This window comes from Ixodes scapularis, unplaced genomic scaffold (assembly GCF_016920785.2).
Source record: "Ixodes scapularis isolate PalLabHiFi unplaced genomic scaffold, ASM1692078v2 PGA_scaffold2__306_contigs__length_199485367, whole genome shotgun sequence".
NCBI lineage: Eukaryota > Metazoa > Arthropoda > Arachnida > Ixodida > Ixodidae > Ixodes > Ixodes scapularis.
Genome location: NW_024609857.1, coordinates 129,828,310 through 129,900,398, shown reverse-complemented (window position 1 = coordinate 129,900,398; position 72,089 = coordinate 129,828,310). Strand labels below are relative to the sequence as shown.

The window sequence follows — 72,089 nt, the reverse complement described above, 5'->3', positions numbered from 1 at the left end:
CGGAGGTGTTCGAAATGATGGTAAGTTTCTCACACTACCTGTTTTTATTATTAATGCTTATGTTATGGGATTGATTTTTTTTTTGTAGATGCCGCTGACTATTCGGACTAGTACTGGCCAAGATGCGAAGCCAGACTGCACGTCTGGTGCAGACATTGAAAAAAGTCATGTATAACATTTGCTCTCCAATAAAGTATTTCTTGAACAGTCACCTTTGTTTGCAATAATGAATGACACGATCACGCTCATAGTTACAGGCTAAGAACATAGCGCAAGGAAATACGCAGAGGAGAAAGCCGACAGGATGCTGGAGGGAAGAAGTTTTCTTCTCTCCTCTTCAGCATTCCGCCAGCTTTCTTCCTCCTTTCCCTTGCCCTATGTTCTTAGCCTCTCACTGACTAATAATCTAGAGTTAGTGTGTGAATTTCACTTTAAATTAGTGCGCAACAATGCATTTTTTTTCTGCAGGCAGCTTTTGCAGGCATCTTCAGGTTCAAAATACAGTTGGAGAAAACCTAGAAACAATAAAAATAAAAGCATCCTAACAGCTCACTGAAGAGCTGCACCAGCAGTGCATTGTCCTAAAAATGTACTAGAAAAATCCTTGGCTGCCCTCCTGAGGACGTTTTGAGGATGTCCCGAGGCCGGACAATAGGGCGTTTTTAGGATGTTTCCAGGATCATTTTAGGATATGGTCAGGACATCATAATGTCCTCAAAAGGTTGTCCTGATGACATCCTGGGGATGTCCAAGTGTTGTCTGGGTTGGTGCCGCTGCCGACAGCAGACATCTTTTATCGTGCAGAAGGATCGACGGCGATGTGGCAAGATTAGGTCCGTAGCTTGGGCTCTTTTGCCATGTTTTTCAATGGACGGAACGTGAACAAAAGAGTTTGAAGTAACAACTTAACGTAGATGGAAGATTTTTCCGAGCGCCTAATTTTTCGACGAGTCTTACACGTAAATTATGTTTTTTGCTCGCAATTTGGTCGAAGTTTCTTGTACTGTAACATAGGGCTAAACTACCGATCGTGCCCTGAAATACCGGCCCTTGGAAGCGAATGCTCGCTTCCAAGGGCCACCTGTGATGGGAACGCGTTTCTTGAGCGTTCCCATCGCAGTGGTTGGCGCTATTTGTAAGAAACGTCAGGCGTGCATTTTATCAAAGGGTTTTAATATCGCCACCAATGCCAGAGTCTCACTAGAGCGACGAAGAGAAACGACCGACTCTGACAAGACCCAGCATGTGCGACATCCAGGCAAAGGTATCTTTGGTAGGTTTTCAGTCAATCGCGTCTACTTCAGGAGCACGAAAAAATTGCAACACTTCCAAATATACCTTCGCGTGCATGCCACTTATGCTTGGGGATTGTCAGTATCTTTTTTCTCTGTTTGTGGCTTTAATGAAACCCGGATATTTTGACGATATATTTTGTTGACTTCCTCTTAAAGTTTCTATCTGCGACGTAATGGCCAGGAGTATCGATATTCAGCGACAATTTTGACGGTGTGTTCTGAAAGCACGGTGGAAGTTGGCCGTCATCGGATCCTTCAACCAACACCATCAAAGTTGACATACTGATATAAAAAACGGCTCCCCCCCCACAAAAAAAAAAAAAAAAAAAACTTGCGACGCTTAAATTGGTAGTGCTTCAGCATCGTGGATTACATCTTCTTCGCCTTCTACGTTCAGAGCACAAATAACTGTGGTTTGCAAGAAAGTTAATAAACAAGCATAGATAGACAATATTTGACAGACAGTCAAAATCAGGCAAATTCAGCATGCTCTTTTTCAGTTTCAAGACTAATTTATACATTAAAGAAACTCTACTAAAAGTGTTAGGTTGTCATTCCACGCAAGTTTCGTCTTCTCCGCCGTTATAAAGTTACAATTTTAGGGGAAAATGCATTAATTTAGGTCTATTATTTTTCAACACGTGCCAGTCACCATGTTTGACTTCGTTATCGAAACTTGATAATAAAATGAGCATGTATACAATGCTCACCAAACTTACACGGAACACGCTCATGCTATGTCTTATCTGCTGGTCACGGTATCATGGCGGAAGCCAAGGAACTGCTCAGTCACGTAGCGCTTATTGGCACAGCCTGAGCAGGGGATGCCGCTCGCTCAAGGCAATACCACTTACACTCCTAGAAAAAAAGGAGTAGTGTCTTACACCCGTTGTCGAATATAATAGACTCCAAAACTGCAGTTCAACTTCAGCGCACTGGCGCCGAACGGCTGGTACCATGCAGCTTTCACGAGCGGCTGGAGCCGAGTGGCACGACTTATTAAAATTGCGCACGTACGTGTTACTGACTACAAAAAAATGTAATAATCGGGGTTTTCTAGGACTTACTGCAAAACTCAATGTTCGTGTGTGTGTGTTCTTTTTTTTTTGTAGTCTTCGGTAGGTACTTTAGCTGCTTAATAAGTTATATATCGCACCGTTATCAAGCCCCCCTGTAAATGTTGAAGCCGCCAGTTCCACGTCAGCTCGCTGTGTGTCGAGCTGAAATTTTCGCCTGTATTCTATGAGACCAAAAGGGTCTAAGACCACACCCTTTTTTAGAGTGTAGAACACAAGGCCTGAGCATGACGTCATCTTTTGTAGATCCCTTACCCGCCCAAGCGGCAAACACGCTGAAGCTCGGTTGCCGCGTCCGTCACGGTGTCTCCACCTACTAGCATTGCACTCCTTGCACTGCATTGTACTGCATTGCACTCCGCAAGACGGGCTGGCGACGATTCTGACACATGGTAGGCAACATTGCGTGGATCTACTAGCGATGACATTTGATGGGGATAGAGTCTTGTCTTCTAGGTGGCATTGGCCAAAATGTGGCGGCAAGCGGTGTTGCTTGACGAATATTTGAAAAGGTTCTCCGGCGGCCAAACAGTGGTGAGCCTAGCTATTTCACCTGCCGGCCAATCTCCATTCGTGGCCGCCCTTTTGCACGAAGGAGCGTAGGTTACCGCTGAAAGCGTCAGTGATTCGTTTACTTACTAAGGGGGGCGATTTCATGTTTTTAATGATCGTGCTATCCAATCAGTGTCGACTTTAACTGCTGTCAATGCACTGTGGAGTGCGGGTTTGGAAAAAAGCATTAATCACCCGGCGGGCGAAGAATTTTGCATTTTCTCCAACCGTGATTATGACATTAAGCGTGCTGCCTCAACGCCTCCTAGACAGTGTTAAAGCCTGCGTGGTACGTCACATGACGTCACGTCCGGGAGTCCCGCACGGGCGCTGATTGGATGCGAGTGCCGCGTCAGCGTTCGCGTGGGACTATGGTAGGAAACGAGCACCTCGCGAACGCTGACGCGGCACTCGCATCCAATCAGCACCCATGCCGGACCCCAGGACGTGACGTCAAATGACGTAACGCGGAGGCTTTGCGGTCTAGAATGTGTTGGCTGCCTCCGCTGCACAAAATCTGTTTACAGAGTGCTACGTAATGGAGGAATTCTTCGATTGCCGCCAGGAAAGCACTCCCAGGAAATGAGATACATTTGGCGTGTTACCTTTAGGTTTGGTGAGGACTGCATACAGGAACACAAGTTTTATTTAAGGTTCAAGATGTGACTAGCTTAAAACAATCTATTTTTCTTAGTAAGAACGTCAAAGTCTGGCAATGGTCACTCACCCTCCCTCCGCGGACGAGGCTGGCCCCTCGTTCTTGCTGATGGTGCTCATTGTCTGCAAAAGTAGAAATATTAAACTTGTTATTTTGTTTCTCGGCATAAATTACAAAATCGGCACCCAACGTAACCTTTCTTCTAAAACACACTGCTACGATCGCACGTAAACACGATGCAAGGCGACGCAGCGTATTCGCGCAGCAGTGCGGGGATAAAACTCGGTTCACACACTGCGGTTCTTTTACTTTACGTATAAATAATCGTTCACGCAGTTGCGTTGAGTCCAATCACATGTGCCTTGTTAAGATTGCTTGCGTCGAGCCCTTCCTATGGTGACACTTACGACAAGCCAATGGGAAGGCCCTGTGCTGTACGAAGCAACGCAGTGGCGTCTCAACTGTGTGAACGTGCCTCAAGTCACCAAAACATTCGTGTCTCGGATGTCGCGTGGCTGGCCATCTCCTCGACCAGGCAGCCCATAGTATCACAACTGTATCTCATGGTACACACTGCAGTTACTATAGCCCTCCTCAAAACGGTGGTGCGTGGAACGACAGGAGGCGAACCGTGGAAAGGGGGGGGGGGGGGGGGGGGGGGATACTGCTCGTAGCAGCAGCACATATGGGTAGCTACGTAACTGATCTAATCTAGGAACGTTGGCTAAGCGTAAGGAAAGATAGCTCGACCTACCCACTCTAAGAGCCCTAATTCCAAAAGTACTATTATGACCAATCTTCTTCCCCATTAAAATCCCGATCTAGCATGACGGCACGTCTTTCTTCAACAAAAAAGACACTATTGTCTACAAAAAAAAAAAAATCAGTCTCGATCTTTGGTCACTTACTTAGGAAAACACTATCACACACCGTGGCGTATTTTTCCAACAATATATGAAGAGATTGACTTAACTATGGGGTTCACGCAGGCATGGCGCTGCCATAACTGTAGTACAATGAACTAGAACATTGAGTAGAGAAGAAAATCGGCGGCCTCCTCATGAGGCACGTTGCGTTGAACCTACCACGTGCCGCAAGCTAATGCCAACCGTTCACGTTTTTTTTTGTTGTTTTTTTTTTTAAATCTTAGCTGACACAATTAGCGGCGAGGTGTTTCGGTGGCGCCCTCGTTCGGTTACCTTTCGTGACGTCCTTACCTTGTGAACAACAAGTTCGGTGGTATTTGTAATAGGCATGGTGGAAGCCTGAAATCATAGCGCTCTCAAAGCAACACTGCCAACACCGTCAAAACTGAAGTTCTTACATTCCTCTTATTTCCGTCGATTAGAAATCCTTTGCTGACGTCATTGTCAGCATTCGGCCAATCGTGGCAGGCCGACCACAGCGACGCTTTTGATTGCTCACGTCGCCAATAGGGCAGCAGGGCACAGCGCGAGCAGCATGAGCTCATCGGGATTTCGACACTAGCGTTACACGCGTCTTTCGACACTGTTGGCTTAATTAGGCCGATAAGGCACCGCCGCAGATTTTTTCACTGCTTCTAATTCTAGAGCAGATTGTTGGGCTAGTTGGTTTTGGAATTTGGAATACATTTTAGCGCTCAAAAAACAGGGACAAAGAGGCGAGAAACAGACAGCACAGTGCGCTACTAACAACTGATTTTATTACATGAAACGACACTTTTATACCATCCGAGTTTCTGATTTTGCTCCACCACTAGCCAAACCGGTGCCAGGCCGCGTCCTTGAGGAACGCACGCTCCTTGTCCAGTAAATCAATTGAGGCCACGCTGACACATGCTGCACCACCCTTCTTAATCTCATCTGCCTCGACTATCTCCCTCACAGTTTTTTCCTTGTGCTGTGCCAGAATCTTGCTCTCGGAAAACAACGGCATACACTTGCACCTTTCACAATGATCAGACAGATGACCGTCCCGATAATTTCCTACTTTAAGTTTGTGCTCCCTCAGCCTATCATTAACACACCTACCTGTCTGACCTATATACTTGTTTCCGCATGATAAGGGGATCTGATATACTACTCCCTCCGCACATTCAACGAAGGGATCCCTGTGTTTTACCGCGCAGCCAGGAGGGGCCTTACAAAAAGGATCTGTCATCCTACATAATCTACTAAGTTTGTTTGGTGCGGAAAACACTACTTTCACGTTTGATCTATTGGCCACCTTTTTCAAGCCATGCGCCGTTTTGTGAATGTACGGTATCACCGCGACCTTCTGTTTATCTCTGAGAAGTTAGAACCATTGGGCAAGAGCGATCTTCACTACGCAGTCTTTTTAGTACGATCTCTGCAACTGAGACCACTACATTCTTCGGAAAGCCAGCTGCCAACAACCGCCTTTACTGCGTGCCCAGGCCTTCTGACATCACATGGTGGCATGATTTTTTGAGGGCGTTCAATACGCACATATTGGCAATACTCCTTTTTACCAGTTTTGAATGAGCTGAATTGTACGGCAACAGGGGTTTCTGGGCTCTAGGGTGGTACATCCAACACACATGTCTTTCAGAAAAGGTTAGTCTGATATCAAGGAACTGCAGCACACCCTCTACTGGTAGTTCCTGGGTTAGTATGAGGGGGTGTAAGACATTTTTAAAAACAGTAAAGAGGTCATCCACTCTCGACTGGAATTCTGCAGGCCCATGCTTGAACAAAACTAAAAAATCACCCACAAACCTAAAAACTTTGATTTCATTAAAATTGTTGCCTTCATTAAAGCGCTCAAAAAGAACTTTGTCCTGATGGGCTAAAAATATGTTACTGAGGATGGGTGCCAAACATGAGCCAATGCATACCCCTTGTTTTTGTATATAGACCCCGTCATTCCATTCCACAAACGTCAATTTAAGATAAAACGAGAGCATTTCAATAAAACTCTCTTCCATCATGCCAATTTGATTCTGGAAGGCCACTGTACCAAAGCGATCGATACAATGTTCCACGGATGTTAGTAACCTGTCGTGCGGCAAAGAGTAGTATACATCTTTAATGTCAAATGAGCTATGCGTAGTGAAGATCGCCCTTGCCCAATGGTTCTCAGAGATAAACAGAAGGTCGCGGTGATACCGTACATTCACAAAACGGCGCATGGCTTGAAAAAGGTGGCCAATAGATCAAACGTGAAAGTAGTGTTTTCCGCACCAAACAAACTTAGTAGATTATGTAGGATGACAGATCCTTTTTGTAAGGCCCCTTCTGGCTGCGCGGTAAAACACAGGGATCCCTTCGTTGAATGTGCGGAGGGAGTAGTATATCAGATCCCCTTATCATGCGGAAACAAGTATATAGGTCAGACAGGTAGGTGTGTTAATGATAGGCTGAGGGAGCACAAACTTAAAGTAGGAAATTATCGGGACGGTCATCTGTCTGATCATTGTGAAAGGTGCAAGTGTATGCCGTTGTTTTCCGAGAGCAAGATGCTGGCACGGCACAAGGAAAAAACTGTGAGGGAGATAGTCGAGGCAGATGAGATTAAGGGTGGTGCAGCATGTGTCAGCGTGGCCTCAATTGATTTACTGGACAAAGAGCGTGCGTTCCTCAAGGACGCGGCCTGGCACCGGGTTGGCTAGTGGTGGAGCAAAATCAGAAACTCGGATGGTATAAAAGTGTCGTTTCACGTAATAAAATCAGTTGTTAGTAGCGCACTGTGCTGTCTGTTTCTCGCCTCTTTGTCCCTGTTTTTTGAGCGCTAAAATGTATTCCAAATTCTAATTCTAGCTCACTGTAAAGGCTGGTTTACACAAACACGTTTTCTTACGTTCCGTTACGTAATGAAAGCTTATCTTTAATTCACAGGGAAATCTGTGCATCAAATTAAGCGTGGCTACCAATTCAACTAGATGGCCCGGCACGCGACATTCTAAACACGATTGTTTCGGTGGCGACGAGCTAGGATGGTGAGTTACCGTGGCAACCAAGGACACAAGACTTGTTGTAACGTAGTTAAAGGGGCACTGACACCCCAAAGGTCGTATTTATTTTTATTGTCTAAAACGATGCAAGTTGTAGTCATAGACACGCAAAAAAAAACCGCGTCGCGAAAAAAAAATTTTCCCGCGCGCGCGCGCGCCTTTTTATTTTTGGCGTTTGATTTTCCCGCCTCTCGCCTCCTCGCTTCTTTTGATCGGTGACGTCAAAAATCAGGAAATTTAGAAGCTTTGTAGGCGACATCTCTATAACATTTAATTACGGCAATCTTAAAACATGTTTTTTAACGCAATTGCGAACGCACTACGGCCCTTCTTTTTGAAATACCAAAAATCGGGAGTTCGTTGTGGTGCCGTCTCCTGGATTTGTATCCTCCAACGGAAAACAGGCGACACCGCTCAAAACCGGTCCGCCACAACGCCGGCGCTAGCCGGCGCTCGCTCCTATCCTCCTCGCTTTGGGTCGCCATGGCAACAGCAGGGAGTGGTGACAGGAAAGTGGACTCTCAGGTCTCCTCAATTTTTGACGTCAAGGCACCGGCGCCGATCGCGCGGGAACTTCGAATTCGGCATTTGGAAATTGTTTTTTTACTTCACGAATACTGAATTCCCAAATCTCAAATTTTGAGGGTAATGTCCCGGCATCGTTTTCAATCGTTTCGGATAATAATAAAAAATATGATTTTGATGTGTCAGTGCCCCTTTAAGCTCGGTTGAACTTTAAAAGACTGTTTTTTTTTGTTTTTTTTTACGTTACGTTTAAGTCACCGAAACACTCGTGTCTCGAATGTCGCGTGCCATGTATACCTCCTCGAATTGGTAGCCACTCTTGATATGATGCACAGATATCCCGGCGGCTTGTACGTGAGCTTACGTAACGTAACGTAAGGAATCGGGGCTGTGTGCACCAGCCTTAAAGGAGCTGTGCAACGATATTCAATTGGAATGTTTTTCTCTCTACACGAGCTTACTGGCACAGCTGGGACTCAAGGATACTCACACGCAACGCCATTGGCCAAGAAACTCCTTTGTTGCGGTGTAATTTCAAGGACAAAAGCGATCATTTTCATTCAATCTCTCCTTTGCAAAATTTGATGACGTAACTCGGGGATCGCAGTACACCCAAGTGACGATATTTGAATGCGGTTCATAGATTGGACCCGAGCATTGCGTGAGCACTCGACTTGGGCTCGTGACAATTGCTAGCTCGAGAAGCATTCGGGTTGTGACCCGTGTCCAATCGCTGCAACGACGACAACAGCCGAGCCATAACAATGTCTGGAACTCAGCGCGTGTCCTGCGCTTTGCCAACCCCAGCGCGTGGCTATGATCAACACTGGCGGCATATAATCGGCTCCAGATCACGTGGCCACTTGTTCTGGCTGCGAGTTGAGGGGGTGAACGCTGCTCGTTTTTCTTAAATTTTTTTCTGGGACTTCTATTGCGTGGGTTGAAAAACGGACGCGTGTTTCGTAGGTCATTAACGTTAGGGATCCGTTTTAAGCGGTATTTGCGCAAAGTACAAAAATTGTTGCATAGCTCCTTTAACTGTGATTCATGAGCAGGCGCCAGATCGCGAGACAGCTCGTTCCGCTTCGTGCTCCGCTCGCGCAGACCCTCAGCGGGGTTATCGCTAGTGCACCAGGACTCTAGTTCCCACGATGCATAGTTGCAGTGGTGGCGTAGTGAAACTGGGTGTGAGATCGGTCTATTAGAAAGACCTGTACCCCAAACTTGTGACGTCATCGAACTAGGGCCACTCCCGAAGTCCACATTGGACACGAGCGTGGCATTTGCGCTCGGCTCACTTTCGTGTTTAATCAATGCGTCGGAGTTGGGTTCGGGATCAATCGCTGGCTGGGGTCCGCCGGAGTGTGATGACGCCTCATGACGAAAGAGGAGGAACTGAGCAATACCCCCCTCTCCCCCACGACTCGCATCCCGTCGTTCGACGCGCAACCAGTTTGAGGATGGCTGCAATGGCACCTGTAGTGTATTTTACGGAGCGCATATGTGTTTAAGCGCTCTCTGGATGGCGAATACCGCACTTCATGAAATGCACAGTTTTGCAAGGAAAATCTAGATGGCGTTTCAAACGACGGGAGGCGGACTAAGTGGCTGAGGGGGGGGGGGGGGGGGGGGGTATCTTCTCTCCGCGGGAGTTTAGCACTGTCAACAACTGACCTAATGTAGAAAGGTTAGCTGGTGTCGATTAACAATCGTACAATTCGACAACAATACATAGCTTGCACGTGACCTCACCGCATTAACGGTCATTCTACTTGCTTTTGCCCAGAAAACCAAATTTGTTTGTGCCGAAAATATGCTACAGTAGGTTCGCCGTTTCAATGTCCGGAGCAGCAAGGTACTCAGGAATGGCCTCTGAAGTAAAGTCGGTACTAGCCATGTATCAGAAAGAGGGTGACTTGTGTCGACTCAAGGAATTTCGCAATAGCAAAGCAACCTGAACAGGCAACTACTGTGAAGACCAGACTAATTTTATGCACTGTAACTGAATAAGGAACTAAGACAGTGAAAGTGAAACCAAAGTTTTTACATTTAGTGTGTGAAAATATCATTGCCGGCACTTGTCTTATCAGAAATTACAAGCAATTTCAATATTTTACAGTGGTAGGAAAGAGTTATGCCTTTTTCAAATCAAAGTGAAAAAAAAAAGTTTTAAGGGCCATTAGGAGGATTCACTTAAAAAATAAATAAATTAAGAAATACTTTTTTCTTAGCTTGCATCATCTCCTAATTGGTTTGATCAAATGCCCAAATGTCCCAGAAGAAAGTTTTATCACTTTGTTTTTACAAAGGCTTAACTATCATTCATAGGACCCCATATTAGTGAGCACATTTAGTGCAGATGCTCAGAACGAGCTACAATTTATATGATGATAAAATCGGAAATCTTGAGGGAAATGAACTATGCAGAAAAACAAATCTGTGCATGCTTGCCGTTAGCGTGCGCTCAGAAGCAGAGTACTAAGCTATGGTCACTAGTAAAATCATATTCCCTCTTAAGACAATCGAACAAAAAAAAAAAAAAGTGCGAATTATACACAAGAGGTCGTTTCTCTGCCAGTCAATCCGGGAGGAACCAAAGCACGTTGGACAAACTCACTAACTCCACAACCCAAACCAACGGCACGCTGAGAAGGATCCGGAGCCAAAGGCTTCAGATCCTTCTCCTTTTCCTTAAGGAAAAGGAAGCGATACAGCTCGAGTACGCCATCATAATCTCAAGAGTGATGTACACCACTCCGTACCTGAAACTCACGCAAGCCGAGATTAACAAGCTGAACGTAGTCATAAGAACAACATTCAAAAACGCGCTTGGACTACCGGAGTACATGGCAGCAGAGGACCTGTTGAAAACGGGCTTCTGCAACACAGTGAAGAAAGTCTGGAAAGCCCAATGCATCTCGCACATTGAAAGGCTAAACAGGACGCCCAACGAAAGATGGCTCCTGGAAAAGCGCAACATGGCCACGCCGGGAGGCGTCTTCTACCAAGAATCAACACAGGAATTGCCACCTGCGGCTAGAAGTAACATCACGGTTGAAAGAATCCCCAGAAACATGAATGGAGAAAGAAATCCAGACAGGAGAAGAGTCGGGGCCGAAACCATCTCGAGAATATGGGACGAGAATCGGGGAACTCCCCGCGCCGACGCAGCCAAGCTCCCCAGGAGCAACACCGCCACCCTGGCCGTCGCACACCCGCTCTTCGAAATGATGAGAACAGCGCCGATATACACCACCCTCACAGAACGAGTTCAACAGGCGGCAATAGCACTCGCTGCGAACTGCACGACGCAAACGCATCTCACCATACTGACGGACTCGCAAAAGGAGTGCCGCAACTTCGCTTAAGGCGAATTGGGCGAATCGGTGGCGAACCTCATCTCCAAGGCCTCATGCAATCAAAATGCTTTGAATCGAATCGAATGTCCTACCGCCGAGAAGGGTTACATGCCATTCAGACCCTTTTCTTATAACTGAAGCAAAAATGCGGTGCTCATCCGAAAAGGGTTCCGATTTTCTTGTAAAACATTTGGGCGTGGCATCTGCTATCGCTACACACGTTGCAATCAGACATGCGCATCTCATCGTTGCAAAGCTGACAAACTGCAGAACCACCCAATCGCAGCAAACACGAATAAATCGCTAATCCAACGAGCGCCCTCGGAATTAGTCGGGTGCAGTTGTTCTTAGTCTTGTAGTTCCTATCAGGGATTGGGCGCCGGACTCCTGTAAAAGAAATTCAATTGAACTCGGGAGCCCGATGGAGTGCGACTTACCAAATCGGCGGCCTGGATCGAATGGAAGGCCACGCACGCTCTACAATAGGCCACGCGCCACGGCCGCCACCCGCAAAACGAGAGCACTTTGTTATCTTTCTCAGAAAGAAATTGTTTGCGTTGTTCTCTGAAACGAGTGGCTGGCGTAGAGCCACTGAATAAGCTATGCTTCAGAATAACGGACACTTCAGTCACTTTGGTGCTTAAGAGCATGATTGTCAGTTTTCTGACGCTTTATCTGAAATCGCACTAAACTTTATCCGTCCACCAAAACCGTTAAAATAGTTCGCGACAGAGAAAAACAATATAACATGACTTTTGTTTTAGAACGGTATCTAAGCGGGGGCATTCGCATGTTTGAATTGTGAAGATCGACAGTTGCGTTTCCTTTGCACTGAGCACCAAGATGGCGGCGCCCACAGGCAGATCAGGGAACCCAGGCGAAAATTTCTAACTGGGACCAGTTCGCACCTCAACTGGTTTCAACTGGGACTAACTGATCCCAACTGGGAATCAACTGGGACCAATAGGAGTCCAACTGGGACCAGCTGAGGGGTCAACTGGTTTCAACCATTCCCAGTTGGGAGACAACTGGTTTGAACCATTCTCAGTTGGGAGTCAACTGGTTTGACTCCCATTTAAGAATGGAGTGAACTGGGACCAGTTAGGGAAGGAACTAGTTGGAGCGATTCCCAGTCGGACTTCAAATGCCTTTCCCGTTCCCAGTTCACACGGGACAACAATTTTGACAAGTTGGGGGTGCATTGACCTTTGCTAATAAAGAAAACTAAAAACACTTATATTTTTAGATTTATACAAATAGGAAAATTTTGAATTACTGGGTACATTTATATATTTATAAAAATAATATAAAAATTTTAATTAACTAAATACATTTTTTTTATTAGAAAATATAATTAGTGACAAAATCTGTTCACCTAAATGAACATTTAGTGCATTATTAAAATATATTAAAACATTTATTTAAATACCTACAGTATTTTTTTTTCTTTTAATAAATAAATTTATCTTTCGGCCAATCAGAGCTAGCCGGCCGCCGTGGCACAGGTGGCACGCGAGACGCGGGTGCGGATTAGTGGTACGTGCTGTCGACAGATGGCGCTGCCTATGCTGACGCCGGTGTCGAAAGGACGCGGCCATCGCCCAAGTTGGCGTCTTCCAAGTTGGCGTCATTGTGAAAATGTGAAAACTACAGCTGCGCTTTTTTGGACCTAACTGTACACCCACCATGGTGGCGGCGGTGAACTTCGAGGATGGAACGATGCAGTTCAGCGATCGGAGGGCACCCAGGAAAGGCCGGACGCACATAGGCCGGACGGAAGAGAGAACGCCGCGGAGAGCACAATGGCGAAAATGGCAGGAGGTCTACCTCGAAAATGTTCGACTGTTGTGACAGAGATTGCGAGGTGGGAGCGCTACCGCATCCTAACAGGACTTCACCTGCGGAACGCGGGATCACGGGTGAGCACCTTTCTTCACGCGATGGGGAGAGAAGTTGAGGACGTCCTCACTAACAGACGCCAGCGGCCGATCTTCCTTCATCTCATGAATACTACCTCTGAAAAAGCGATTCAACCGTCGCAAGCAACTAACTAAACCCGGAGCGTGCACGTCACCGAACCTATTATTTAGTTTCATTCTCCAAGTTTTTGACCATAAAGTCTTGTCAACTTTTGTGCCGTGTTTTATTGTGCTTTTTTGTGCCGTGTTTCATTGTTGCTGGAGTTGGTACCAGCGGTAACTGGGACCGACTCCAACTGGGACCAGTTGTAACTGGGACCAATTCCAGCTGGAACCAACTCCAACTGGGACCAGTTGCAACTGGGAATTGTTTCATAAACCAGTTGCAATTGGGACCAATTGGTCCCAGTTGAAATTTTCGCCTGGGAACGGAGTGCCGATACTCTAAATTAGATCATTTAGTGGCTCTATGTTGGCGCATGGACTTACTTTCGAGGTTATGGCACCCCGAGTTCCACTTGGAATGACTTGAAACTGTTTGAGTTCCAGCGAAACGACTCATTCTCAGTGATAATTCAAAAGCTGCTTGGAGTGGGGGGCTGATTCGGAAAAATCTTTTTGGGATGCTCTTCTTCAAAACCACCATTTCAGTTCGATACTATTTCGGGGAAAACTTTTCCTTGCAATAAAGCCAAAGCTGTGGCTACCTGTGTGCTCACGTACATTGAACTTCGGTCAAAGCTGCGCGCGCATAGTTTTCACTTCTTCAGACATGCCAAAAAACCCCCCCCCCCCCCCCCCCCTCCGACTATTCCCTCTTCCTCGCGTGAGTTGAAACGTGGTGGCGCCAGTGTGCAAATAGCCCCCATCGACTTCCGGTACTGAACTAGGCGGTTGGCTTCGTAGTATTTGTGTCGTCAAATATACAAACTATCTTTTGGAAACGGCCACTTACAGCACTGCCAAACTTAATTCACTCCTATGATAAAATAATGGATGCAAAATCAAGAAATACACGTGAACCAGAAGTGTGCCGGGGAATACCAGTAGATGGCACCACTGAGTTTGTTGACGAACGGAGAAGGGGCGAATAGTTTGACTATTCGAGAACGTGAGCGATCGAAAGCTTCGTTGCGGACGAACTGCGAGGATGGGCCGAATCCTGTCCACGACGCCAGGAAAGTATTTCTCTCGGACGAAAATGGGAGTAATGTAAGAACTACAATTTTAACTGTGTTGGCAGTGTTGGTTTCAGAGCGCAATGAATTAAAGCTTCCACCATGCTCATTACAAACACTATCAAACTTGTTCACAAGGTAATGATGTCACGAGGGAAGCATAGGAGGGCACCACCGCAATATTTTTCCGCCAATACGCTAAAGCAATAGTAGGGTATACTAGAATGGGGAGGTGTGCCGTCCCGCAGCCGTGAGAGCATGGCCCCCGAGATTTTTCTCGCACCGGCCGCGCTCTTCGGGCGATTGCACTGGCGCGGTAGAGACTGTTAGTGCGGGGTGCTTGGTGGCACACGTAACCAAACCAAACAACATGATGAAAGAGCCGCGAATTATCATCCTCATTATCGTCGGTATACAAAAAAATTTAGGTGTTTCTATGTATATAGACGCTTTAAACACGCGCCAGATTGAGCCTCCACTGCCGACCTTCTATTGTTTTACCGAAATGCCGAGCCACTGAAGAAGGCGTTGACGACCCTTCACAAAGGCCTATGTTAAGAACAAGGACACAGTAGCACCTAAAGTGGCAATAATCTGTCCTGCCGTGGCAATGGTGAAGTAAAGCGAACGGAATAAGATGAAACAAAAACTGAAAATCGGCTATGGCGGCGCCCCTGCACAGCTGCCTGAAAACGTCTCACAGCATAGACTTTAGTCTGCCTCAACGGGCGACTTCCCTCCCAGCTGTAGATGAGAAAGTTAGCCAGTGGAGTACAAACCGCTCGCCACGGGTCTTTAACGTGCACCACGCAGTAGTGATTCACGACCGCACGCCGTTACGATGCTCGTCCAGATCGAAACCTCCGCATGTGGAAAAAAACAGCTAATCTAAGCCACTTCGCTCGTAGCGCCCTTTCGGGCACTACGAGCGAAATGGTTTGGCCTGGCACACTGGTCAAGGTCGTAGAAACAATGGAACGCCGGGCTATATTTTTTATACAACCTAGACGTCAGGCGTCACGTCAATACATAGCGTCACCGCAACCTGACTTGCCGTCACAACGCCATGCGACATCACGACGACGCCTTGATGTCAACGTCGTCATCGACGTTGACAACGCGAGTTACACGACATTAAGACTGCGTTCTGACGTCATATTGCGTTAACAACGACGTCGATGTCAACGTTGACGTTCACGGCGATTACGACGACGAAATCACGAAACGTCAAGATGACGGCGTCCTTGTATATGCGACGTCATAAAAAGGCTTGGTGCCAGGTTGTCGACATGACGCAACTCGATGTCACGACGACGTCCCGACAACTTCACAATGTTGACGTCATCGTTGACGACGAAGACGTCACACAACGTAGAGACTTCGTTGTGACGGCGCGTCGACGCTGATATTGGTGAAGGCGACGACGTTACGCGCCGTCAAGGCTTCGTCATGACATCGTTGTGACGGTGACGTTGACGACGACGTCAGAATGACGTTAACGTGACGTCAGTGATGTTTGACGTTGCGTGGGGCGTTGACATCGCCGTCGGCATTAATGACCACGTCCACGTCGTCCTCGATGCGGCGCGACGTCATGACCGCGTTACAACGGCAACTTGATATCGCATAACGTCGTAGTCCTCAACGTGACGCGATGTCACGGCGGCGACTTGATGTCGCTAAACGGCGTCCTATTCGATGCAACGTGATGTCACGACGGCCTTACGACCGTGAGCACCTTGCCATCGCGTAACGTCGTAGTCAACAATGACGTCGTAACGTCGTCCTAACGTCAAGTCCTCGTAACGTGGTGTTTTTATGTTACCTCTGACGTCAAAATCATAAAAATGCAATATAGCCCCTAAGGCGCTATATTGCCTATATGATCTTAACATGTGTCGTCGCTCGCTTCGATCGTAGCGATGGTGGCGCTGCGATCGAAGTGGCTTGGTTCTAACTGATCACTTTCCACATTTTGAGGTGCAACTGAAAGCATGAGCGAAGCCTGTAGCTCATCCTAAAGCCCCTTCATGTTTCAAAAGTAGCGCAAGGTGCGTCGATGCACGAAGCACGTGCAACGTGCAGCCCTTGGGAAGATCATGGCGGCACAGCGCGGCACTGAGCTAGATTTCAGACGCCATGAATTTCCCAGAAGTGACGCGCGGCACCTGGCTCGAGCATTTCTACAACAATGAATGCGCCACTTTTCCCAGGATAGAAGGGCCTCAGCTCGCCCCACTCAGTCGCTTCATGTTCACCCTACCCTGGGATCTGCAGCACGAGCTGTCGCAATCCCGTGCTTCGAGCTGGTGTGCTCTAAAGTGTGTGCTCAAAAGTAACTGCATATGCTCTGCTTGCAGATCCAGAGTATCCCTTTCCTTTCCCTTTTGCCGCCAACTCCGTACTGGCAAAGAAGCGGGTTCGGCGGATCACGTTTCAGGCTTTGCGTTTGCGAAATATACATCCCTACACTAAAATCGAACGAACTGGAAGGTTCCTTAACCAACATTATGTGTAGCCACTGGCATAGCCTCCTCTGTACTGACAAAGCCTCGCAGATAGTCACGTGACGCGGCCACCGAAAGTGAAAAGGTGGATAAGAGAAGAGTCTAGGGTGCCTACAAGTCTGCCTGTCTGAGGGTGAAGACATCCATTGTTGCCTTGAATGTGCCAGCGCGTGACGCTTTCGCGCACTCGGTGCGTGACTTGGGCGGCAAAATGGCGTCTATGCATTAGCCAAAGCTACGCGTTCGAGCTAATTGGCACCAGATTGCGCGTGCTTCAAAATACATTAAAAACGATTGGGCGGAAAAATGGCTGAGATGTCACCCCTCAAGCAGAAGCGCGCGTGTGTATGAAGGCACTCTAGGAGAGTCGTAACGGGCGCCCAGCTGCGGTGAGACGCCAAAACACACTAGACAGTTTTTTCTCCTGTTGACGAACGCCAGCCAGAATAAACAAGTTTAAAAGGAAAGACAACGAAGAAGACCCAGAAGCCGGACTATGCGAAGAATGCCTTGTGCCCGCGGATACACAATATGTATCCTGGGATCGTCCAAGTAGTGCAGAAGAAAGAAAGAATGCTTTGGAGTCGCTCTCCCGGCCTGTGAGACCAAGCTGCCTGCAAGAATGGATCATCCCTGCCTGCTGCCCCGAACACCGGAAGACAATATTAGATACCCTGATCGACTACATAAAGTCGGCAGGGCTAGTACATTGTATATAACTCCCTTCACCTTCCTCCCCTTCCTCCTGTCACCAATGTCTAGTTTCAAGGGCGACAGGCATCCCCCACCCTCAGTTGCACAAATAAAGCATTTTCTCAAATCAACTCTCCTGTTGACGAGGGTAAATGAAACGCACCCCTTCCCCGTTCCTCTGTTTCGTTTGCGCTCAAAATTGTGCGGCAAACTGCAGAGGCTGATTGATTACAGATTACAGATATTGATACACGGGAACAGCGTTGAATGGTCAGTATGCAAGATGACGACGACGACGTTGAGAGGGAGTCATCCTATATACTAGTAATTTCTTGAGCAGATATATTCCTGAAGGTCAAAAACCCATGCCAGGGTTTTTTTAATTTGTAGATACACTAGTAATTTTACTCTTTCATATTTTAGGATTGAGAGCTTTTTTACTATGGTGTTTGATTTTTATAGTCCTTCTCATTATACAAGGAAGCAGAGGACACTACAAAGGGTCTTGGTCGCTTTTTTTTCCTCTCCAAGTTTTCTTATTCTTGAATTGATATATATGGTGTCTACAATATGTTTAGTGCTGTGAAACGAGCCAGAAAAATCAAGTCCTGCATGTAGAAAGCTCAATTAAGATTTAACCAAATGTGAATTTTTCCTGCAGAAATTTCAAAGCTTAACTCCCTTCACATGAAAAATAAGACCAACAAACTGGCCAATGTCAATAGCAGTCATGTCTGCAGATGATGGAGTTAGCGATGGTTGTAACTCCCGATAAGCACAACGAGCAGATGAAAGCTCGCCTTCTGCTTGCTGTGCTTAGAACAAAATGACGTCACAGTTAACAAGCATTGCTAACTCTACAAGCATGTCCACCATAGGCCCTGTCAAGTTGGTCGCATTTATCACAGAAAGGAGGCGAAATTTCTTACAATTTCAATAGGTTACAGGCACATTCAGTGAATGCTTGAACTTCCAATGTGCTGGCACCAACTTTTCGGGCTCGTTCCGCAGCACCAAGAACCATTGTAGATGCCTATATCTATGCTAGTCATATGAAATGTCGGCAAGTCCTTCAGTGCCAAGATGGCAGTATTTTCTTGTATACTTTCTTGTGATGTGAATTTGTTTTCATTTTCAGCGTTGTGTAGTTCTAGAATTAATATATTTCCACAATGAAAGTGCTAACTGTGTTTCTACCGATGCTGGTGCAACGTGTTTCGTAAAATGGTGATGTTGGCTGTTAAAGCCTGCCTGAAAGTTCTACGAGTGTTGTCCGCATATCTAGTCTTCGCAGCTTGTTTAACAACGAAGGCTTGCTTTTTCCAAACAAAGGTGTGCGACTTTTCAGATGTACCTGCAATATTTAGCTGTGAATGGGAGTGAAAGGTCTGTGGTATTGAATACCTTCGTTTTCTGAAAAGACACTTTGTGCAACTTTTCAGAAGAGATACCTTTTCAAACAAGTTGCAGAATCTGCCTTTTCTGAATAAGAAGCTGTTCAATGCCGGAAACCTTTCACTCCTATTCACAGCTGAAGGGTCTCATTACTAGTAAATTCGTATCTAAAAGTGTCAAAATTCATCCACAAAAGGACGAAAGTTACTCACATTACTATAAAATTCATCTCTAAAAGAATCAAGATTGATCCTCAAAGGGACGACATTTAATCCCTCATTACTATACCATTCATCCCTGAAAGGGTCAAAATTGATCCCCAAAGGGACGAAAGTTACTCCCCCGTCACTTGAATATCATCCCTTTAAGGGACAAAATTAATCCCCAAAGGGACGAAATTTAGTACCCGATCAAAAAAAAAGTTAGTCCCCAATCACTGCTGTTGATCACCAAAGGGATCAAAGTTTGTCCCCCAATTATCAACACGACGGCGCTCAAGGGACCATAATTAATCCCCTGAAGAGTTAAACTTAGTCCCTGAAGCCCTGCTGCAGGAATTAAAAACACTCTTTTAAACGGTTCAAAACTTCGACCTCAAGGGATCGATGGAAAGAGAATAAAACAAAAGGGAGGGACTAAACCGGGGTTTTGCCGTTTTGGGGGGATCACTCTCAGTAACATCGATTTAGTACCTAAAAAGGACGAAGTACTACTCCTTTTTTTTAAGAGTGCGGCAATCGGGTATGCTCGTGCCCGCCTTTCTCGTGTATAATAGCAAGAAAACAGGGGCGTTTGTGTTATCTGAAGTTGATAACATTATCTAGCTGCAGAAAGTATGGCCTTGGCCTATGCACCGAACATAAGAAAGTAAACCATTAAGGCTCCAATCCACGCTGTGAAGCTGGTTGGGCAGCGAAGCTGTTGTATCACCTGCAATGATTGCCCACTACACTATAGACATTTTCCACAGGGGCGCCGCCATCTTGAATTGTCGTCACTTCCAGTATGGGCGACAAAAAAATAATAAAACGTTTCAACCTGTAACTAGCAAAATAATAGAGGGGAGCCAAAACGAGAATGTGTGACGGTTAGGCTTCTATCCTAAATGTCTTCTATTGGCGTGGCAACGGCAAAACAATGTTTTCGCCCATACTGGAAGTGACGACAATTCAAGATGGCGGCGCCCTTGTGGAAAAGGTCTGTAGACCCTTTTCATGGCAAGCGCCACCACGTGGTGCTCCAGTCTTTGACGCCCCAGAGTTCTTCTGGTTTATAAACCGAATGAACAAAGTCCACCTTAAAGGGATAGGGAAACGAAATTCCAGCGCTCATTTTCTAGCTTGAATGTGTTGCATGTTGCACCCTAACCTCAAAAACACCAGTCTCCCGTTGAAAGGCAAAAGAAAACTAATTTTAAAGCTAAATAAACGATAGTACAATCTGTACCTGGTGGATGCATGCGGAGCCTATTTGGGAGGTAGTCTAGCAACGTTGGGGAACTTGCTACGTAGTCGTGACGTAGCAGATTCCTTCAGAGCAGGGCCGCTCTCTGGAATTTCAACATTTTCCTTATTAGCTTGCTTCCTAGCTCAACTCACAAATCGCGCATTGTACCAAACGGTCCAAGAAGACGGAAAGGAAGGACTTCCCTCTTTCTCGGACCCTCGTTCGTGCAGTCGGACACAGCCATTCTCCCCCTAGAAGATGAGCCTGTCGCTCAAAACTCGAACAAAAGTTGCTTTCCCCACCCCGTTCAGCCCTAAGCTGACAGTGTTGTGGAAGCTACGTGCTCTTTGGGCCAGCCAGCCTCGTCACCCCACGGGTACTTCGAACGGCTCGGTTGTAACGCGCTGACGCTATTGGGTGATTCCACGAGAGATCGAACCAGCAGGTCCACTCAACATTTTTATTTTTACTGTTTCTTTATATGTGATGTACAAACAAATAAATCGCACGAAACGAAACTTTTTGTCCCGAAACCACGTTTCCACTACGAGAAAAAAAAAAAAAAGTTTCAAGATTGCGCGACGGCCCCGCTCCCACCGCGGACTGCATTAGGTGCCAAATTAGCGGCCCTGTGGAAGGCAGGCGAAGAGCGGTACGCCAAAAATGTTTCTTGTTTCATGTAACATACCACAGTTGAAGTCAACTGCATACAAATATTGAGTGCCTTATGAATTAAAAAATATATAAAAAATTCTTAACTTTCTACCAGGTGCAACAAACGCACTAACTTTCAGGGCCTTCCTTCTACCTCAATCTGTATGGTATTAATGAGTTCGAAAGCTTCACATAATATAGGCCAGGGCATCTAAATTAGTCGTGAAAAATATGAGCTTCCCTATAAAAATATCAACATAACAAGAAACTATTTTGAAAAAACACATTTTCAAAATAATACCCCATATCGAAAAAACAAAATAAAAAAAAACGGTCTTAATTTTATTAAAACTCTAGGGTACAGCTCTCCTTAGGCCAGGCAAAAGAAAGTGCAAAAACATGTTGCATCATTTGCTTGGTACAAAAATTGTAACCGGTCAAAGTGGCGGTTCCAAAGCGTCTTGACTCTGGCGTTTTTCGTTTCTCCCCGCTGCTAACTCTTTATTTTAAAAAAAATTGCAACTTTCTTTTTTTTTTGTCCCAAATAGGAAAGCTTATGTGTTGTAGCTTGCTGTCAGAGAAGATATCTTTCCAGATTTTCTTTTGCTTGTGGCTGTCCACGGGTACTCATGAAAGTTTACGATGGGTGATAATATTCCACGACAGACCAAAACTGCCAGTCCACTCGACATTTTTTTTTTATGCGATGTACACGCAAAAGAATCACACGAAGCTCAACTTTGTTTATCGAGAAAGCGTTTTCACTGAGAAAAAAAGAATGCTTTAATTAAGATTACGCGACGGCCCTGCTTCCACCGCGGACTGCAATAGTTGCCAACTTTGCGGTCCTGTGGACGGTAGGCTAAAAGTGGTACGACAAAAATGCTTTTGTTTCTTATAAGGCCTCAAAGTTTGAGTCAACTGCCTGAAATTATTATGTTTTCTATAAAATAAAAAAAATATAAAAAATGCATAACTTAGACTAGCCGAAACAAATACACTAACTTTTTGGCCTTCTACCCCAATATATATGACGTAAAATATAGCCAGATGCCCGTCGTTGGTTTGGCACGTAAGACCCCCAATTTGATAAAAATATAAACATTAAAAGCATCATTTTTGAAAAACACATTAAAAAAATACACATATTGAAAAAAAAGAACCCGGTTTTTATTCTGTCAAAAATTTGGGATAGAACTCCCCTTAGGCCAGGCAAAAAAACTTTCAAAAACATTGCACCATTTGCTTGGTTCAAAAGTTTTAACCGGTCAAAGTGGCGGTTACGGAGCATCTTGACTTCGGCGCCTTTTGCTTCTCCCCGCCGCTGGTCTCTCTTTGCACTTTTTGAAAAAGTTCGCCTTTTTTACCGCTCCATACAAGAAGTTCAGTCTAATAGTATGTATTTACACGAAACACCACAGAAGTTAGCGATGCTTCTGTCGCTTAGAACGGGCACACATAAAATCAAATTGCTGTTGGCCTTCCTGGCTGCCTTGCAAGTTCGAACCAATGTCAAGATGGCACATTCGCTATAATCAGATTTAAAAAGGTTTAATTGCAGTGAGCTTGGTTGCAGCAGTTCCCGCCACCAAGAGGATATGACCGCACTGCTCATCTTGTGTGCCTTTCCTGGGCACACACGCCCAAACACACAGCTGTCCAGATGATATCACTGCCACGAAGACATCACTTCTGCCACCGCGCATTCTAACAAGTCTAGATGAACTGTCACAGTAATCCACCTTGATGCGATCAGAGTTCAGTGGATTCTCCAAATTTCCTTCAAGGGGAAGCGTTGACGAGCCGTCCTCTTGAGGTAGCTGTTACGTTTTTAGACGGAGGGAAGGAAGCGCATGAACGTTCGTGCCGGAGTCAGGCTGGGCTGAAGACTGCTCGAGTTTCGTTTATTAGAACTATAGAGAATAAAGGAGCGCGCCTCAGGCACAGGAGTGCTCAAGTGCTTTTTGGAGAAGTTTGTTTTTGAAAGCATATTGTTTGTTGGAAAACGACCAGTTCTATACGGCAAGACGCCGAAATAAACTCGCAGCAAAAGAAATACGCAGGCACTATTTCCTCTTGGGGAGTCCATCCTGTGTCCCCACCACCGCCATCAAATTCAACCAATAAGAATTGTGAATTTCGTGGAGATTCCGAAAGTTGCTAATATTGCTCTTTTTAGACACATGCACATTATATTTTGACAACCACGTCAAATCTTAGGATGTAGGCGACGTAATACAGCTATTATTGATTGAAAACGAGCGAACTATGTTTTCTCCTTGCCTTGTTACGCGGGAGTGATGTGCCCGCGCGGCGACGCGGCTGCGTCGCTCGTCGTCTACCCGGTTTTCTTCCCGTTCTCGAAGCAAGGTTCGCTAAGACGCGAATGGTTACGTTGCACCAGGCAAGAAAACGACCACCGAGGACCTCCTCCACATTCCTCGTTTCTGTGCGGACAACTTCGAGGCATTCGCCAGCGGTGACCGCAGTTTTGGATGCCATGAGTCTGCTGTACCGACCGTACCAACGCTTCTTCCCGTCGCCGACGGGACCGAGCGAGGAACCCGCGAAAAAGTCCTGGTAAGTGTTTTGGTGATTTTTGTGAGTTTCATGAACGTCACATTGTGCAGCAGTCTGCGTGACATACATGTTCGAAGCTGAGGATGTTTTGTAGAAGAGAGAACCGTGTTTTTCGATCCGCGTAAATAAACTACGCATCGTAGAAAGCTGAATCTCGCCGAGACGCTAGTGATGGCGACAGAATGCGAAAGTTTGCGAGCATGACGTTACCTGAATCAAAAGGATACTAATGCTTTATTTATACTCAGTGGGGGAGGATTACCCACGCGTGCAGGGTCACAAAAGGCAATGCTGCCCATACCGGAATGGAGCCGATGTCCAGCTAAGCCTAATAACGTCACGATCTTTTTTTTCCTCTAGGGCCTAGGTTTTCTCTTTTACCACAGACTCACTTCGGGTAATTTTGAACATGATCAGCATCTACCAGCTCGCCTGCACACTCATTGTCGTCGTGTTCTGCGGTGCAGTTTATTTACTTGGACCAGAATGCACGGCTCTGTTTTTTCAAACAGCTGCCACATCTCGCAAGCCATCGGTAGGAATTCTTTTTCTCCCGGCCTGCCGGTTCGAGCTTCATAACTGAGAACACGCTTCGTTCGTGAGCTGAGCGTGTATCGAGCTTCATAACTGAGGAGGTAGACTTGAACTGTATAAACCATACCTGGGCAACTGTGCATGACAGCACAAACATTTAACGCAAGTTCAATAACATTCAGACTTACAAAGCTAAACATGTTTTCCAGTCTACACTATGGTTTCCTCTCCCATCTGCAGCATTCTCTCTTCTCGATTATTCACTGGTTCACAAAAATACAACCTATTATGCTTTGCTAACCTTTGAGGAAACAAATGAAAATAGTTTTAGCCAAAGCCGAATGATTATGCACAGGTTTGTTCGGACAGTAGAACTTTTGCCAAGCACCAAGGAGCAAGCTGGAAGTGCATTTACACACGGCATCTGCAAGAGTAACTGTTGCAGATGCCAAGACAGGCACACTCAGCATTTGCCTATGTCCCCACCATTCTTCTTTGTGCCTTGGCAAAAAGGTTTGATTTGAAGCACTGAAAGGAATGTCAGTTATTCATTTACTGGGTAACTCGTATGTGCATTGAAGGGACAAGAGCAAGCCTTGTTCCTGAACAGCGTAGTGTACGAGCCTTCCCAGCCAATGTGACTCTGCGAACAAAGCCCTTGACTAGGATTTACATACAACATAATCTGTCGGCACTTGCGTTTTGGCCAGTCTTTCTCTCTGTCTGTATCTAGTAGTGATGGACAGAGTCTGCCCAACTTCAGATTCAGATATGACAAACTGTTAAAAAAAGTTTGGCGAAAATTCGTTAAAAATTTGGCAAATGTCTGCACACGCGCGAGATGCGATGGAGCCATGGATTGCAAATGGACGCCGTGAGGTTACCATCGCGCAGTGTAGTATTACGAGCGGTTACAGCAACGTGTGGAGTATACGACATGGTAACTGTGTGTTTGTCAGCCTTTGTGAGTGTGGTTCTCTTCAATATTTTTTTGTCTGAAGAATAACAATAATAATTTGTGGTAAGCTGCAAGGCACATGAGAACGTAATTAAAAAAAAAGATTGCCAGAGCAGCATTATGCAGCAGACAACGTGGCGCAATGGAGGACGATCGTTCAGAAGCAGTTACGTGCATTGACAGTCTCTCACGGCTGTTCAGAAAATGCGCACAAAAATTGTTGCACCGTTTACGTGACCCCCTCCGGCCAACCCAAAAAGTATCTCCGCTGCATAAAAAAATTGTCTGCTTCAGATGCCATTGCCTTGGAAATTGGCTTCTCAAAATTTTTACACGCATTCATAATTATGAAAACTTTGATAAAGTGTTTAGTGCTTTGCGAACCTCACGACAGACTAGTTTCGAAAAGTGTGAACTCGATGTTTGCTGCGTCGATCTCCATGTGTTCTCCCATAAATCGGGCGCCTCCTGGAACCACGAGACTCGCGCCGAGCTGCTCTGTCGGCCATGTTGTCGGTAAAACACGCGGATTCAAAGGATTGCGTTGTTTTGCTCTTAGGAGCTATATAGTGCTTGCGATCGCTACCACTTCAGCAAAAAGTCACTGTAAATTTGCCAGTGAACTTGCAAAAATGACACCTATACAATTATCTTGCAGAATATTACCTTATTTAGTTATAACCGTGTCAATATGCATGTAAAAAAAAAAAAGAAACCTAAACCTTTTTTGCCTGAAATACAAAATATCAACTTTTAGGTTCTTTATTCTTTATTCAATGATTACCCCGCAGTGCCCGAGGGCAACAAAATATTATTACCGAATGTTTAAAAAAGATCAGCGAAAATTCGGCTTTGTTCGGCCTAAGATTCGGCACCGAATTTTCGATTCGGCACAAAGTTTGGCCCCTCACTAGTATCTAGTCTCGCTGTTTCATGATAATCTGCAATTCACAAAATTCTTCGAGTCACCCAAAACAAACCATCTTAAAAAACGTGCTGCCTCTTGGAGGTCATGGGAAACTCGAACAGCTATGAGTGGGCAATATGCAAAATAGCAGTGTCCCTAATGGTTCAGGTGCACTCTGGGAGCAGGAGACTGACAACGGGTAGTTCCGGTTTCACTGGGTTGTGCATCGGTTGTGCTATTGTCTCCGCATCACCATTGCTCATGTTGTGGATGCTCCACACTTGCGCATAATGCAGTAAGTACCCTTTTCTTCTCGTTGCTACATATCGGTTGCAGCGAATAACGAACCAATTAGGATTTTTTCTGACACGGGGGACGAGCAAAAACGCCACAATGGTGAAGTCTAGTGAATGCAGATCGACGAATGCCATGCCAGTTCACCGCGTGCATTTGCTTGCAACCTTGAGAACAGCCACCGAGACTAGTACTCTGTTCCTCCAACACCCTTGTTTCCGCGGCCGATTTTCACACAGCAACGTGGCAAAGGACGCAAGTTTGCGCTTGAATGTTCCCGTACAGCGAGCTTCGTCATGTATTGTGTTAAACCAATTGCAAATAGCGATTGGCGAAGCAAGGGTGTTATAAAGTGAGTGCTAGTCTCAGTGGATGTTTTCGAGGTGGCAAACAAATGCACGCAGCAAGCTGGCACGGCATTTGGCGTACTTCTCTCAACGTTCACTTCAGTTCGCCGTTGGAACGTTCTCGCTCAAAACCCGTGCCAGCAAAATTAATTGTTTCATTATTCGTTGTGTCAGGTTTGTAGCGACGAGAAAAGGGCTCCTAGTGCATCGTTCACAAGTGTTGAGCAATCCACGACGACGTGAGCAATGGCAATGTGGAGACGATGGCAGATGACAGATTCACAACCCGGCGAAACCGAAACTACTTATTGACAGTCTCCTGCTCCCAGAGTGCACCTGAAACGCTAGGGGCACTGCTATTTAACTCATTGCACATTGGCTCCAATAGCTCGTAGCGTCCGCTGCAGTCAGTTGTAAGGTGAAACGAAGTATGGAAAGTTTTGCACAGAAGCGCCGCGAAGTGGCAGCCAACAAAATCCCCGAGTGTTCTTGGCGAGAAGCTGTTTGCCGGCTGGACGTTTACAACGAACGTCCAGCCGGCAACCAAAGCTCCGCTGTTCCCCCGTGCACCTCCGGAAAGAGAGGACCATACCATTTAGTTGAGCGAAGTTTCGTCGAAAACATTCATTCTTTTCATTGTTAATCATAGAAAAGAAGTGTAAATATTGCCAATTGCCTCAACAAAAGAATGTTTGCGAAACAAACAAAAAAAAAGGTAAACCCACATGGGGAGTTGAACCCTGGTCTGCTGCGTACGAAGCAGACGCGTTACCACTGTGCTACTTCACAGCTTCGGAAATCTCGTTTTGACAGTTAGTTTTATACGAGAACCAAAACTTCTCGCGTCGTTCGTATAGCCCTTTCCGGTCGAGGTGCTGTCAATTAGAATCTGCAACACCCACCATCGTCTCGCACTTGCCGGCAAGGCAAGGTCCGCTTCAGCACGTAGGCATCCGAGGCGCTACGCGTCCGAGGCGCTGGGCGCTCTTGCGTAGACGCCCAGCACCGCCACGAAGTCGGCGACGGACTTGCGGTCGTCGAGCCCCTCGGGCTCGCGCTGCCACTGGCCGCCGGTCCCGCCCGTGACGGCTGCTAAATGCTCCGTCACCAACTCGAGGGCGGTGCACATACGGTCCTTGAGGGCCAGGATCTCAACCGACGACGGACTGGAGTCCGACTCCGACTCCATGTCGCTGGAGGAGTCCTCATCCTAGCTCGGCTCGCAGGTTGGGAGGCATGGGCAAGAAAACGAAAACGCACGGCAAACGAAACAAAAAAATAGACACGTGAAGCGAACATTAAAAAAAGCAATTGATCGCTAAGTGTTTCCTATTGAAAGGTATCCCGTGCGGACGTGCGGCAAGAAAAACGGTGTCGACGCCGATCGCAAGTTTCACGATCGGTAAGTCGTACTCACTTGTTCCTCGTCCTTCCGCATTTTTTTCTGCCCATAGTGGCGTCTATTGTGTAAAGCGAGTCGTAGCACATCCGAGCTGAGGCACAGCGAGTCGAAACCCAAGTGGCTCGTCACGCAGCGCGCCGGCCCTGCTGCTTGCGTACGGCGGCAGGGTACACCCGGCGGCAGACAACCTGACGACGATCTCCATCGGCATGCAGCAACCACATTGGCACCTTAAAACAGAAAACTGGCATCAACTATACATGTTAGTTTTACAATAAAGAGCTTATCACCTATCTGTCTGTGTTGGGAGTCGCTGGGCTCCGGCGCCGAGTGCGTTCTTCTCTTTTGTATCCGGAGTCCGGTGTCGATGTCGAAGACGCTTCGCTGGCTTCGCAGCGCCGTGAAATGCCGTCATCTACGTTTGCGGCGCGTTCGAGGTGTCGGCGTCGCGCGTAGAAGCGGCGTCGTACGGGATGAACCTGATGTGTGCCGTCCGCCGAAGAATTTGCATACGACGACACCAGATTCCATGAACGTTTTAAAATGAGTCCATCCAATACGCGCACATTCGAAAAACTCAGTCCGCCGAATACGCGCACATTTCAAAATCAGTCCGCCGAATACGCGCACATTTCAAAATCAGTCCGCCGAATACGCGCGCATTTCAAAATCAGTCCACCGGGACTCGTGATTGGCTGGCGCACGCCCTTCCCTGCTGCCTTCCCGTCCGACAGCGCCCCTGACGGCGTGCGCCTAGGCGCAGAACACCGATCTTTGATTGGATTTTTAATAGGGAAATCGGCCGCCCTTGAATGTAATTTTAGGATTTTTAGGATGCTTAGAGCCCGTGGATTGCGTTATGACAATAAATAGACGATCTCAGAATCCCCTTGAGTGCCCCTTTAATTAAGGCAGAGCCAAGGAGGATGTGTATGTTTGCCCAGCGATAAGCGCGAGCTCAATTATCTTACCAGTACCAGCTCCTGACAGCGAAAGCGACCGCGAATAATACCGCGGGGCAAACGTAAACGTCCTCCTTGGCCCCGCCGTAACATAAGCGTCCCGTACCCTTGTACCCGAAGTGTCGTTCTTTTATTATCTACAGTTTTAATAAACGAGACATGCGAAGTCCAAACGCGATCAAGTTCAAGAAGTCCTGCCTTTGCCCAGCCTCCTCCGCCCCCCCCCCCCCCCCCCCTCCTTTTTTCCAAACACACTGCAGTGGTTCACCGAGTAGGAGCTCGTATTTCGGTTACGGCGCGCGCCGAAACAGGAATCATTGCTTCGTGTTTGTATGCTCTTCACAAGTGCCCGGGTCAGCTACAAAACTGATGCGAACACACAAGTGTGAAGTGCTGGTTCTTCACCAGAACCTTGCATCCTTGAGCGTAAACTTTCATGAGTGCCCGTAGACAGCCACAAGCAAAAGAAAATCTGGAAATATATCTTCTCTGACAGCAAGCTACAACACATAAGCTTTCCTATTTCTGACAAAAAAAAAAAAAGAAGTTGCAAATCTTTAGAAAAAAAAAAAAAAGTTAGCAGCGGGGAGAAACGAAAAACGCCGGAGTCAAGACGCTTTGCAACCGCCACTTTGACCGGTTACAATTTTTGTGCCAAGCAAATGATGCAACATGTTTTGCACTTTCTTTTGCCTGGCCTAAGGAGAGTTGTATCCCGGAGTTTTAATAAAATCGAGACCGTTTTTTTTTATTTTGTTTTTTTCAATATAGGTTTTTTTTTTTTTGAAAGTGTGTTTTTTCAAAATAATGTTTTGTTATGTTTATATTTTTATCGGAAGCTCATATCTTTCATGAATAATTTACATGCCCTGGCCTATAATATGTGTAGCTTTCGAACTCGTTAATGCCATACAGACTGACGTAGAAGGCCTGAAAGTTGGTGTCTTTGTTGCACTTGGTCTAAAGTTAGGAATTTTTTATATATCTTAAATTCATAAAACACACAATATTTGCATGCAGTTGACTTAAACTTTGGTGTGTGTTACATGAAACAAGAAACATTTTTGGCGTACCGCTCTTCGCCTGCCTTCCACAGGGCCGCAAAGTTGGCACCTAATGCAGTCCGCGGTGGGAGCAGGGCCGTCGCGCAATCCTGAAACATTTTTTTTATCGTAGTGAAAACGCGGCTTTGAGGCAAAAGTTCCGTTTCATGCCATTCATGTGAGTGCACATCACATATAAAAAAACTAGAAAAAATAAAAATGTTGAGCGGACCTGCTGGTTTGATCTATCGTGGAATCACCCCATCGACACCACCACAACGCTGACAACGCCACCAAGGGTAACGCTCATAACCACCCCAGCCTTACTACGTCACGAATGCGGGGAATCTTTTCTCTCTGTTTTTGTTTGCGCCGGATATCCCATGACGCATCGCGGTCTCCGTTCGCTTCTCTTCGAGCGCTTGCTCGAGTGCACCGTTTGGAACGAAAAATATAGTCAATCGTTCAAAGTACAAACGTGCGATTATCATTTAAGGTTATTATCCGTCATGCTTGACTCATTTCCGATCGAAATTTGAACATTTCAATTTTTGTTTCCGTACCCCTTTAAAGGGGAACGGAAACCAAATTTCAGAGGTCATTTTTTTTTTTTAGCTTTTATGTGTTGCATGTTGCCAGCATAACCTCAAAAATACTACTCTTTCTTTGAAAGGCACAAGCAAACTATAGAGAAATATAGTACTAAGTAAAGAGTGGCCACTCAAGCCGTTTCGCGGCCCAGGAGTTAGGAACTCGACTGGCCGTTAGTAGGCGCAAGAGTGCCACTTATACTGAACATTTGTCAGATATATAATATTAATAAATAACTTCGTTGTACAGAGTAAACTTTTAAAATTATTACGAACTTTGCAAACTTTCAAAAATGACTTCAACGGTTGTGGCTACGGCTGCGGCGCGACGGTTTGCTTCGGATACTTCGGCTGCTTGGTCTGTGTCTCTTGCCTCGTTGCGTGCGTTGACTTGGTTCCGCGGCTTGTTGACTCGTGGGGGTTTCTAGACATTCTTCCGTTGCGGTCATGTATACAGTATGCGTAAGAAGTATTGTGACTGTAATTTCTTTGTTGACGGACATTTGCATTCGGTCACTGAATTTAGAAGCCACTGAGCCAGATTGTTCTTCTATTGTTGCTGTATTAGTCACATGGTCATGTGTGCAAGGCACGGCCTTTCATGGAACTTGGACGGTAATTTCTTTTAATGCCCTCCATGATATTGTATTTGTCGCTGTAAGTCTCGCTGTGATACAGTACTTTTTTTTTCAAGTGTTGCACTGTTGACGCGTTATTCATACATTTTGCATGTGTATTCCTATTTTGTAATGTATGAATAACGTAAATCACTCCTTGTCTTCAGCAGAGGTCGGCATTTTAGGTCGCCCTCACTCACCCTCACCCTCACAGCCACACTCACCTAAGCCCCTCACCCACCCTCACCCTCACCCTCAAAACTACACTCACCTTTAGCCCCTCACTCACCCTCACCCTCACAGTCACACTCACCTTCAGCCCTTCCCTCACCCTCACTGAAGCTCACGGCCCTCACGCACTCACCGCCCTCACGGCCCTCCCGCCCCTCACGGCCCTCACGCCCCTCACTCACTCATGGCCCTCACGCCACTCACCGCCCTCACGCCACTCACCGCCCGCACAGCCCTCACCCCCCTCACGCACTCACAGCCCTCACGCCACTCACCGCCCTCACGGCCCTCACCGCCCTCACGGCCCTCACCGCCCTCACGGCCCTCACCGCCCTCACGGCCCTCACTGCCCTCACGCCACTCACCGCCCTCGCGCCACTCATGGCCCTCACGCCACTCAGGCCAGCTTCACATGGGGCAATTTCGCCCAGAAACGTTACGTCGCAACACCAGCAATTAGCACGCGCCGCCCCCGATCACACGCAGCAACCAATTGCTGCAATTTGCCATCGTCATCATAAAATTTTGTTTTTCTTGCACTATTTAGACACAATTACGCGTTATAAACGTGTTTTTATGCATTTAAATATCGTTAAGAATACTAATGGACCTTTCTGAAACAGTTTATTCCCAAAAAACGATCGATTTCAAACGAGAACCAAGTCTTTCGGTGTCAACATCACCGGCACGAGGTATCACGTGAAAATTTTGCGTCCCTGATTAGATGCAGCCGCTTCAAACGTATTCGAATTGCTCCGAGTTGCTTGCTTATTTCGAGCCGGACCCGATCTCAGCAATTGGTGTCGATCTAGGGAAAGCTAGAGAACAACCCGCCATTAACACCAAAATTGCTGAGAAAGATGCTCGACCTGAAGGGGGCGCCACGCACTCACCACCCTCACGGCCCTCACACCACCTCATGCACTCACCGCCCTCACGGCCCTCACGCCTCTAAGGCCACTCACTGCCCTCACGCCACGCATGGCCCTCACACCCCTCACGCACTCACCGCCCTCACACCACTCACGCACTCATGACCCTCACGCCACTCACCGCCCTCACGCCCCTCACGCACTCATGGCCCTCATACCCCTTACCGCTCTCACCGCCCTCATGGCCCTCACGGCCCTCACGGCCCTCACCGCCCTCACGGCCCTCATGGCCCTCACGGCCCTCACCGCCCTCAACGCCCTCACGGCCCTCACCGCCCTCACAGCCCTCGCGGCCCTCACCGCCCTCACCGCCCTCACAGCCCTCACGGCCCTCACTCACCCTCACACTCATGAATTTTCCTGGTTCAGAAACTCACTCACCCTCACCTCACCTGTGAAGATGAGGGTGAGTGAGGGTGAGTGAGTGAGGTTTGCCGAGGTGTGGTCTTCAGTGTTGATGTTTGTTTTGCTTGTCATATTTACAAAAATAAATACTTTTGTGTGTCAATCCCTGGTGTCGTCCCATGTCGTCCCTTCAAGAGAGTTAGCACAAATGTGAAAATATCATTTTCGGTGTGCGGTCAGTTTGACTTATATGTAGCGCTGGATGACTTTTCTTCTGCAGCGCCATTAAGGTATACTTATAGAACAATTATATTTCAAACAAAAACCATGCTAGTTACAATAACACTGAGTCGTTCAATAGAGAGGGCGCATGCCACTGCCCGATACAAAAATAGCGCCAGAATTCGCCTTGAATTTATTTATTCATCTGGCCAGTGGTTACTGCGTGTAGCCATCCATTCAACACTCAACTAGGGACTATACTGGCCACTGGGTGCGCTCGCTGACACTGAATTAAGCCACTGGGGCCTGTGGAAGTGTCCGCTCTTTACGTAGTACTATATTTCTCTATGAGCAAATTACTTTTAAAGCTAATTAAACGATCTTTCAATGTGCGCCTGGTGGATGCATGCGGAGCCTATTTGGGAGGTAATCTTGCAAGGTTGGGGAACTTGCTACGTATTCATGACGTAGCAAGCTCAATCGGAACAGCGCCTCTCTTTGGAATTTCAACATTTTCCTTCTTAGCTTTCCTCCTGAACTCACAAATCGCGCATTGTACCGAACAGTCCAAGAAGACGGAAAGGAGGAACTTTCCTCTTTCTCGGACCCTCGTTCGCGCAACCGGACGCAGCCATTGTCCCCCTAGAAAATTAGCCTGTCGCTCAAAACTCGGACAAAAGTTGCTTTCTTCACCCCGTTCAGCCCTTAGCTGACGGTGTCGTGGAAGCTAAGTGCTCGTTGGGCCAGCCACACGATCGTGACCCCACAAGTACTTCGAATGGCTCGGTTGTAACGCGCTGACGCTATTAGGTAGGTCTCGTAGATCGTTTTCGCCGGCCCGCAACGCCCTCCGCAACCTGCTACGATACCAGGAACTCTATAGTCAAGGTTATCGGCCCGCAGGCGCAGTAGCAGCTTCTTTAGGAAGTTTTAGTAGACCGTGTTTTCCCCTCCGCTAGCCCTCCGCTACGAAGAAACCGCCACTGCGCCTGCGCGTTGATGGCCTTGGCTGTAGAGTTCCGGGTAGCGGAGGGGCTTAGCGGAGCGGGAAACACGGTCTACTAAAACTCGCTATTGTTGTGGAGGGCTTAGCGGAAGGGGAAACGCGGTCTACGAAAACTTCCTATTGATATATAATATTCTTTATTCAGACAAGTGTCTAGGAGGATGGGGCAAAAGGCGATTTAAATCGCCTGACAGGGCTCCATCCCCCTGTACAGTCAGCAGCACAACGTACAGAAACATAGCAACAAAACAATCAAATACTAATAGTGGGATTACACTAAGATACTTTGACATAACAAAAGAAATGCGGCCGGAAACTTTAATAAATCATGTTATACCTGAAAGGTACGTTTTCAGTGTTCGTTTAAATGTGTATATTGTGTTGGAATTATTTATCATGGACAGTATTTCAGGGTGGTTGTTTAATAGCTGTGCGATCTGATTAAGTATTCTTCGTTTACCGTAGTTTGTGCGTACTCTGGACTGAGTGTAGTGGGTATGGCGAAATGACTATATTGATGCATTGTTGATGTAATTTTCATGTACAAACTGAGGGTGTGGTTTTATTTTGTAAAACATGTAAATTGCCAGTTTTTGAATGAATGATTGTTCTACCGTAGGAAGAGAATACTTGATAAAATATGGGCTAGAGTGTTCCTTATATGAGATATTGGCAATTGACCGTACTGCTCTTTTCTGTAGAATGAGCAGCTTGGATAGACAGGTCTGTGAGCACGTACCCCATACCAAACTGCAGTAATTTAAACGAGAATGAACAAGAGTAAAGTATAACTGTCGTTTTAACCAAACCGGAATGATATATTTGAGCCTATTTATAATGCCTATTGACCGGGAGATGTTTGGCCGGATCTGATCAATATGATAAGACCAATTAAGGTTTTCTTGAAAGTATACACCTAAAAACTTGTGAACTTTTACATATTGAATTTCACTATTTCTAAATCGTAGGTTAAGTTCTTGATTAATACTTTTATTTTTTGCTCGAAATATCATATACTTTGTTTTCTCGGTGTTTAGCTCTAATTCATTACATGTCAACAATGCACTTAACTCTAACATCCAATCATTCGCAAGTGATTCAAGTTCATCTATGTTGGCACCAGAAAAAAATACGTTTGTATCATCGGCGTATAGCACAATGTCAGGTGTGTGGGGAATGTTGACAATATCATTAATATACGCCAAAAATAAGAGTGGTCCAAGGATGGACCCCTGGGGAACACCATATTGTATTTTACCGATTTCTGATTTCTCGCAACTTAAAGTCGTATATTGCACACGATCTGATAAGTAATTTTGAATAAGTTCTAGGGCTACTCCTCTAATACCATAGTTATGCAACTTCTTCAGAATTATTTCATGCTTAATAGAATCAAACGCTTTCCTGAAATCTAAAAATATTCCTAATGTGTAAAGCTTGGTCTCAAAATTGGTTAAAAGTTTGTCCTTGATTTTCAGTAAAGCTTCCTCGGTTGATTTCCCTTTTTGAAATCCATATTGTTGTTCGACAATTAGGTTATTTTTCATAAAATGGTCCGACATCCTGGAGTTTATTATCTTCTCTATTACTTTTGAAAATACTGGCAATACAGATATAGGTCTGTAGTTGTTTAAATTATGAAGTGGCCCACCTTTGTGTATTACTGATACTCGGGCGATTTTTAATTGAGCAGGAAATATCCCGGTGCTTAATTCCACCACAACGCTGACAACGCCACCAAGGGCGAAGCTCATAACCACGCCAGCCTTGCTACGTCACGAATGCGGGGAATCTTTCCTTCTGTTTTTGTTTGCACCGAATATCCCATGACGCATTGCGCTCTCCGTTCTCTTCTCTTCGAGTGATTGCTCGAGTGCACCGTTTGAAACGAAAAATAAAGTTCGAAATACAAACGTGCGATTATCATTTGCGGTTATTATCCTCTATGCTTGACTCACTTCCGAACGAAATTCGAATACTTCAACTTTTTCCGTACCCCTTTAACACCGCTGCTTGAATTGTAAATGAAACGCATAACCATCAATTCTCCAGGTGAACGCCAAAAAACCAAGGAGTGCGAGATTTGTTAAAATGTCTTGAGTGTTCCTTTAAAACCAACTTTCCTCCTGCAAGATGCAGTAATGCACAGCCGAAGGTCCTCATTAAATCTTTAACTTTCTTGTTCGAGTACCGTTTATGCTTTCTAGCACTTGTGACATAAGCAAGCCTAACGGCCTTGCAAAGACGGTGCGACCGGAAGTCGCTTGAAACGCAAGCCGCAATTCACGTTTGTAAACAGCAAAGGGATCTTACAAATTATTGACAAAAGGAAAGTAAATTCACTGTAGCAAACGGTCTTTTTTTTAGATATGAAAGACTTCGTACGCTGACGTTGCCACGGAAGCTTGTGCAATTGCAATCTTTACCGAGGAACGCATGCGGGGAGCGATACGTGCTTATCATCTGTCACGTGGTTTTGACACTAGTTTTGTGGCTTTCTTATTGAAACAAGTGTCAAACCGTATGACAAGAGAAGGATCGCGCAAATGGCGATAAGGCGACCACGATGGTTGTCTCTCGACTGCGTTATGTCGACTACTGCTTTGTCGACGGACACGAAAAAAACCGACCAATAAGCAGTATACAGCGTCACTGTAAAAAATGGAATCAATTGCGATTTTTAGAAAACCGTTTTTGCAACCCTATTGAAAATAATTCTAAAGCGCCCAACAGCCTTGAAGGATTATGGGATCTCACAGGCCTTCACAACCCTTAAAAATACCGTACGAGAAAACCCTTCAGGTATACCCCACAGAAAAACCCTCCAGCCCCACAGCCCCTCAACCCGTCAGCCCAAACCCTTTAGCGCATCAACCCTTTAGACACCCAAATGACTGTGAACCATAGACAAAAATGCAGTTTAAAACGTCATTGGAAATTTATTGCGGACATCGAGTTTTACATGCATATTAAAACTCGAAAAGACGATAAAAACCAACGCTTGTTCAAACCCGGGCGCAAGCAGCTGTAGACGAAAGAGATCAGATCAAATAGGAACAACTGTCTTCTTTATCACAACAAAAATATCTTTCAAAGTACTCACAATGATGCTGGGTAAATTCCTGGTTCAGCTAATAAAACCTAACAGGTGCACCTCACAGACACATACAGTCTCAGTAAGCACGTTTAGCAAAAACCACGAACTCGCGAGCAGCACCCGTCACCGCTGAGAAATCCTGAGCACAGTCACGGTCTCGTCCATGATGCCGTCGGGGCGGCGTCTTCGGCGTATTTTTCGCTTGCTGGATGCTTCTGAAGCCGGACGATTGAAGAGGCGCAAGGAACAAGGCGGGACAGCGGCCGTCATCCACCGTTTCAGGACCCACAGTGCCATGATCCCGGTGCGCAGGCACTACATGGGGTGAAACGCTGATCCCACCTGCCAGGCTTGCGGCGAGTAGGCCGACACCGGCCACCATATCCTTGAATGCGCTGAACACGATATCGCTGGAGCGGTGCTGAAGGCGGATAACGCCGAACTGAAGTTCACCTGCGGAACCAAGGAAGAAACTGCACGGATCAAAACAGAAGAAGGGGTAAGCACTCTAAGCAATGCTCACCTTTTTGGAGGAAACCGGTCTGTTCCAGATATCCACGGTGGTAAGAAACAAACCGCACACGAGTGGAAAGAAAATGGCTATAGCGGCCTCCTGGTTTCCTCGCCTTCCTCACACCACTCTCTGCCGCCGACCACTGGAGACGCGTGTTGCCCGGCCGGGCTGGCCCTGGTGGTTCTGCACCCTCTCCTCATGGCCGAGCGGAGAGAAACGCAGTGTATGTGTGTAGGCGTTGTAAAAGAGGGGGCGGGGGACAATTTGAGTTGCCTGTTCGTGTTTTTGACGACGACGAAAAAGAGATAACGCCTGACTCTGGTGAAAAGCAAAATGGTTCTCTTTATTTTCTCCTTTTTGCGGACCGTTCCCCGCGGAGGAACCGGTTCCCGGGACGAGTCGCTGCCGCTTCGCCTTCGAAATCTCCCCCGCGTCCCTGTTCTTGGGCAACGCGCTGCTCTCGGCGTGCCCTTTTTTATTATTATTCGTTGAACAAGCAAAGCTTGTTCGCCTCAAAACGCCGCTCGGCCAACAACACTCGGCCAGTGCCTTGTCAATTGTCCAGATGGGGCGATCGCCCGCAGTGGCCTCCTTGGCGACCGAACACCCGGCCAGTGACAGACGGGTCCACGAGCCCACTCGTGTTTGATAGAAGAGCAGTAATAAAAATCTGACCGTACACACATACGATCGACATTCTCCAAAATACTTATTTTTTCCCCTTTGCGAACAATACGTAGCTATGTTCTTTTCTCCACCTAATGTCTTTTCTCCACCTAAACCGTGGCCCCACAGACATCTCAAGAAGCCTGAAGGTTTTTCCGACTCCATTAGAAAAGTTCTTGACAGGCTTTAAGACATTTCAAAGCGTTGCAAAGGGCACTTCAGATATTTCAGGAGAGCCTCTGGCGGGGCCAACGAACCCACCAGGAAATATCGGTGCCCCCTTCAAACATCTCAGAAATTCCTCAAGTCCCCTTCACAGCCTTTAAAAAATTCCTGAGTCCCCTCAGAGCAATTTTCAGTAGGGAACTCGTTGCGCTCAAGCCGCGGCTCGGTAATTTCGTGGAATCGCTAACGATTTCGTTCTCTTTCTATTAGCTGCTGGCTGTTACGCTAGCAAAGAAAGGTTAAAGTCATGCATTATATTTTTTTACCAAATACCCAAGCACCACGGATGATGCTCGAAATATGGGTATAGGTGCCACACACGCTCGTCTTACCTGAGAGAAGATGCCATTTATTTAAGATTTTATAGGCAGATTGCACATTACGTTGCGCGAACAGGTGCCTGAAGAGTTGCAACGATGGGAATATCTCGACACCATTGAGAGGGTGGATGCGTCGGAAGGAATTTCACCCATTGCCGTGGTTCGGAAGAAGGAAGGTACGATGCGGTTATGCGTTGACCTCAGGAACTGAACAAAGTCATCATCATTATAATGCAATTAATTGCAAAGGTGCAAGCGAGCTGGACAATAATTCATTATTTTCCAGCTCGCTCGCACCTTCGCATTTAATTGCATTATAATCATAATTTTAAATTTCAAGTTTTACCCTTGTTGGTGTTAGACTGGTGGCAGCTGATAAAACCCGTTTGGAGATTCGTGTATGTCCTTTATCCCTCTTGTTCCCCCTCTCCAGGGATTATTTTCGACCTTATTGTCCAGCTCACTTGCACCTTTGCATTTAATTGCATTATAATCATAACATTACATTGCAAGCTTCCCCCTTGTTAATGTTAGACTGGTGACAGCTGATAAAACCCGTTTGCTCTACTGACGTCTAATCCCTGGTTAGCTCAGTCGGTAGAGCGCTCCACCTGTAATGGAGGGGTCCCGGGTTCGATAGTCGGACCAGGCGGATTATTTCGGTCGCGCACCAGTCACCTAGCTGTGTTTGGAGGTTTGTTTTTGTCCTTTGTCCCTCATGCTAGTCATCATCGTTGATGGGTTCCCACTTCCCCATACCAAGGAGCTGCTGTACCAGATAGTGGGTGCTGCCAGGTTTTCAAAGCTCGATTGGGCATCTGTGTACCGCCAGGTTGAACTGACGTCCGACAGCCGTGAGTTGAGAGCTTTAGTCATCCACGTGGTCTGTTTAGGTTCAAGCGCGCGTCTGTTTCGGACTTGCATCGGCACCGGCTGCCTTCCAAAAGATAATGTCGCTCATCCTGAAAGGATGCAGATGTGTTCTTTGTTACATCTATGATGTCATCGTTTTGGGGGAAGACGACCAGCGGGCACCAAGAAAACCTGAGACTTGTTCTGAGGCGCATTTCCGAGGCCGGACTACAACTGAATGACAAGTGCGTGTTTGACGCGGACCAGCTTTCTTTTCTCGGACATGTGGTGGCATTTGAAGGTGGCGGAGGAAGGACGTCTCAGCGCTGTGGTCAGTCCTGGAACTCGCAGGCTACTACTGCCATTTTGTGCCACCATATTTCGATGTGGTCGAGCCTCTTAGAAACCTGCTGCGTCAGAGCGAATCATGCACTTGGGAAGACGCATCGCAGAAAAGCTTTGAGAAGATCAAAGATGTTCTGTCGTCATGTCATGGCATCAAGATGTTCTACACTAACCTTCCAGGGGTTGTCGCCATCGACGCATCAGACACTGCCCTTGGAGCCGTCCTTCAACAACAAGCTGGGGAATAGCTACACACTGTGGCGTTGGCATCCAAGTCACTCACTTCTACCGAGTAGAGGTACTCTCCTGGGGAGAAGGAAGCTCACGTGTGTTTGTTCGCGTGTGAACTTTGGCCCATCTACCTATCTGGCCGAAGGTTTTTACTTAGAACGGATCACTGGTGGCTCTGCTATCATCTAGAGGTTCCGCAGGAGGTCACTGCAATATGCAGGGTGGTCAGCGACACTCCTTTACTAGAACTTTGACACTGTCTATCAAAGAGGCAGCGACAATGCTGTCGCAGATGCGCTGTCCCAATTACCTTGGTGGCAGCAGCAGAGCCAGAGATGGGGGAAGAATTTCTCTCTTTGGGTGTCATCTTGCATCACCGAGGATCAAATGCAAGTCGCAACGGCCAAGGATCATGCCCTAGAGCCAGTGGCGTGCCAACTTGTTTCTGAGTGGGGGGGGGGGGGGGCGCAAACCAGACCCCCCCCCCCCGCCCTCCAACAGGGCCGGGGGCGGTGCCCTTGGTATCGCTTGGGCGCCGCCGGTCAGTGTTTGCCCTGCCGAGTGGCGTCTATTTCAGGGGGGGGGGGGGGCAAAGCGCATGGCTTGCCTCCCCCCGCCCCGCACTCTGAGAACTGGGGAGGAGGGGCAAGCGCCCCCCTTGGCCCCCCGGTTGGTACGTCCATGGGAGCTAGTCACCAATCACCTTGAGAAGCGATGACCAGCAAAGAGGATGCTCACTCAGGGGCTCATGCTTCCCTTCCAGCTTAGGGAGGAATTGTCCATTGTGGATAGTTATTTCTTTAGGGAGACAAAGTTTTGTTGCCGGATTCGCTGACCTCAGACTTGGTTTCTTTTGCACACGAGGAACACCCTGGCATCGTGAAAACTAAATAAAGATTTCGAGATAAGTTCTGGTGGCCTCGGATAGACACATAGGTGGAGCATGGAGTGCGAAGTTGTCACGTGTTCCAACCAACTGACACGTCAGCAAAACCGGTCGTGGCACGACTACGTCCGGTACTCTCCCGGAATGGCCTTGGCAGAAGCTGACTACGGACATCGTAGGTCCGCTGCACCTGACCAGCGCAAGTCCCGAGTTTGTGATCACCCTTGTTGACTACAATTCCAAGCGGCCGAAAGTTTGTTTTGCAAATACGGTTACGTCACAAGCGGTGATAGAGTTCTTACGAGGCGTGTGCTGTTTGGAGGGCTATCTTGGGTATACACAGGTCTACCCCATACTCGACCACTGGAGTGTCTTCTGCTCAGCTCCTCGACGGTCGCCAACCCAGGACCCGACTTGGCATCATTGGCCTTTCATCAAATAACTGCTTTCAGGAGCCAGTCACGGCAATGGAACAGTTACGAGCTCGTGTCCAAATCAAACAGCGCTCGGCAAAGGAGTATACAAACGCGAAAAGAAGTGCCAAAACACCAAGATTTAAAGAGGGAGATTATGTGCGGGTCCATAAACCCCCAAGTGTAAGTAAGTGTGAGCTTTAATACTCCCGACCACTGAAAATACAGAAACAGATGTATTCTACGGTGACAGCGCAGAGAAACCATCACACACCAGATACTCCGAAAAAGAAGCACACGCGCTGAATGTAATAGGTAGGAGTCGAGATTACTGACAAGAAAAGTAATGGACGCGGAAAGAGTAGAGCATCTGAAGGACAAGTGTGTAAGTAGTCCTTTTATGGCGCTGTTGACCAAGGAGCTCCAATTTCTATCTAAATGATAGCGTTGAGGGAGAGGGATGACTCGAGGGTTTCCGTTTTCCGTTTCTTTTTTTCGTTTCTTTTTTTTATCTTTTCTCTTTTCCTTTTCTTTTAGTTTGTCTCTCGCCTTTTAATTCATGTATTTTGCGCTATTTCTTCTGGTTATCACGTTCTGCAAAGTCAATCCATACGTTGAAGAGAAGAACGAAGTCGTCAAATACACAAGAGTGTGCTTGTCTTTCTGAGTATCTGGTGTGTGATTGTATCTCTGCGCTGTCACCGTAGGATATAGTTCACCAACTCGCCCAAGCGTCCATCCTATCAAAAAACAGTTGGGTACAGGCACTTTTCGCCTGGAGGACGGACGCAGTTGGAAATGCCTCCAAGGGGGTGACTGTGCCTGATGAATGCACCACTGAAAGAGGTAAACAGTTGTTACGCTCGCTACCCATTCCTGGAGATTAAGAACAGTCAGCCGGGAGAACCGATCTCGGGTAACCAAGGTGAATATTCCGTCGGGTAGAATCGCGAAGCTTTGGCAACGCCATGTCAAATTTCAGGAGCCGCAAACTCGGTTGAGGAACATCGCCTAGGAGTTTCGGCGACGCCATTTCAAATATCAGAAAAAGCCCATCCCGCTGATAAACATCGTTTGGAAGCTTCGGCGACGCCAATACAAATTACTATTTGACCAGATTCTGTTGAAGCACAACGTGAGGAATTTTTGACGTCGCCGGTACAAGTGTCACAATATGAAAGTCCTGTTGTTAGACATCGACTGGAAGATTCTACGGCGCCTACAGGCTAAAGAAACGATGCGGACGGACGGATCTCGCAGAGAGCCCTCGACAAGAGAACTACGGCGTCCCGCCCGTTTCCAAAACTTCCATATGAAATAGCTATATTTCGCTTAGTTGTTTTGTTTGTGGCCGGGGGGGGGGGGGGGGCGGGGGGATGATGTTGTTTTCAGTTTTTATGCTGGCAACGGTGTATATAACGTAACATCATCTGGAAACAATTCACTAACATAAAAAGTCAATTTTAGTTCAACGTTCGAAGGGTTGGACGGACTTTTCTTCGTGTCCTCAGAACACCACAGGCTTGGAATTATTTTGTTTTATAATGGCAAGCCGAACTCCCCTCCGCCTCACATTAGCGTTCTTGCCTGACGGGAAGCGGAAGAGTTGTTTGTCGTTTTCTGACCTTAATCTGCATGATCTACAACAAGTACAAAAAGCTATGGAGAGAAAAAGTCTCCCGTTGTATGAAGATACAATGTGCGGCGTGCGAAGAGGGCGCTCGCGAAGATTGCCCATGGTGTATATTTCAAATGTTCCGAGTGCAAAAACTGGGGTGGAAAAGCGAGTGAGTTGAACATGAATACGTAAAATCTAAAATGAATTTTCCTGCCAAAAATTAACGTTGTTGATAAATGAGAGAACGTGGTTCTCTTTTGCTTGTCCTTTGTGTTTTATTTTTTCAATTTAAAGTGAGAACTGGGCTGTCCTTTTATTTTGACACTGTGTCTCATTTTGCTCCCTTAGCTGTCTCGTTTACACCTGGGGTTGGTGCGAAATGAGACATCTGTGACTTTTATTAATGCGGCTTTTCATCGGTACAGCGTCGGCACCGACGACGATAACAAAGTTTCTTGTCGGCGCGAGCTCGACAGCACGAGAATAAACAGAGCGCTTTCACCAAAGCTAGGAGTCGGTCGCTCTATCTCTTCCGTTCTCAACAACCAACGCGCTACAAATTGGTGACCCCGGCGTTTTCCGCTGCCCGGGGAGTGGCAATGGCTCGGCCTTTCGGTCGAATATGCGGGAGGAATATATTCCATGGTCCCCGCATCCGGAGCCCCCTCCTCCGCCACCGTGTCTGCCACTTCCGCGTCCGGCGTCTCCCAGCAACGCGCTGCGACCGCCTCGCTCGCCCCACGTGCTCGACAAGTAAACGCAGGCATTTTCAGCACATGCCGCAACCCTGGTGTCGCCCCGGCAGCCGTGTCCGTCTGTGTAGCGCTGTGCTGGCCTGGCACGGTAGCCTGCTGCCAAGCTGCGTGGGGCGTGCCGCACCACTCCACGCTGGGGCATTGCAAGACACGGCTCGCCACACTGTCCGAACAAGGCATGTCGCTGACAACCAGGGACTCCACATTGTTGAGACGCCAGTCATTTTCTCGTCGCTATTCGCTCGGCTAGTCAGCTCCGGGGATGACATTGCATCTGCCCCACATCTGATCGCCATCTGTCCTCGTACCCGAAGACAAACGCTCTGAGCCGCCATGGAGCCGGACCTACAGCACGAACGGATCGATGTCCTCACTCTCTGTTGCCCCACTGCCTTAATCAACACCAATTATCCTGCCCGCAGTGGCGTAGCCGGGAGGAGGGGTGGGTTATGGAGCTTTGACACCCCCCTTCCCTTTTCACAAATCCATCTGACCCTATAATATACATATGCATTTTAACCAGCACTCCCCCCCCCCCCCCCCCCTCCGTATCCCAAGTCATAGACATCCTAGACACCTCCGTCCCACTGAAATAAATTTCTGCCGACGCCACTGCCTGCACGGCTTCCGAACGCTGTCCATCACAGTTCTCTGCCATGTCGCTGTACTGTGTCTTTTGCAATCAACCTCCTATACTCCTCCTGCTCCTCCTAACTCAAAGCAACGGCGACACCATCACCCTTTGCGTTTACAACCGTTCATCACTCCGTCGCCTGCAGCCTACAAGCATGCAGGCGACAGCACTAAAGAGGTAGCTTCGTAACGATCCATCTGTTCAGCGTCGGCATTGACAACGGCTTCAAAGACTTGTCTGCGCAAGCTGAACGGCACGAGACTAGAACGTTTTCACTGAAGCTCGAAGTCGGTCCTACCATCTCTTCCGCCCTCAACAACGAACGCGCTGCAATTGTCAGTGAATATATTAATGCAAAAACATTAACTGTCCCATGGAGCGAACCGGCGTTATCAGCTTTTGAAGCCCCGCAAAACGGCACCAAGATTGGCGGTCCCTAAATTCCGCTGTCTCATAGAGCAAAGCCCATGCACCGAACTGAAAAAAAAAAAATCCCATTGGCTGCGACGACTCATATAAGATGCTTCGTCGCGGAAGCCTCCGGGCCGCTACATGTCAAAACAATGCGCCTCGGAAAAAAATAAATAAATAAATAAATAAAGCACACAAAAAAGCCCAGCAACTAAGATGCATGGTCATGGAAGCCGTGGAGCCGAGGGAGGCGCCGCGCCTGCGCAGTGGGGGAGCGTGATGTCACCGTCGGAGTGCCGTGTGCAAAAGGAAGGCGTGGCGCGCTGCTTGAAGGAATGCGCTGCGTGTAACGAATGCTTCCGCATTTTTACACGAAGGCAGTTTTAAAACTCTACCCTAGCTATTTTTTTTACTTTCCTCAATGTCAAGACAGCAAACAAATTGCTAATTTGTTCCTTAATTTGCAGTAACAAAATATAGCATAGACTTGAAAATTGTCTTGTTTTGCATTGGAAATATACGCCAAACAGAAAAACAAGGACAAGAAGATCAATGACAGACAGGAAAGGGCGTAACTTTCAAGTGAAATGTGTCAGAATAAACATATAAAAATTGGAAAACTGCCAATGCGCAAAACGAATGTACTTAAAAACCCCAAGAAATTTTTCAATTTGTATATAGGTATTTTAATAAATTTCAGTTAAAAGTTACGCCGTGTCCTCTGTGCCACTAATCTTTTTGTCCCGCTTATTGCTTTTCCCTTGTTCTTTTTTTCTTTTTTGCGTAGATTCCTAGTATGAATCAGAACGAACTAGACCAACTCCCAGCCTTAATGCAGTCTCATTTTACTCCGACTTTCCCTACCCTTCAGCTGGCGCTGTGAGGGTGCATGTTTTTGTAGCGGGGCTGGTGTAGGCCTTCCGTGCTACCGCTACTATTTCGCTTGACCTTAAAAGATCGATTTTATTAGCGACCCTTCAGTGTACTAGAAATATTTCATTACTGTTCTTTTTTTTTGGTGGGGGGGGGGGGGAAGCAATTATTTTGTGAAGCACCCCTCCCCATCTCGGCACTTCTAAAAAACGTTTAGTGGGTGGTTTGTTTTCCTGTAAGTAAAAAAATACTTCTGGCTGTTTACTTCAAACGTAAGCGTCGGTTGTAATAGGAATACTCTAAATAATTCCTAAAATGAAGGCAATATGTGTTCTGAGGACATGTATAGACTTGCTTGGTTGAATGCATTTTATAAACGACCGTGCAAAAAAACGCTATAAACAAACAGGATTTCAAATTCCTAAACTCAGTTGAAAACCGCCAGAATTCCTTTAATTAGTATTGTCCAATTGGCCAGGTATGTGAGAAGAAAAAACAGCGACAAAATGATTAACCTGTAAGACTAGAGTATTTCAAGTTCTTCAACAAATTATTTTATTAATTGTTTTATTTTTTTAACGGCGGCGCTTTTTCATATATTTGTCTTCATTTAATGTTTGATGTTTTGATGCAGAAGCTAAAGATCTTAAAAGTTCACTTACTGTTTGCAAAGTTTGTATAAACATGTTGGAGCGCTATAAGGAAATGCACTGATAATATGAAAGTGCACGTTCTAAATATTGATATGTATTCCCAAAAATACTTCTCAAAACCCTAGTACATTACAAAATACAAAGCACTCGAGGCAAAAATAAAACACATGTTTTATTACTTGTGATATAGACACTGCCGTTATATATTTTATTTAAATTATCTCTCTACTGTAATTTATGGAATAACTATATATCCCTTCCGAGTTTGCGTCAATTTCGTTTGGGACTTTTCAGTTGCGACGGCAGAAATCTATATCATCATCCATAAAGTGGGAGATTTAATTTAATTTCCTGAGCAATGAAAAACCTGTTGAAGAATTAAGAAAGAGTTATAAAGTTACATTGTTTTAGGGGCAAAAACAGGTAGATATGAACATAAATTTCGAAGTACAATCGATGCAATAAAAACTGGTTTTGCAAACAGTAAAGGACTCGTATCCTTCAAGTAAATAATCTTTACATTAAATAACCCAAACTTTATAGCATCTTTTCACTGTCGTTTCAATGAATCTAAACCTTAAAGGGGAAAAAAAACATTCCGGGAGCTTATTTTTTTAGAGTATGGGAGGCGCCAATAAAATAAATAAAGACGTCATTCCAGAGCCCCTTTGTGTCCGAGCAGCCAACGCTACCGGCTAATGGGACCAATCAAACAGCCTTGGAAGCGCAAGTAAATGAGTATTTCCTTTTTATGGTTGATTGAGAGATAATAGAACACGTACAGAAACATGACGAACACCATGATGGTGCTCTTTTTGCACTGTGTGATAAGTCTCATCAGCTCATAGCGTCGGCTGCGCCTCGACCTTCGGTGAAAAGAACTACAGTCATTTTGGGGTAATGTTAAAACAACCCGTCCTGAGTTTACGCACAGTGTAGAAAGAGATGCTACGATAAGCCGCTCGTCTGGAGTGAGCTCCTGAGATCCTGCACGTTTTGGTTCTGTACTCGGGGTGGCGGGGTAGAAACAAGTTGATTTATCAGATGTGAAGTGGTCTTTTATGATGCCGTGTCCTCACCACTCTTCGGCCAAACAGGCAGAGGGCTATCAGAGACCGCAGAAGCGCGAATTATGTTACAGAACGTGCTCCTCCCTTTCGCGCTCTTTCCGTGCAAGAAATAACGACGGTAGATTTCACTACTTAAACATCATTCCGATCGGCCTGGCGTTCGAGGGCCACCTTGTGAGATAGATTTTTAGCTCATAAATTAGAGGAATAAAAATTTTGTAAGGTTTATGTTGAATAACGTAACAGCGCACAACAAGAGAAACACTCGCTCACACAGACACACCAAAAAATATACATTCACTCGGCGCTGACTCAGAACTCATGGATTTGTATTGTCTCCTTCTATGCAAAAAGACCCACCTCCTCTTTTTCTATGTCCTAAGAACAAGGTGACGACCTCAAAAGCAAATTACAAAAAGAGAACTTTTGGTTAAATACTCCTGCTCCCTTTGTGAGAGAGTTAAAGATGGCCTGCTGACACACTTGTCAATGTGTCCTTTGATGCTTGCAGCCTCGATAATCTCCCTGGTGGGCTGATTGGGGCTCCTTCCCAGCACGCTGCAGTTGCTCAAACAAGCCGGACACCCACAGTCCCTACATTGCACTCCCAAATGTCCAGAGTTGGGGTTGACGACGTTGTTGGCATGCTCCCGAAGACGGTCATTCAGACACTGACCAGTTTGTCCTATGTACACTCGCCCACAGGAAAGTGGGAAGGAATAAATTACTCCCAGACAGGGACCAAATTAGGTTCGGTGCTTTTTGGTGCAACTTACAGCGTTATTTGAAGTCGAATTTACCTTTTTACACACGCTGTAGAGCTGTTTTGGGGCTGAAAAAACTACATCTACGTTAACGCTATTCGCTTGCCTCTTAAGGCTATAGGGGAACTTATACATGCATGGTATTACCACCGGTCTTCTTGGCTTGTCCCTGGGGTTTCGATTCACGCCATCATCTTGCTTGATCTCTTTAAGGAGCCTTTCAACGACCGACGTCAATAAGAAATCAGGGTATTCTGCGGACTTAAACACTGCGACTTGCAAATTGAAGCTCTTTTCAATTGTGTGCGTGCACGATTTGGTGATTGAATTCTTTAGCCGCATCCTCACGACGCTTCTCTTCACTAGTTTGGAGTGCGCTGAGTGGAATGGAAGGAGCGGCTTTTTTCCTCTAGGCTCATAAGACCAGCATACATGCCGTGCTGGGAAGGAGCCCCAATCAGCTCACCAAGGAGATTATCGAGGCAGCAAGCATCGATGGACACATTGACAACTGTGTTAGCAGGCCATCTTTAACTCTCCACAAAGGAAGCTGGAATATTTAACAAAAAGTTCTCTTAGGCACCAGCAGTGAGAATTCTTTATGATTCTTTACTTTTTGAATTTTTAATATTGATTTTTAAATAATTCTTAAATTTATTTTGTGTTTTTTTTGTAATTTGCATTTGAGGCCGTCATATTGTTCTTAGGACATAGACAAAGGGGAGGTGGGTTTTTTTTTTTGCATAGAAGAAGAAGGACAATACAAATCCATGAGTTGTGAGTCAGCACCGAGTGAGTGTATATTTTTCTGCTGTGTCTGTGTAAGCGAGTGTTTCTCTTGTTGTGCGCTGTCACGTTATTCAACATGAACTCCCAACTCGCCCAGTCAGCAGTCTTATCAACTTGTAAGGTTTACGTATCTTTTGCTAATGTGCTTATTTTTTCCAATGAGCAGAAACTGAATTCACTTACCTGCGACTACCAATCAATTGAGAACAATTTGATTACAAAAAGTGTTATCTTAATTCGCAGAAAAGTATTTAAAGGGGTGGAAATTATACGTGTCCTAGTCCCCATACTTCTATCAGGCGCGGCGGACATTAGGTGAGGGAATAATTTGTTAAGTCAAGAAACTATGTAAATCTGCGATTATTATCTTTAATTATGTTTCTAGGGCTCCTGCTGCAACTGTAGTATTGACGGAAAATACTATTGGGAGGGGGGGGGGGGGAGGCGAGACCAACTTTTGAAAATTTGAAAAGTATAACGATTTTTGATACATTGACCGATAAATCTTCACGTTTCTTTGTCCGACCTAAAAATTGCACGCAAAAAGAGCGTCGGAAGCCCTGCCCTTAACGGCGCTTAAAAGAGGGACGTAGTCGTTTCAGTGGCGTCTTCACTTGTGTCGTTCAATTTCCCTCGAAGAACACGCTGCCAAGATAGTGACCTTCAGATATTTGATCCAAAACTTAAAATTATTTCGAGAACTCGTCTTCGACGGAAAAAGAGGCCTCAAAATTATAGAAATGCAAATCGATACGAAATGAGACAAGGATTGTATTTGTAACTGTATACGTACCACTGCACTTTGCTTGGCATTCTTCCTTGGTTAGAAAATTGTTGTTATTTCCTAACATTCCCCCGTAGTAAAACGCAGTGCAGTTAGCCGTTTCGGTATCAAAATACCATCGTGGGTGGAGAGCTCTTCCTGGTCCGTCATCCATTTCGAGCGAGCAAGGTGGCTTCGGAGCATCTTGTGGAATAATAATTCGTGAATTTCATTTCGATAAACGTCCCAATATTATGTTTCTACGCATATGTTACTCTCTAGTTGGTATTGAGCTTGACTAAGTGAATGAAAACATATATTTTTTATGGGTAATTTGACGCTCTCGCCCTCTGGCGTCAACTTAATTTGATATAAAACATGTTTTCTAAATTCTGGGAAAATATTACGGCCTCATTTCTTACACCAGTATAGTTTTTACTGAATACTACAGTAATTGATATATTTCGTGCGCGGCGGAGTTTGGTGTTCAGGTGGCTACACACAAAGGAACGGCGTTGAAAACCCATTTGCCTCGTCCTTCGTGTTAGAAATGCTGTCCTGAAAGATTAAGGTTTTCAGCTGTCGTGGTGTGTTCTGGTTCAGAATCTTCTTGAGCAAAGAGCGTGTACTAAAAAAAGTTATAGTGCTCTTTCTCGAGTGCGTCATCCTTTAGTAGCTGTATCGAAAGGTACAATTTTATTTTGTTTTATTTTCAGCCGTCTCGGGCGTCCATTCGCCTCAACAAATATTTATTTTTTACAGCGGAGCTGTTAAGGGCTCGTTTCTCTGTGATCGTGTCCCCCGCAAAGAAATGAAAACACCGAACTCTGGACACCTACCGCCATCTATGAGTGACGGCGGCAAGCCACGTATCTGGATGCCGCCGTCGCTCACAGATGGTGGCAGCCTTTCCATTCTGGCTTGCCGACTTGCGGCTGGCCCTTACGTTCCATAGTACAGGTCCGCTGGGCTTCCTTCTTCACCAGAGTGGAAAGGTTGAATTTTTTTTTTTCTTACACGTCAGTCTATTGTTTTTATCCGGGACAATACTACGCGGCTTTTTAGTCTTGAAAATAGAACCGTTTCATGAAGTGTTGAAGGGCGCGAAAGGTAAATACGAATTATAAGAGCAGTGAAAGCATAGAACAGAAGTTTCTTCCTACGAATTGATTTTCGTCATGGCATCAGATTGGTAGAAATTACCAGCGACGCTTTTCATACTCTGCGTGGCGGGGTAAAGTGTTGTATTGAAGCATACCTTGTGCACTTTTTTTCCTATCTCACTTGCGATTAGATTTGGGTATATTCGTTATTCAACCGCGGTCTGGTGTTTGCATCATGCTGCGCTGCTTGGTATACCTACCTAAGCACAAAAAATTATGCTTAAATGTTTTATAATTATGACCAAGTATGATGCTAATAGTCCCAGGAGAGAGGGAACAAAGGGGACAAAGGACAAACACAGCTATGGGTGACTGGTGCGCGACCGAAAAAATCCGCCTGGTCGTGGTATCGAACCAGGGGCCTCTCCATTTCCAGTCATTCTTCTCCAGCGTGCTTGAACCTTTGTAATAATTGCATTATAATCATATCCTTAAAATGCAGGCAGTTCACCCTTCGTCGACTTAAACTGGTGGAAACTGATAAACCCCGTTTGCTCTACTGACGTCTAACTCCTGGTTAGCTCAGTCGAGAGCGCTCCACCGGTAATGTAGAGGTCCCTGAGGCCTGGTTCGATACCAGAACCAGGCGGAACTTCTGGGTCCCCCACCAGTCACCTAGCTGTGATTGGAAATTTGTGTTTGTCCTTTGTCCCCTTTGTCCTTTGTCCCCTTTTTCTCCTGGGATTATTATATTCATTCTTGTCCAGCTCGCTTGCACCTTTGAATTAATTGCAATATTATCATGACCAGGTATGCCTTTTAAATGCTTTGTGTGCTTGTGCATTGCCTTCTTTGGGTTATTAACGCTTTATATTACATTGGTTACGCGTATGTCGACAGTACAAACACAACGCCTCAATCTTTCATAACACGCGCACACCTATGCGCAACAAGCGTAACGATTTCCTTCACCAATACGAGCAGAAAAATAACAACGTCCGGAATTGACGCAAAATTTGTGGTTTAGAGTGTTAAAGGGCCGTCAAATTATACGCCAGCTAACTCTAAACCGATACGTCTTAGCCAATGCACGAAAAGGTTTCGCTTTCCATCAATCCGTTGCGCGCTTCCCTGTTTACCACCGGCCCAGAGCAGTGGTTCTGTCAACCGCCAGCGATTTTTCGGTCACTGGCGTGCAAAGCATACAAATTGGAATTCCTGAGGTTTTATTTTCGTGCGTCCTTTACGTTCTGTGCTAGCGTGTGTCGCTAGCTACGTCAGTTATGTGCACCGTACACTCCAGTTGGCTTGTCGTAAAAGAGAGATGTGTATGCATAAACAAGTCGAGAAAGAAAGACAGAATTTTACTCGGACTTCGCGCATCTCCCGGCTGGGGGAACTGTCGCTTTAGTGTCCTCACGCAGGCGCAGTCGCTCGCCGAGCATTCTTCAAAACGTAATCACGCATAAAAACGGGTTCTCGAGTTCCTAGTGATGTTGCAAAGTCCATGTTCGTAAATGCGAGCGAACCTTCGAGAGACAGACTTGTTGGACGCAATTTAGACGCCTCTCTCTATCACCGGGGCCTTAACTTACCTAGCAGTCAATCTGGACGAAACGACCGCAGGCTTTATAGTAGATAGAAAAAATTATACTTTTATGCAAGATGCAACTGCTGCCTAAACATATTATAACTTTTCTTTTGCGCTCGAGCTTAGCAATTTTAGTTTTTTGCAATACAACGATTAAACACAATCTGAGTTAATATCGAGCCATTGTACGTCACACTCGTAAAGTACCGAAGAAGTGCGATGTCTGCACAGCAAAAAATAAACATTCGATTTACAGGTTGCTTCAGCAAACCTGTGACAAAACGTAAGTAAGCTGTTTCCCGTGTGTTGAACTAACGTAGTATTTTCCAATCGTTTTCAGCAGGTCAGCATAGTCTTGTCATTTGCCAAACTGACTGCATAACGCAAATTGATTATGCAACTTTTTTTTTAAATATTAATTTGAGTGCAAACCTTCCAATACCAAAGTAATCGAGCGTATTAAAGAACATTCCATCGTTTTGTTTCCATCAACGTAGCGCCTTGGTACGTCAATTTCTCTTCAAGCTTTCAAGAAACGCGCGAGCTTTGAAAATATCCAAGTGTCTGACGGCAGAAATATTGCAGTTTGCAAGCAGATTGCCATCTATTTTTTGTTAAGGGCATGAAGCATTTTTTTAAAGAGCCTAGATCAAAAAGTATGTCATAGAACAAACTTAGAACGAAAAAGATACTAATTATAGTGCTATATTTACGGATTAACGGCGCGAGACAAATTTGTAGCTTGGGCCCGCAGTAGCTCGCGGAAGTGGTGCTTGCGCTTATTCGGGAGCTTTCCTTTGGGCTCTAAAAGTCACTTATTAATATTCGTTCATTTTGCAAAAAAAAAAAAAAAAGATTAATGACTAACTTTTTGAACCCAAAGGAAGCTTCTCAGAGAGCGCAAGGACCACGTGATAGACCTGTGCGCCGGTCAGAAAGCGATGGCGGTGGCGCGTCGGAGTGTTCCCTACCGGCGGAGGCGTGGAGAAAGCCGTTCAACCGCTGGCGCGTGCGGCGGCGGCGTGAGTGTCTTGGGGACTTTAGCGGCGGCGCTGAACGGCTTCGGCTTAACTTGCGGTGCCGGCGGTGCAGAGCGGCGGCGCACAGTTCTACCACGTGACGAATGGTAGAACTGTGCGGACACGAACTACAAATTTGTTTCGTGCCGTAAATATAGCTCAGAAATATTTTTTCCGTGGTAAGTTTACTTTATAACATCCTTTTTTTATTATCCAGGCTGTTAAAAAATATTGTTTTTTCCTTTGCTTATGTCCTTGCAAGCGTAATCAAATTAGACATACAAAGGCTGCCTTTATGAAAATAATACTATATGATGTTTCTCAACACCATCTACATATTTTCTACTACAGGGTTCTGGTACAGATTATTACTTATAAAGTTACCTAATAAATTAAAAAAATATTTTAATTACCTAATGGGATGATAAACAATATTACATTGGCTCAACACGTGTCGCCTGCACCAGCTTTATTTAAGTTTTCGCGCACTGTATTGCACCAATAGTTTGATTATATGCTTACTTTTGCAAAATTCGTTGCACTTCTCCAAGCTTTCGAAATAATTTTCGCTTCCATAGCAATCTGTTCCAGGTCCAGACTCGCACGACCCCGTAGTTGGGTTGTATGAAGCATGTTGTCCACTTTTAACTTCACATGTTAGTTCTCCACGATCGAGACAAGACACCCAATTTTCGGTCGTATATATTTCCGTGCCGCTAATTTCTAGAAGATAAGTTTGGGTAAGTAAATAATTAGTTTGGAACAGTTGATTTGGTGGCATTAAAGCGACCCTGATGGACAGAATACTAGCAAAACATCTTAAAAGACGAACACAAAACACTTTCACAAAAAGGTATTTATTTCTAAATTCATTTAAAATTTAAAGGTAAATGAACACACAATTAAAATACAAAGAGAGGTATTGAATTATTTTCAAACACTTCCATATAGATAAAGTTCCCATACCTCAATAAACACCTTAAGATAACCCCCCGTCAGAAAAAAAGGCAATTGCCTAATGTACAATAATATCTAGATGGTACTAAACTTTAGTGCAGTAAAGAAACACACATTTAACAAAAAAAAAATGTATTTGACGTAAGCTAGGTGGCAAAGCTGACCATCTCTTTGGCAGGAGCCAAAGCTCCTTCTAGAGCAAGAAACCCTCCATGTAGTTTAGAAACCCTTAGTTATCTACGAATTGGCACAACGAATCACAGCGAATCTAGCTACCGCTGTCAGTAAACTAAAATCTCAGTAATCGTGAGGAAAATGCTTCATCTTCGTAAACACGATACTATATTGACAAGAACTCAACGACGTGTTGTTAGGAACCTCCGATAACAAGCCATGTCGCTCAAAGAAAAGAAAAAAAAAACGCTCTGGCGAGTCATGAGAATCGTGGATGGCACATATCACATTTTACTTTGTGTTAAATGGCATTGTTGCCATGGACAATAAACAAGCGCTCCTACTAACGCCATGAAGACCAGAGGCTTACAATACCTACGAGCGTTAGTGGCACTCAGAGTACGCAGAGATGTTGAGTTCAAATAATGCATGACAATGTTTGGCGCCCGTTACGACGACCTTCGACAACTGAAGCTCCATAGCAGGTGAAAGTTTCAGAACCAAACCAATTACCAAACACGCTGATAAACATCTCCGTTGTCGCTTTCAAACAACCGACTGGTGACTGCAATTTCAGTGCCCTAGCCTCCGCAACTACGCTTGTGTAATCTACGACGTCGCAGCAACCTGCATCACATCGATCATCCGGTGCAGTGGCTAAAACTCGGCAACCAGCAACGCCAGAACGAGACACTAAACTTCCGCTGGATGTGACGTTGCGCGATATATTTCTGTTATCTTAAAAGAGGTTATGCAACAGCGCATGTTCCACAGCACTCTCTAAACAAACCAACAAAAATTAAAAAAAAACGAAAATCTTCGAATCAAAAAGACATTGAAAGGATGCAAAGGTACTGCTTCGTACAAAAAAACAAAAACAAAACAAAAACGTCGATGTTACAAATGTACAGGTGAGCATTTATCGCAAGAATGCTGATTTAATAATACATTATATCGTTCATGCAAAACGAACGGACACATCGATAAGGTATGGATCCTTAAAAGAAAAGTAGAAAGGCAAAGCACGCCACAGCGAATTATATCACAACCTGAGACAGTTGGTGAAGTGTTAAAATGTCGACTTTACCATCTGCTATTGACGATTGGAACTCATTACCTGACCTCATTGTAAACATGACTGACACTAACAAGTTTGCTGCAGCCGTCAACCTCTTTCTTTCTGAATTACAAGTATAGGTTACAGCGTGTTTTTTATTAACTATTTTTGTTGATGTTTTTATTGTGTTCACTCCCTTGTATAATGCCCCCTGAAGCCCTCAAGGAAAATAAATGATGATGATGATGGTGTTCTTGAGGACGCTCGTATTATAAACACAACAAGCTGTTGACTCGAAGGCACTTTCCGACACTTCACGTCTCCCTTCAAAAAGTGGGAAGGCCGTTTCAGATCATTGATAATTCTACCAAACTTTGTGTTTTGATTAGCGAGGCCGCAACTTCCTAACTCAGGTTCCGGAATCCGCCATATATTACCACGCGCGTCGGCAGCGAGCGCGTGCGTGGCTGAGTGGTTACCGCGCTTGAAGGTCGCGCGGAAGGTCTAGGTTCGATTGCTCAGTCAGCGGACTATCCTTTTATTTATTCTTTCTACATGGCGTTCTCGTAAGTTCGAGAACATTCTCATCTGATCGAGTTCCGAATGTTCTAGGTACCCAAAGTTCTACGCCTAATATTCCAGAACCCCACGAGGATACATAAGGGACTCCGCATGGCAAGCGAAGTCAGTCACGCCCCAGCGTTCGATCCTGCTATTACGCCGACTTTGACACCCGCGACGCTCTGCTGTTATCTTTTGTTTCTTTTTTGTTTTGATCACAAGTTCGCCCTAATAAAGGTTTCAGTTTTCTCAGTTATTCCTTGTTTGTCACCTCGTCATTCGTGGCAATATCATGAAGAACGACCTCGAATTATATGACTGAAAAGGTGAGGGTCTAACATGTCTGGGCTCGCTTTACGTAGGTGTGCCCTTTAAGTCTAAAGACTACGTGCTGTCATTTCTGTTCATAAGACGATCCGACTGGAACCTTTTTTACATATATTGGTTCGACGAGCTCCAGATCCGAGTACAAGGAATCAACCAGGCTCAGTGGCATACCAAACTGGCAAAGGTGAATGTAGTCCACCAACGACAACCCCATGTGTTTAAAAATGATATCTATGGATACACAAGACCTCCAGCACATTTCGAGCTACAAGATGAACCTCCACCAAAGTTTTGCGAAGCTCACCTGATTAGTTATGCAATTCGTACAGCTGTAACTCACGAGCCTCAACAGTCATTGTGTCAAGAAATAATCGAGCCACTCGAGCACCCTAAATAGGTATACGTCGCTCGCACTCGTTCGAAAAGGAAAGGAGCTACCTAAACCTATGGCGACTACAAGAAGTGGTTAACGAAGCAGCAAAAAAGCAAGGTACCCGCTTCCTACACAGGGCAAGTCCTGCCAAATTTCAGAAGGGGGGGCCATGTTATCCATGTTCGACTGTGTCAAGTGTACCATCAATTATATGTAACAAGCCACTGCAGTGGTCCTGAAAGGGAACGCAATGAAAATATTGCATAAAGTGACACGAATGTCATTTGAAACTTAGCAGCGCCAGCGATATTCCAACGAACGATGGGAACAAGAGTAGCTAGCAGACAAGAAGTAAGCCCCTATCAAGACGATGTTATTATCACTGGAGCAAGCAAATATGAACATAATAAACGTTTGAACCAAGTACTGTCTAGGCTCGACAGCACCGGCTAATTATCAATAGACATGCAAGTTTACATTACGCGAAGCTCGATTGCTAGGATGCAGAGTTGAGGCAGCAGGGGTTCATGCAAGGGCCGACAACGTTTAGGCGATCGCAGACGCTTCAGTGCTAGCAGGTAAGACCAAGCTTCACGCCTTTTGGGGTTGCCAGAATTTTATGCTTGCTTTCTTGAAAACAGATATGGAGTCGCCGTATGAGCGTGCAAGCTTCCTGGAAACACGTTTCTCTGTCACATAAGCAACAGTCAGCAGGATGCATTCTGAAACCTCAATGATTTTCTCAAGGAATGGTACTTGGACACAATGATGAGACTAAGCCACAGCTGCTTTTCTCTGATGCGGCACCTTAGGGCATATGAGCTAGGCAGCGGATGAAACGTATTCTCATCTATATATAAGAGGGACGCCCAAGCAGCGCCAAGACTACATCGTCACGGCCCTTCTTTAATGGGTTTGCTATTTCCGGCTACACCAATCACGCACAAAAAAGAAATGCAGGGTGGCGTCGCATTCACTGTGCCTGGTTGGATTGGTTGGTTATAGCAGACGCACAAATGCCATGAGTGCCGTGACAATGCAATTCTAGGGCTAGCTTTATTGGCTCCAGCGGATAGTAGCCACGGCGGCGGTAGAACTTAAAGCGAATCGGAGTACCGTACTCAGCCTCGTGGCAGGCCCGTAGCCAGGATCTTGTTTTGGCGGAGGGGGGGGGGGGGGGGGGGGGTGCCCATGACAAAAGGCTGCGTGAGGGGGAGGGGGAGAGGAGGCCCCATCAAAATGGAAAATTTCGGGGGAAGGGGGGGGGGTTCCGGGCACCATGGCCCCTCCCCCCCCCCCCCCCCCCCCCCCCTGGCTGCGTGCCTGCCTCGTGGGACACCAGAATCACCCGGCGGGGATAGAATATTAGCTCCGTTTGGATGACCAGATTAGAGAGGGTTCTTTTGAAATTTATTGGATCCACGTGAGAACGTACGGGCAAATTATGCTAAAGTTTCGAAGTTGATAAAGAAAGACGTGGGAGACATCATGGAAAGCTTTTCAGACATTGAAAAATTTGCATTGAGTGCATGTTTGTAAATTTCGGTGACGTGAAGATTATTTCTCAGTTTTATTTATTTGTCAATATCTCGATCTCAATGACGTGAGAATTACGGGCGAATGTGAGGAGCTGAGTTTCAGGTGAAATTTTCGAAAACCACGTTGCAATGCGTCAAAAAATATAATTTGAATCGAGAAAGTTAACCAGTTGGCAGTAAATTTTGAATGAAATGATGGTTAAGCAGGAGGGAACGAAAGTTGAACGGATTTTGTTCATCTCGAGTATTGGGAAGAGGAATCACCTTCCACACCTTCCAGTCGCTTGTTTCTGCTCTCTGTTAAAGTGATTGAGAACATAATTCAGACAAAGTTATGTCAGACTACGTCTTATGGTTTTCCGTTGACTTGAAATTGATATCAGCGATTCCTGCTACCGAAGACCTTTTAATATGTTTAATTATGCTAGCAATTCTGTCACAATATATAATAAAAGGATACAATGGGCAAAATATATTCTTCGAAGTTTGAATAAACTCTATTTAAACCAACTGTAATAATAATCGATTTATTGAATTATCCGAAATCCCATGGACGAGGAATCTAAAATTCAAATCGAATTACCCGAACAGTCATAATTTGAGTCGAACTCAAAACACACATATTCTCACACCCCTATAAAATATTAATTTTGAATCCTCAGCAATCTAAATCCAGCATTAACAAACTCTTTTGTGTTGTCATTTCGAACAAAATATTACCCACTGAATAAATTCTAGCGGCTTATTGTAAGCATCCATCGCAGATATGACAACCAGCCTCCCAGGACCAGAAACTGTAAAACACATTTTGCAGCTCGCTTCATGCCGCGAACGACGAACGTCGACGTAAAAATAATTTCAAGTTCAATTCCAGTTACACGTAATTATTTTTTACATAATGCATGCATGAGAATAAGGTGTCTATGCCTTGAAATAGCTTACCTAGTGCAATCCAAGCGACTCCGAAATATAGGAAGCAAACAGCGCGCATTTTAGTGGTGTAATGCTCTCGCTCCAAAATAAATGTTAATGGACCGGTGTTGTAATGCTGCTTATATACAGCGATGGTTGTGTAGTATGACGACAGCAATAATCAAATGTCAGGCTTTCGAAAAAAATCACATGAGCAATGCCCACGCATTGCTATCAACTGCGGAAATAAATGAATGACGTACAGAGAGCAAAGGCCCCTCTATACGTCATTCATTTATTTTCTCAGTTGGTAGCAATGCGTGGGCATTGCTTATGTGAATGTTTTCGAAAGCCTGACATTTGATTATTACCGTCGTCATCCGTACTTCGCAAAAACTTAAAAACGTAATGACTTTCATGTTGCTTTTTAATGTTTTTTTTTGTTCTTTTTTGTTTTTTGCGAATGGATAGTTCAGTTATTATGTGCTAGTACCGTAACTTTCCGTTTATAGTAGGGAGTTTTAGAGAAGAGTTTTTGCGCCTCCGATACGGTAAGATGGGTTCTCTGGTACAAACTGCGCATATGCGAGTCTTCTGTGCTAGCGCATGTGCAATTCATACCGGAGGGTCCATTGTAAAGTATCGGAAGTGCAAAAACAGTTCCCTAAAACTCCCTAGTATTTGCCTCCCTTCAGTAGAACCAAGATTCATCAAGGTTCGTTCATATTAATGTTTTATATATAACACTTTAACACTAACTAAATATTCAAACTGTTAATTTGTGTCAATTTAATACCTAGCTATGTTATAACTTGGTTATCGGTAGGGTTCCCTGTTTTCGAATAAATCCGAAAAACTCCGAAAAAGACCCCCCGGTAAAATTTTGCTCAATTTTTATTTACCCGATAAACTCTGAATTTCGGTGTGTTAATCCCCTCCTCCCCCCACACACACACATAAGTATTTCACAATTACAACTTTCATCAGCACGTAGAGTCAATGATCCTGGGGAAATACCACAACACTTGTGTTTCCAATTGTGGTCAGGACAGGTTTCGCCAGGTCAGGTTTAGGCATTGTACTTTCGGGTCACGACATAAGTCACTGTTTATGTTTCAAGTTTGGGCCATATTACTTGTGCTTAGCAGAAGAAAAGGTTATATTTTGTAACAGTGAAAGCTATGGGCCGTAGAGATTGCATAAAGTGGGGAAGAGGGGCAGTTGAAATATCTCTATTACATTAACAAGATAGATTGCTGGGCTGGTTGGTTGAACGACATATTGAAAAACAGCGCAAAAAGGACGGGACGCGTCCCACTCTGCGCGTGTTGAAGTACTAGTAAAACTTTGGTTGTTATTCAGCGTATATCCTGAGTCCTCCTTCTACTTTGTGTCCCGTCCTTTTTTTTAATGTGTATATTGCATCCTTTACCACTCTACGTCGCGCGGCCGCGCGGTAGGTTGATGGATTAGTATGGAACGAATAGAAGCTTCCCAGCAACCACCTCCAGGAGTTTGTTGATTTTAAGGATTCGACATTTCTCGAAGCAACACATGTGTGCAACCTTTGCCGTTGGACAGATTAGTATGACCAGTAGTGATATCACCAACACCAAATACAACATGAAAAAAATATTAATTTGATACATTCGCGTTTTTCTTTTTGTCCAGCTTACGTTTACACCTAGATAATATTTATTTATTTTTAATAATACAAACACTGCGGAAATAAACTGCGAATTTCCAACGATTGAAAATCAAACAAAAAGAAACCACGATAAACTCCACATTTTCGGCAAAAAAATCAACGCCGAAAAATACCTTCCGAATTTGACGAAAAATAAACTCCGAAAACACGGAACCCTAGCTATAGGAAGCGAACCTAGAGCAAAAGAGTAGCTTCCGTATTCAATATTGTACGACGCATCGCTTTAAACGAGCTTTATTTCACTTTCAGAAACTTTTTTTAAGGCGAAAGCCTCATATCTCCCATTACGCGAAAAAGCGACGGCGCTGTCCCAAAAAGATTGCCCTAAAACTACGTCATCAAGCACGCACCCCTAAAAAAAAAGAAAAAAAAGAAAAGCACGATTACGCCGATGCCTCGTCACGGTAGCCTGCGGGGGAGGGGGGGGGGGGGGGGCCTCAAGGTCAAAGCGGGCGCCTCAGAAATAAAACACAAAGAAAAGCGCAGCAATGCAGCTGCTTTGCCACGGAAGCCGACGTGAGGCCGGCGGGGTTCACCGCGCCTGCGCAGTCGGGGAGCGTGAGGTCGCCGTCGGAGTGCCGTGTGCGAAAGGAAGACGTGGCGCGCCGCTTGGAAGAATGCGCTGTGTTTAGGATTGCTTTCGCACTCCTACACGCAAACTGTCTTGAAGGACCTCGACGAGTTTTTTCTTTTTTTATTTCTATTGATACTCTGCAGGGACATTGGTTGCTAACACGGCTATTGGATTTTGTTTTATATAGATATCCGTAACTCAGGTGTTTCAGAGATGCCCATTTCTTCAGCGGCATTTACCGTTACATCGTACCTAAAAGCGCTCATGTTACATGTAGCGACGATAAGTAATATAATTTGTTTAGTCATAAAAAATAATAGTGCCTTTCATAAAGCTGATATCGGCAGCGATAGCATCAACGAGAGACATAATAAATTTTAACAAACGTAATTTATGGCTGGTTTATTAGACAGCATGGCATGCAGGATTGCGTAAATACATAATAGAAGTGGTCGCTTTTTAGAAAATGAAATAGACAGATGTCTAAGTACTAACACCAATAAATTTAAAAGTGTGGTTTTATGATAGTCCTTTTTGTGTAAATGAAGGCCCCTTTAAACCCACAGCTTCCTGCATTTACAAAAGTGGTGGGTATAGTGGCAAGCTGGCTCCGTCAGGACCTCCACCACTCCTTTGACTTTAGTAGAAATAGAGCTGGAGAGAAGGAAACAGCCAATCGTGATGAGGAGATACATTTGTGGCAAGGGTTTGTCCAGCTATTCGTTACTTGCAACAAACTATAGTGGCTGCAAAGAAATATAGTGAAATTGATAATGTGGGAGTCTTACAGCCAACCTGAGTTCTCTCAATAATTATTTTCTTTCGCGGATCCTACTGGCTGAATATTCTTTGTCAGTTAAAACTAGCCGCGTTCTGTTATGTTCTATCTCACCAGTAACAGCCTTCGTAATCTGTTTTTTTTTTATTTTATCATTGTTCGCTGGTACGCAAGCCGGGATATTATAACATGTTCTAATAGTGTCCTGCCCATGTTAGTGAATATATTCTATATTCTATAAAGACAGATGCGGAACCACGGACAGAAGTATTTGCTTTACGTTCAAAGTGAACGTTTCAGCTGGCAACCGAGTGGTCACTAACCGGCAACATAGCCCGAGGGTAGACAGGTTTATTCCTGATTTATCGCTAAAATAGGGCACCGAACTTCATGCGCAAATTTAGCCACCTAAAAAGGGCTCGCTGATCAGGCAAAATGGCGGACGGAAGGAGGTCCTTTTCATCGTTTCGCACGCGAGAAATCGTATATTTCTTTCATTTCAGCTGAGAACAAAGGTATATTTCGGAAGTAAAAATCTTTCTGGACGCTAAGAACCTTTTTAGTCAGTTTGTAAAAAGTGACCAAGGTGACAGCACAAAAGTACTTCTATAAGAAACAACGTTTTAATTTACGTAACTGAATTTGAGAATTTTATTCACGCTGGAAAAATTAATGTAAAAGGTTGTAAAGAAAAAAATATTTGCAGGTTATTTGTTGATAGCGACAACAAAATATTAACTGAAATAATTTATGTTCTCAAAGATAAAATAGTGCACATAATTTATTTCCAGCCTTTCTGCACACGTTTATACAGAAAGGCAGCAGGAGAATCTTGACACAGAGTCAGCAGAAAGTATACAGGCGTTCTGTGGGCCATCTAAACCGAAAGTCGTCAAAATCAACAAAAAGCCAACGAGTGTTTGTTAGAAAGCATGACATCAGTCTTACAAGCGTGGAGTGCGTGTATGGCAACAATTGGTTATCAGAATGTACTTGTTCTCTATCAAACATATTTAACTCTTCAAGGCCCTACTCCCTTTAAGGTCGATATGTCTTAAAGTGCTTTTTTTTGTGATTGCCAGTTTATTAATATTTTCTCAACTTCGACTTTACGGACTTTATTCAGCAGAAAGAGGGAATAAGAAAAAAAGTATTTTCTTCTCACCACCACCCGAGTTACATTATATGCAATGTGCTACATTATGAAAGCATGAAAAAAAGTGATGTCAAACAGGTTAAAGTGACATGAATAGCACTTACTCAAAACATTACTTAAGGGAACAATGCCTAGCAGGTTTGCAATACAAGCCCCGAATTAAAAAAAAAAAATGAACGCGGGCGTGGACATTATATAGTTTCAAGTTTTACTGTATGGGACTCTAAGCTTGGAAAAAGCCTAATTACGTCGAAACGTTCAAATATTAATGGACAGCGATGGAAGCCCATCCTGCAGAAGAATCAGATAAAAGTTTGACACAGCTCAACTTATCCTTCTGCATATGAACTTGAACTAACCATGCGCATGTAATGTTAACGTCAACGCTCAAGGAGGAGCAAATATTTTCCCATATTTAGTAAACAAAAAACCCATTGAGACCCGTTCAAACCAAAGTGTTTTATCTTAGTATCTCAGTGGCAACTGGCACTTAGCATTACTTTCTTGAAGTGAAGGTTCCGGTGAAATATATATCACGCGTAATGACCTGTTCCCAGTTGTTATTTCATAGCCGGAGGTCAATTGAATAACATTGAATTACAATTGTGAGAAATGGTCCTTAAGCCAGGGTGGTTCGTTGGGATGCACCGTAGATGCTAGCAATACCTATTATGCAGGGTGTTTAAATTAAACGCGTAGAAATTTATTAGAAAAAAAGCCCTAAAAGTCAAATTAATCCGGTCTGTCCAGATGAAATATTCGGTCAGGGACACAAAATAGTGGGGTGCTGGAATTAACAGTTAATTAACTGTTTAATCTCTAAAAATTAGAATATCTTTTAAAACAGAAACTTCCTGAGCCTCATCAAAAACCACATACTATGTCAAATTTGTAGATCTCTCAGGCACGTGGCAGGGGTGCGTTCGATATTCCACACCTGCAAAGGAGCAAAACTCGCGGTACGTAAGAGCGAAGTATCGTCTTTTCAGCCGCGTTTTTCCGCACACACCGAGCAGCATACCAACACAGGGGCTCGCGCAAAAGGTCGCGCTCAAATAAAAGTAATTGTTCTTTTAAAAAAGAAATAAGAAAGATAAACCAGCACATCCGTGCACAGAAGGCACAAAACAACGTTGTTTTGAAATGTTATTTTGACTTGAAAATAATGACGTCATCTAAAGTTCACAATATATACAGATGTGAGAGAAACCAAAGCTCAAGCGATTATACGTCATCATGTATACTACGCAAGTGTTCATTTAACCTTTAGAGTCTATACTTTGTACGCGAGTCAGAAGGCTCACTGAAAGGTTTTCATTTGTTATTCATTTTCGGATAAAAATATTAAATGAATGTTACATAAACTATCATACACTGTAACATGATAAATAAAAAAAATCCTTGTTATCTCACAATAATCTGGGTTAGGTAGCTTTAAAAAAAGCAGGAAGTTACATATTTTAATTTGATATGGAACCTTGATTAACTATTAGGTGATACGAAATATTCAGTAATATTCCTTCGTTTGTGGGGCTTCGCTATTTTCTGTGTAACTTTAATTTTTTTTTTTTTTATGGGACATGCCCGATTGATTAATGTCAAGTTTCAGCTGGCTATTTTTAAGTCTAAAGTTGTTGGTAAACGCGATTCTGTGTCATCATACAAAATACACGTTATCCCAAGAAAATGAGCAAACAACCCATAGCCATATCACCTGGTCTTAAGTTCATTCGTTCGGGTTCCGTTCATTTTGTGCTTAATCTAGGGTCCCGGAATTGTGAAGGCGGCCTAAACAGCGACCAGCCCAGTCGAAGTCACATTGCAAACTGTTTTAATTGTCGAATCCGAAAAATAGAGAGAAAAGTGAAGAAAACGAACGAACAAACAAACAGACAGACAGAGCGCGCGCAGCACAGCGCCAGCTCTTGGCGCGTGCCGTTCGACAGCGGCGCAGGGTTTCGGGAAATGCTGCCACAGATGGCCAGCAAAGAAGGAACAAACAAAGGAGGGAAGAATTGAGATCGTACCCGAACTGAACTCAAAATTTTCCCCTCCTTTTTTTTTCCAGGATCGAAACTACAAACAATGAAAGAGAGAGAGAGAAAGAGCTAGCCCAGAGAGGACATCGAAAAGTAAGTCGAATTAGAGCAATAGGAACATAAAACACAAATCTTCGCCCTGCGCTGTTACATCATTTCCGTAACCATTAACTCCATCAAATAATGTTTCAACATAAACAATCCTAACAAAGAAATTTCAAAGCTTTTAGAATAACATTAGGTTTTCCGCCAAATCACGAGTGTATGAGCAATATACAGGGTGTCACAAGAAAAAAATTACAGTTTTGTTTGTACCGCAAAAATAAACTAGGCATCGGTGAACGCTCATTCTCCGCTCAAAGGTTGCGCTAGAGGTCACAACCAGATGCCAAAGTTTCAGCCCGATCGGATAATTTAATGAAAAGTTATAAGTGATTTCCTGAAAATTTCAATGGGAAAATATCGGCCGGCGGTGTTTCCGAAGACATGGGGCTATATGGCACCAGAAAACGAAAACGGGCAAAAATTGGCTCTATTTTCCCATTGAAATTTTTAGAAAATCACTTATAACTTTTGAATAAGGTATCAGATCGGGCTGAAATTCTGGCATCTGGTTGTTACCACTAGCGCTACCTCTGGGCGAAGAATGAACATTCGGCGACGCCTAGTTTATTTTTGCAATGAAAAAAAGCCCCGTAAATTTTTTGTTTGTTTGTGACACCCTGTACATTATGCGCCCGTTTACAATATAAAAAAATAGGCGTGTTTAGTACGCTCTGAAGAGAAACACGCATATAGTTCTCCACGCGTCAGAAACACAAAAAGGAACTAGTCCACCCAGTTCTTCATGCAACATAGTCTCTGTACCGCACAGGTGGTAAGCGGTTGCGCTCCGTGCGCCTTGGAACTACTTACACAGGGAACTGAGCAGTTGAAGTCCCCTTTCTGATGGTGTGTCCGAGGCGGGTCTCGACTCAGGCTTCCGCGAGGCGGATGCTGCATGGCCGAACTTGACTCTTGTGTCTGCCAATTATGATGCCAGTGGAACGTGTCACTTTAAGTAGCAGCGTGCCTCACGGGCTGGTCATTTTGAACAGTACCCGCCCAAGCAGCACGGATTTTGGCCAAGCGATGGCCAATGTTTGGCGATGGTCTTTTGGCCAGTGGCCAGAGATCGGCCATTCATTGGCCAATGCTTGGCCTACGACTGATGGCCAGTGGCCATTGGCCAATGGCCAGATAAAGGCCAGTCACCGGTCAGTCTCTGGCCACTGTCTGGACATTTTTCCAAGGACCATTGCCAGCCATTGGCCGATGACTGGCCAGCTCTGTGCTGCTTGTTCGGTGACCTCTGTTGATGACTTTCGAGGTCGACCTCGGGAGCACCTTCGAATATCCAGGCATTCAACACTCGACCATTCACCAACCAGAATGTGCACCGACCAACACGCTTCACAACACGTAAAGGTGGACTAAGGTTCGACTCTCCCTCGGGTACCTTTCTGGGTTTCTTAATTACAACGCGGTCTCCAACCCAAAATCTGGGGTCCTTTCGCTGCCCGACGCCGGTCGGCTGGCTCCTTTTTGTGTTGTTGCCTCTGTTGCATTTGCTGTCTCAGCCACTTCGAAAAAGAGTTTACGAGCGTGATGGGGTAGTTGTATGTTTGCTCGCCTTGCCCAGGGGGCAACAGAATCGATCTCTACCTTCGACCTAGATCGCTTTGCCGAGAGATTTGTTTGCGGATATGTCGGGGATGACTCGCCTTCTGCAGCAACAAAGGAGACAATCTCCTCAACCTCGTCATTCGAGTGGCGTTCGAGGGATCGCTTAACACCCCTGCAAACGCGTGAAGAATACCCCCGACGGGCACAGTTAACACAGTGCCGACCTCTGGCTGGGCAGATGCCATAGCCCTTGCAGCGCTCCTGATTGTAACCGCAGTTGGCACAAGTTCTGCCATAGCCGTTGTGCCGTGGAGTTGGTTGCCACCGCAGGGATTTGAAACGCACAGAACGACAAAATTCCGACCATCTTGAGCTGCGCTGGTGATTGCCTTGGTCTAAACCGACGTCTCCGCTGCGACCGCAGGTTACGCAGCTTCTTTGGGCAGACGAACGGGGATCGCGTGCGTTCGATGGCCGGGCTGAGAACGCAGTGTCGGAGATCGCGCAGGTGACTCTCGGCGCGAGCGCCACGGCTCGTGCGTCGATGACGTCATTGGTGGTGGTTAACCGCACGTTTTTTGACTCGATGCGGAAGACCGCCATGTTTCTCTTTCACGCTCTGTCACGTGGCAGGTCACGTCCTCTCCCGACGCCGTCGACGGCCCGGCCGTGGTCGCATTGGCCCACTCTCGAACTTCACGGTGCGCGCGTTCCATATTGATCACTGTCTGCAAAACGACGCTAAACGGAAGCGCGGCGTCTAGAAGCAGGCGTTTTTAGATGTCTGTGGAAGCTGCCTCCACCATAAACTGGCGTCGAATGGCGACCCTAATGTCGGTGCCGAAATTCGCCAGCGTGGCTAATGCTTGAAGGGCTGAGAAGAATTCACGAGGGGTTTCTCTTTCTTGTTGCTTCCTCATCTGGAATCGAAGTTGTTGCAGGGTCTCATTGATTGGCTGCGAAAATTCTGCCTCGACGGCCTTGACGGTCTCGCTGTACAGGTCTCGACACGCTTGTCGAACTTGCCGACCATCTCCTGCCGGTGACGTAGCTTGCGCCGGTCCGACGGAAGCTGGTAGAGAGACAGAGACGCGCTGTCCTTCGACCCCCAAGCAGTTAAGGAGCTTCGCTTGTCGTCGTTCGGCTGAATATTCCTCAGCGCCAGTAGCCAAAATGTACCTTTCGAACATCCGCAGCCAGGATTTCTACGGTATCGGCGGCGTACCGGCCTTGTCCAGGAAGTTTGGTGGTGGCCTGTCACAGTCAACCATGCTTGCGGCTAAGATGGCGGCTCAACAGCCCAAGAAGACATTCGAAATCAAACGCGCGGCTATCGACGAGCAGCAGCCCAGGTTCCTTGGTGAGCCCGGGATTCGCCGGAAACAGAAGTCTTCGCGACGCCAGGCACCCGCCGGCGAGAGTTTATGCAGAACGACGCATACGTGGCCTTAGGGTGTGAGAGTGCCCAAGTTCAGCATTCTCGTCGCCAGAACTTTGGAGGTGGCCTAAACAGCGACCAGCCAAGTCAGAGTCACATTGCAAAATGTTTTAATTCTCGAATCCGAAAGAGAGAGAGAAAAGAAAAGAAAACAAACGAACAAACAAACAGACAGACAAAGCGCGCGCAGCACAGCACGCGCTCTTGGCGCGTGCCGTTCGGCAGTGGTGCAGGTGTTCGGGGGACGCTGCCATAGATGGCCAGCAAAGAAGCAACAAACAAAGGAGGGAAGAATTTAGGTCGTACCCAAACTGAACATTACAGGAATGTTTCGACTTAATCTCAAGGTATGTTCATGTTCCCCATAATTTTTAACTGTGGTTTACGGTGTGGGCTTAACTCGAAAATGCGGAATTTTCGAAATATAGTAAATTACGTTATTACACTATCTAGGTTCTAAGTCGACAGAGACAAGATGTCTGCACCTCTTGTGTAAAGACGTGCGACTCTCCGGACCACTTACGCAGAGCGGCTGCCAAGTGAAATCATTTAATATTACATACAAGACTCCATGTTTCCTCTACAGAAATTCAGTCGATACTTAATTAGAAACTGTAATATGTAGAAATGTTTTAATTAACAAGCGAATTGATATGGATAATGTGTTTGGACAGGAGGTGCCGCTGCTACGAAGCGCGTTTGAGCTTCTACTTCTTCGCGAAATGCACATACATATGATCGTTTCTACATAGCTAACTCCACAATATCTGCCTCCTTTTAGTATAAAGGTAAGAGCAAGACAAACAAAGCCACACCGATTAAAAGGGCAGTGCCAGCGCCCATCCCCAGTGTCTGCTTAAAACATAGGGGGATGGTACGCGCACTGAAATACAAAGAACGCGACAACGTTAGACTTTGGCGCTTTTTGCCCAACCCCGTCGGTACTGATGTGCGATGACTAAAAAAAACCCCATAGAGTTTGACACTGTGTGAAATATTATACAAACTTTAGTCGTTTGCTCAAATATTATTTTGACAAAACAAAATATTCAACCTCAATTGGCAAAACAGATAACCACATTCCATCGCAAGAGTTAATCTGATGGCAGCATTTCCTTTGTGTGAACAAAAGAACGATACCGCTAAATTGAGAATATACGCCTCGCAAGTGGGCTCATTTTCGTCTTCTGCGCATGAGAAAAGAAGTAGCGGTGACGTCAGAACGCCGACCCCTGATTGGCTGATCGCGACCCCCTATCTCAGCGTCGTCTGCTCCTTTGCTACGTCGTCTGCTCGCAACGTCGTCTGCGTCTGTCTTACCTTTTCTGCGACTTTCGGAAGTGCAGGTCTTTACGAGCGAGCTCGACTTCGCCTTTCAGAGAGGGCAGACGAAATAACTCGAGGGGTACGTTGTTTTTGTCTAACAACTAGCAGACGCACATCAAGGAAGGAAGTCAAAGGACTCACTGGCGAGGTGTCCCGACTCCCGAGGCGCCGAGGTTTGTTTGCTAAGAACCGAGAGTGAGGGTGGTTAGTGTCCGCAAGTTCCCTCCCAAATACTTTTTCCCTCCTTTCGTGTGCGGCGAGACTCGTCACTCTTTAACGGCGTCGGCGGGTTGGCGCAGTTAACGTCGTCTGCTTTACGTCTGCTAGTCAAAGCGATGGCTGCTTAACCTTTCCTGCGTCTGTCGGAGATTCACCTCTTTTTTACCGGCGAGAGTCATCGTTGCCTCGGAAAACAAGGAGATGACAAGATGAAGAGATTGACCGCTTAATCTAAAATTGAAGTCAGCGATCATACTATAATACGGGAAGGGTTCACAAGGTCGCGCGGGCATATTCCATTCAGCACGCCAGCCGGTCGTGGGCAGACGGTCGCTGAGTCGCGGAGTGCCTGCTAGGCCTAACTGCGGAGCTCGCTTGGTCGCGTTCGGTGGAATCGTGGCCATTGGAGCTTATCCCGGGTGCTTGTGGATCCAGCGTTCTTGTTCGTCGTGGTCTATTTCAAGTACTTTTTACTTTTTTCTTGCTGCTTGAAGTCGGGACGCGTGAGAAGCACACGTAGAAAAATAAACGTCCGTTGGTCGTCGCGACCGCGACGCTTTCAGCCATGCTGATTTGATCGTAAGAAGTGCGTAACTGTCGTAAGATTTCGTCGTAACCTGCGCAAAACTTACGAAAATTTCGTTTCGTGAATACGAATTTGTTCTTAAGTTTTGTCTCGCACACACTTTTTGGCGTAAGATCGTTTCGTGAATCTGGCCTCTGCACTTCCGAAAGTCGCAGGAAAGGTAAGACAGACGCAGACGACGTTGCGAGCAGACGACGTTGCAAAGGAGCAGACGACGCTCAGATAGGGGGTCGTGATCAGCCAATCAGGGCTCGGGGTTCTGACGTCACCGCTACCCCCTGCGCAAGAAGCAGACGAACTTGCCCTCCGCATATTTTCCGCGTTGTTCTAGCAATAGACAGTATTTACGCCGTGAAACGATTAACTATATAGTTTCTTCTATCGTCCGTGCAATTTACTTTTGTTTTCAGGTAACAAAAGTAAGAAATTCAGTTATTTAATTTAGACGCAAGAGTATTTGAAAATCTACATTAACGTACATAACGTCGTGTTCACACGACTCCAAATTCCTTTGTTTACTAGTCATATATATATTACTGAAAAAAATCTTTAAGTACAACAGTAAAGAGTAGAGCTTGTTGGCACGTACCTGTAAATAGATCAGTTTTTGTGTGGTAGGCCGCATAAAATTCCCGTGATTCGTACGGCTTTGTGTCGCAGTATTAAAAGTTTAATCGTGATTGTGTCCTTGAACTAAGGAATTAATTACAGCGCATAAAATCATGAAATAGAAACTTCGTGGCCATATATATTATGAAGTATGGTTTACGAAATACGTTTCACAACATATATATAAGGACGACACAACTGAGCTAAAAGCAATAATATTTTCAAAATGTCACGAAAGTTTTAGGACAATCCGTTTCAGTTTATTTGTTATGCAAACACGAAGCGGCATTCACAATGCTTGTTTTTCTAACCAAACTT

General features: G+C 45.5%; 1 protein-coding gene and 1 pseudogene across 1 annotated transcript; both read right to left on the bottom strand.

Annotated features, from left to right (window-relative positions):
- Nucleotides 1–47,013: 47,013 nt before the first annotated feature.
- On the bottom strand, nucleotides 47,014–59,752 carry LOC120850845 (BPTI/Kunitz domain-containing protein-like). Its single transcript, XM_040223513.1, has 5 exons — nucleotides 59,704–59,752; nucleotides 55,993–56,022; nucleotides 54,297–54,497; nucleotides 50,092–50,265; nucleotides 47,014–47,042 (listed from the first exon to the last, which is right to left on the bottom strand). The coding sequence occupies exons 1-5, from the start codon at nucleotides 59,750–59,752 to the stop codon at nucleotides 47,014–47,016; spliced, it is 483 nt and encodes a 160-aa protein (XP_040079447.1).
- A 4,734-nt stretch (nucleotides 59,753–64,486) lies between these two features.
- Nucleotides 64,487–68,864, bottom strand: LOC115311864 (annotated as a pseudogene).
- Between the last annotated feature and the right edge of the window lie 3,225 nt (nucleotides 68,865–72,089).

Bases quoted from the DNA above. Each gene is read 5' to 3' on its own strand.
- LOC120850845 (XM_040223513.1), bottom strand. From the start codon at position 59,752: ATGCGCGCTGTTTGCTTCCTATATTTCGGAGTCGCTTGGATTGCACTA. The intron at 56,023-59,703 runs GTAAGCTATTTC...CAATGAGGTCAG, and splicing joins AGTCGCTTGGATTGCACTAG to GTAATGAGTTCCAATCGTCA. The intron at 54,498-55,992 runs GTAAAGTCGACA...CTTATCTTCTAG, and splicing joins CCAATCGTCAATAGCAGATG to AAATTAGCGGCACGGAAATA.